The following is a 72089-nucleotide window of genomic DNA, read 5'->3' as shown; positions in this document are numbered from 1 at the left end:
ACAATGTCTTTGGAAAAGTAACGGTTTGTCTTGGCGGTTCAGATATCAACAAACACGCCTGTCGGCACCGCGGGAGAAAAGTGATGTGGTAACGTAATGTTGACTAGCTAGCTAGTCTACCCCGCAGTGCCCTGCAGCGCATGTCGGGCTAATGCTTGGTAGAATTGGACCAGCTAGCTAGCTAGCCTAGCCGTTGGCCACAAACACCTCTCCCAGAGTTTTAAGCTAGGCTAATGGCTCGCATCCGCTTCCATTAATTTGTGCTAAGCTAGGCTAGCTTGCTGCCGGATATCTTTCAACTGACATTTACATTTAGTCATTTAGCTGACGCTTTTATCCACAACAACAGAGTTATTGAACAGAGTATGTACCTTCTTGTCTGACTCTGGAGAAGACGGTAAGCACATGTCCCATAATGTTGGCGTGTTCCTTTAAATCTTTTACAGACTTTATGAAAGAACACATAATTGCAATCTATTATATTTCCGGTATAGAGTTGCTATAACATAACTGATTAGCCTCAACTATCTGAAACTGTGGTCATATTCATGAATTTAAATCTCACACGACGGGGATAACCAACCGAAACAATGTCTGCCTTTTACCCACTTTCATCTCCGTTTAGTGATGACGTCATCGTAGAGGAGGCGGTGCCTGGACATGTTAACGGTCTGGAGTTTAGTGATGACGTCATCGTAGAGGGGGCGGGGCCTGGACATGTTAACGGTCTGGAGTTTAGTGATGACGTCATCGTAGAGGAGGCGGGGCCTGGACATGTTAACGGTCTGGAGTTTAGTGATGATGTCATCGTAGAGGGGGCGGGGCCTGGACATGTTCACGGTCTGGAGTTTAGTGATGACGTCATCGTAGAGGAGGCGGGTCCTGGACATGTTCACGGTCTGGAGTTTAGTGATGACGTCATCGTAGAGGGGGCGGGGCCTGGACATGTTAACGGTCTGGAGTTTAGTGATGACGTCATCGTAGAGGGGGCGGGGCCTGGACATGTTAACGGTCTGGAGTTTAGTGATGACGTCATCGTAGAGGGGGCGGGGCCTGGACATGTCAACGGTCTGGAGTTTAGTGATGACGTCATCGTAGAGGGGGCGGGGCCTGGACATGTTAACGGTCTGGAGTTTAGTGATGACGTCATCGTAGAGGGGGCGGGGCCTGGACATGTCAACGGTCTGGAGTTTGGTGATGACGTCATCGTAGAGGGGGCGGGGCCTGGACATGTTAACGGTCTGGAGTTTAGTGATGACGTCATCGTAGAGGGGGCGGGGCCTGGACATGTTAACGGTCTGGAGTTTAGTGATGTCAGGCACGTGCACACATGCCGCCCAAAGGGTGCTCGAGCACCTGCCCTTTTGTGCCTTTTTTCTTTAGTGATAAAGGTGTCTTTCAAGGATAAGTGAGCTCCTAGGCTGCCGGGTAGCGCAGCGGACTGAGCGTATGTCTACCACCGCAGAGACACTGGTATCGAATCCGGCTGTCAGCGGTGCCTCCGGCTTGGCCGGCCATCCATACTGACACAATTGGCAGAGTCAGCGGGAGGGAAGCCGGTGGGGTGGTATTCTGGTCGTTGTAAACAGCGACTCCTACAGGTCGGTCAGGGCGCCTGCACAGCGAGGGAGGGAAATGGTGAAGGTAGTGTGACCTCCCACGTGTTACACGACCTCACCAATGAGAGTCCTCGCTGGCAGGTGAAAAGATGCTGCTGGCTGTCTCCTAATGTGACGGAGGAAGCATCTGATAGACTTCAGGGCTCCCTAGACCGACCAGTGGGGGGGCACATGCGAGCAACGACCAGGAAGGGGAGGAGGGAATTGGCACAACGACTAAATTGGGATGGGAGAAAAATCAGAGAAAAAACAGGAGGAGAAAAAGCGGATAAAAAATAAATAAAAATCATTTGTGTGTGTGTGTGTGTCGTTATGTATGACGGAGCATGATCAGGGTCATGTGATGCCACCAATGCGCCTCAGGTTAGTATCAAACACATCGTTTTAGTACTGGTGGTGGATCAAGTCAGGTTGTGTCTGGAGGAGACAGTGTTGTACTGTAGCTCCCTGCAGCTACAGACTGCAGCAAAAGTGACACTAGTGACACCTGGTGGTCCAGTGGTGTCATGGCTGCTTGGAGCCTCTTTGGTCTCATAATATTCCCCATAGAGTTTAGAATCTGAGCACAGGCTCCTATACAGACGTTATGTAGCGACTTGAAGATGCAACACTGTTTTAATTCAGTCATAAGTTGCTTATGGTGGAATGTTAATGTCCAGCTTCAGATGAATCATTTGATTTGTTATAAGTGTCTCTCTCTCTCTCGGAGCACAGACAACTCTCAGTAGGCTGAGGGGGCGTGGCCTTCTGTTCACTACACTATATATGATTAACTCTCAGTAGGCTGAGGGGGCGTGGCCTTCTGTTCACTACACTCCACCAGCAATAATATCTGGCCCGTCAGATTATTTTGAGAATATGATTTTTATATATATATATATATCAGACTAACTATAGGCTCCTAGGCTATATATTTAAGATATAATGTCCAAACAGAGAAACTACCACCACCTAAAGAATGCTTATTATACTTTGTTGTATCCATGCTGAGAGTGAATAACAGGTAGGCAGCGAGGTGCAATGTAGCGCTTGCTCAACAGGAAGAAAGTCGGTGGACAGCGCCTGGTGCTGAAATAGCAAACAAGCCACACCACATGTGGTGTGAAATTAAAACCCCAGTTAAGTAAGTCATTCAAACTGGATCTTGACTTATATATGACTGTGAGTCTGTGACGGCACCACACATGATGTGAACCGTGTGTCTTATATGCAATATTTCAGAGGAAGCAGACTGGATCTGAAATGGCTTGATTGTGTTGATATACCAGTGGGATGGACATCAAAGAACTTTAGTTCACAACAACAACAACAACAACAAGAACAACATACCTTCTGGCTAAAGTCACATCAACATACCTTCTGGCTAATGTTACAGCAACATACCTTCTGCAAAAACCACCTCCTCTTCCTCAATAATTACCACTTTTCTCCTGTGTCTGTCTGTCTGTCTGTCTGTCTGTCTGTCTGTCTGTCTAGGGTCAACCTGGTCTGTCTAGTCTGTCTGTCTGTCTGTCTTTAGGGTCAACCTGTTCTGTCTAGTCTCTGTCTGTCTGTCTGTCTGTCTGTCTTTAGGGTCAACCTGTTCTGTCTGTCTGTCTGTCTGTCTTTAGGGTCAACCTGTTCTGTCTGTCTGTCTGTCTGTCTTTAGGTTCAACCTGGTCTGTCTGTCTGTCTGTCTGTCTGTCTGTCTTTAGGGTCAACCTGTTCTGTCTGTCTGTCTGTCTGTCTTTAGGTTCAACCTGGTCTGTCTGTCTGTCTGTCTGTCTGTCTGTCTGTCTGTCTGTCTTTAGGGTCAACCTGTTCTGTCTGTCTGTCTTTAGGGTCAACCTGTTCTGTCTGTCTGTCTGTCTGTCTTTAGGGTCAACCTGTTCTGTCTGTCTGTCTTTAGGTTCAACCTGTTCTGTCTGTCTGTCTGTCTGTCTGTCTGTCTGTCTGTCTGTCTTTAGGGTCAACCTGTTCTGTCTGTCTGGCTTTAGGGTCAACCTGTTCTGTCTGTCTGTCTGTCTGTCTTTAGGGTCAACCTGTTCTGTCTGTCTGTCTGTCTGTCTGTCTTTAGGTTCAACCTGGTCTGTCTGTCTGTCTGTCTTGTCTGTCCGTCCGTCCGTCTAGGGTCAACCTGTCCCCTGCGCTATGTGCTCTGTGTGCACATTATACAGCTACTATGCGCGTGTGTTTCCATGTGCAATGTCCTGTGTACAGCCCCCATGTGTCCAAGCAGTCAAACGGGACACCTTTCTCTGTTGCATATGGCACATGGCCTCGCTATGTCTGCAGTCCGCAGTATAAAGAACAAAGTGTTAACTGACTGTGAATACTAGCTACCTGCTGTCTAATTGACCACCCGGGGGCTGTTTGCTAGTGGCATTGGAGTGCTTGAGTGTTGGGATGCTACTAGGCCTGGGGGCGATTCTTGCTAAAATGTGAATCACGATTTTTCTCTCTAAGAATTGAGATCACGATTCTCTCGACTCACACGATTCTTATTTTTTTCAATAAAATCATTTATTGCACTCACAGACAACATAACGTATATCAAAGTGCTTGACTTAAACTTCGAGACAGGGGAGGGGAGAATTGGACAATACGAAATTGGGATGGGAGAAAAATAGAAAATGGGGAGAAAAAAAGTAGATACAAAAAAAAACATATATGAAAGTGCTTGCCTTAAACTTAAAAGTATCTTGTAACATACAAAATAACTCGAGTCAGAATAGTCATCATTTAAAAAAGTTAAGTAAAAAAAAAAAAGTAAAAAATAATTTAAATTTATTTTAAATTTTTATAAAAACAAATCGTCATAACTTAGAAATGAGATTGCATAGGTCTATGAATCGAGATCGCGATTTTTTTTCCGATTAATTGCCCAGCCCTAGATGCTACATCCTAAATAAATAACATTCAAGCAGAAGTCGGAATTGTTTCCTTTGGTCCGTAATTAAAACAGTTGGTCGCCCGCACCCGTCCAAAGGGGAGGTCCTCAGTCGGCACATTGACGGTGACTGCTAGATATCTGGACACTGTCTGTGTGTAGATTAGAGGCACAGGACCACCACCCACGACCACAGCACCAGGACCGATGCCCCGCCTCCACTCAACGAGTATCTCTTTTTCTGCCCCCCCCCCCCCCCCCCCCCCCCTCTTAGCCGGCACTCCCCCCGGCACTCCCCCCCTCTCCCCCTCAGCAGTGGCGTCTCCCCCTCCTCCAAGACGCCTCTCTCTTAAGAGGTTTTCACTGTTCACTCGTTTCCCAGGTAAAGACTCGCATGGGGGGGGGGGGGGGGGAGGAGGAGGGGGGGGGGGGGGAAGGAGGAGGAGGGGGGGGGGCTTCTTTATTATTTTTTTTCTTCATTTTAAGCCAATCTCACCATTTATTTTCTCCTTTCATCATCTTAAGAGCCCTGCTCCAGCAAGTACAAACCTTACAGCCTCGATACTGACGACACCTAGGCTGGACAAGACATGCCTCCTAAAGTGTGTAAACGGAAGTACAGGAAGTACAGGCGTTCCGGTTTCGACGAAACAATTATAGAAATGTGTGAAGTGGGGCGGCTAAGTGGCGCAGTGGGCAAGGCGCTCGCCACTAATGCAGGAGATGCTGGGTTCGAGCCCAGCTCTCGGCATTGCTACCAGCTTGGCTGGTCGTTCATACTAACACAATTGGCAGTGTTAGGGGGTGGGGATCGGACGTTGTGGACAGCGACTCCTACAGGTCGGTTTGTAGCCACCGGTTAATTCGCGATTTTTTTATTGGTTTGTCATGACAAACCAATTACATAATCCAACATATGTGTAAAGAAACAACATATTCCAGTTAACGGTATATTTTTTTTAATGATTCGTTACGGCGTAATCAATACTTCCATGCGTATAAATTGCGTTAAGCGGAGCTTAGTATTCCTGCCTGGCTGAGGAGCACGTCGCGGCTCATGCGCACGCTCGGCCAATCAGAGCAACGCGGAAGGGCATGTTGGCTGCCGAAAGTATTCACGCGTCCGGGAGCAGGAGGCGAACCCGGGTCCACCGTGTAGGTCTGCAGCGCAGTATGCGGTGAGCCACTGGGGGGCGCCCCACCTGACACGGAATTCGACATTAGGGTCACGAATGACTGACTGGCGCCTGGATGCTGCTGACGGCCCCGTTACCACGTCACTGTAGATCAGAGGACTGGTCCTGAGTCAGCAGGCCAGCACACACACACACACACACACACACACACACACACACACACACACACACACAATAACAGCGTGAGGAGGAGGGGGAGGAGAGGAGGAGGAGGAGGAGGAGGAGAGGAGGAGGAGGGGGGGGCGGAACAGGACTTGCTGGATGGGGCTCTGGGTGTGTACTGTGTAGTGTCCCGACTCAACAACAGCACCATCTCTCTAACCATCTCGTTTCCCCGTCACTGATCCACGGTCAGGTGATATTCATCTCTCCCAGTGGAAACCGTTTCACCACCGGGGGGCTCGTCTGACCCGGGACCTGTGGCTAAAGGAACGCTCCCAACACTTTGGGAAATACACTTACCTTTCCCATCTTCCCCCAGAGTCAGATGAGACGTTGTATATATACATTTAATCTCTCCGTTTTTGAGCTTTGGGAAATTGTATTTCTTCACCTTTGACAGAGGTAGGCTAGCTGTTCCCTACTGCTTACAGTCCTTGTGCTAAGCTAGGCTAGCTGCTCCCTACTGCTTCCCGTCCTTGTGCTAAGCTAGGCTAGCTGCTCCCTACTGCTTCCCGTCCTTGTGCTAAGCTAGGCTAGCTGCTCCCTACTGCTTCCCGTCCTTGTGCTAAGCTAGGCTAGCTGTTCCCTACTGCTTCTAGTCCTTGTGCTAAGCTAGGCTAGCTGCTCCCTACTGCTTCCCGTCCTTGTGCTAAGCTAGGCTAGCTGTTCCCTACTGCTTCCAGTCCTTGTGCTAAGCTAGGCTAGCTGCTCCCTACTGCTTCCAGTCTTTGTGCTAAGCTAGGGTAGCTGCTCCCTACTGCTTCCAGTCCTTGTGCTAAGCTAGGCTAGCTGCTCCCTACTGCTTCCAGTCTTTGTGCTAGGCTAGCTACTGCGTCCAGTCTTTGTGCTAAGCTAGGCTAGCTGCTCCCTACTGCTTCCAGTCCTTGTGCTAAGCTAGGCTAGCTGCTCCCTACTGCTTCTAGTCCTTGTGCTAAGCTAGGCTAGCTACTGCGTCCAGTCTTTGTGCTAAGCTAGGCTAGCTGCTCCCTACTGCTTCCAGTCCTTGTGCTAAGCTAGGCTAGCTGCTCCCTACTGCTTCTAGTCCTTGTGCTAAGCTAGGCTAGCTACTGCGTCCAGTCTTTGTGCTAAGCTAGGCTAGCTGCTCCCTACTGCTTCCAGTCTTTGTGCTAAGCTAGGCTAGCTGTTCCCTACTGCTTCCAGTCCTTGTGCTAAGCTAGGCTAGCTGCTCCCTACTGCTTCTAGTCCTTGTGCTAAGCTAGGCTAGCTACTGCATCCAGTCTTTGTGCTAAGCTAGGCTAGCTGTTCCCTACTGCTTCCAGTCCTTGTGCTAAGCTAGGCTAGCTGCTTCCTACTGCTTCCAGTCCTTGTGCTAAGCTAGGCTAGCTGCTCCCTATTGCTCTGTCATTGTGCTAAGCTAGGCTAGCTGCTCTCTACTGCTTCCAGTCCTTGTGCTAAGCTAGGCTAGCTGCTCTCTACTGCTTCCAGTCATTGTGCTAAGCTAGGCTAGCTGCTCCCTACTGCTTCCAGTCCTTGTGCTAAGCTAGGCTAGCTGCTCTCTACTGCTTCCAGTCATTGTGCTAAGCTAGGCTAGCTGCTCCCTACTGCTCCCAGTCATTGTGCTAAGCTAGGCTAGCTGCTCCCTACTGCTCCCAGTCATTGTGCTAAGCTAGGCTAGCATCTGGGGCATTTCTCTGGGGCTACTGGGACACACGGAGATGAAACTGATATCAATCTTCTCGTCTGACTCGTCTGGAAGATGGCAAATGAGGACATATTTCCCAAAATGTTGGCGTTGTTGTTCCTTTAAGAGTAAACACGATCTAACACGTCCCTGCCTGACCTCCCAACGCTGAACCGAGGTTCTCCGACCATAACATCCCTTTAACACCATCTCCCTTTAAGTCAACACGGCTGATTCCCTCCCTTCCCCCCCTCATCATCACATCGCTCTGAAACTCAGCCAATCAGAGGATCATCCTGCCAGGCACCAGACATTGATTTAGCCAATCGTGTAGTAGTACACGACTTAAGCCTCCATTGCATGGCAAGTTTGTTATCCTCTGCATAATGTGATCGTGTGACATCATCATGTTCATCCTGTGTGTTAACACAGTCAGTCGTGCTCTAAACATGTCCTCCTGTTGACTCTGTGCAGTGTGATGCATGCGTGTGTGTGCGTGTGTGTGTGTGTGATGTGCTGCATGTGTGATGTGTTTTATTTATACTACACAGCTCATGAGCATTGACTCTTGCCTTGTAGTTTTGCATCATACAATCTTTCTCCAACCCGTGCTTTTCTCTTCCTCTCATTTTCACGTCAAGTTGTCTCTCGTTGCTTCGTGTCCATTTTGTGCTTTGTTATTGTTACGTAGGTGTGTGTGTGTGTGTGTGTGTGTCTGTGTGTGTCTGTGTGTCTGTCTGTGTGTGTGTGTGTGTCTGTCTGTGTGTGTGTGTGTGTCTGTCTGTGTGTGTGTGTGTGGTGTGTCTGTCTGTCTGTCTGTCTCTGTCTGTGTCTGTCTGTGTGTTAACTCCACCTCTCCGTCTGTCCCAGAGTTCCGCTCTCCGTCTCAGGGGGGCGGGCTGAACCGCTCCGCGTCCCTCAGCTGCTCTGAGCGCCCCCTGGAGGGCGGCGGGGGCTCTGTGTGCGGCAGCACCACCCAGCTGCCCGGGTCCCCCTTCCAGTACGTGCCGGACTTCTGCGTGCGCGCGCTCACGGACCTGCAGTTCGTCAAGGTAACATCCCGGGGGGTTCCCCTCTCACTTTTAATTTAAAGAAATTTGAAAATAATTTTTTAAAATTTAAAATTTTTAAAGATTTGAAATTTTTAAAATGTGAAGTTATTTTAATTTTTTTTGAAAATGTGAAGAATTATTTTTTTAATTAAATTAGAATTTTTTTTATTTTAATTAAAAAAAAATTATGATTAGATTTATTAACGCATTGGGTGCCAGTCACGCAGTATGCCCATCTTTACCACTCTCTGCCAGTGCTGTCACCCTATGGAGTGGCTCACCTTCTTTGCAGGGCTATAACCTTTAAAATATTATAGCTATATCGACATTACTATGGCCCATTCAACATCGGGTATCTATCGTTCCGGATGTGGGAACGTTATATTTTTCCATTCATACATTGTCGTGTTAGTACCTGACCACCTTCGGAGTCCCAGTATGCATTTTACAGGCAACATGACATTGAATAGGGTATTAAAATCGGAAAAAAAAGGAAAAACTATCCAGAAACGAGAATCTTCGTTTATCAAATCAAATCAAATTTATTTATAAGGCCCGACAACACACGTTAACGTCCCCATGGGCCGTACAGGTCTTCTTTAAACAAGTCAAGAAGAAAACATAACAATAAGTCAAGAACAGAACACCATAAGGTCCAACAAATTTAAAATAAATGCAAATAAATGAAAGAATGCAACACTCCCAGACGTACCCCACGCGAAGGTAAGGAAAAACTCACTAAAACCTAACAATAGGGAAAAATGCACCACAGGCAATGTGGAGGAGAGAAACCTTAGAAGGGCCGTTCAAGGGGGGATCTCCCTTCTTAGAAGTCGGTGATAGTAGTGTTGCAGACGGACAGTTGGTAAGCATTCATGTATGTAGTGGAACACAGATGAGTGCATGCAATAGCAACTGAACATTTTGAAAAATTAAAGATAGAGCTAATAGCGATAGCAACTGAACATTTTGAAAGATTGAAGATAGAGCTGATAGCGGATCTTATTTGAGGCACAGGGGCGGCGCTGGCACTGAATGGGTTAAAGAAGACATGTCCGGCCCATGGGGACATTAACGTGTGTCGTCGGGCCTTACAAAAATACATTTGATTTGATTTGAATAGCCACAGTTCCACCAATCAGGGATGCCTTTCCTTTCTCTCACTCCCTCATCTCCATCGTCTGTCCTCTCTTGTCTCTCTTGTCCTCAGATCACTTGTCCTCACCGTCTGTCCTCTCTTGTCCTCAGATCACTTGTCCTCACCGTCTGTCCTCTCTTGTCTCTCTTGTCCTCAGATCACTTGTCCTCACCGTCTGTCCTCTCTTGTCCTCAGATCACTTGTCCTCACCGTCTGTCCTCTCTTGTCCTCAGATCACTTGTCCTCACCGTCTGTCCTCTCTTGTCCTCAGATCACTTGTCCTCACCGTCTGTCCTCTCTTGTCCTCAGATCACTTGTCCTCACCGTCTGTCCTCTCTTGTCCTCAGATCACTTGTCCTCACCGTCTGTCCTCTCTTGTCTCTCTTGTCCTCAGATCACTTGTCCTCACCGTCTGTCCTCTCTTGTCCTCAGATCACTTGTCCTCACCGTCTGTCCTCTCTTGTCCTCAGATCACTTGTCCTCACCGTCTGTCCTCTCTTGTCTCTCTTGTCCTCAGATCACTTGTCCTCACCGTCTGTCCTCTCTTGTCCTCAGATCACTTGTCCTCACCGTCTGTCCTCTCGTCTCTCTCCTCAGATCACACGGTCCCAGTACCAGAACGGTGTCCTGGCGTCCCGGCTCGACAGCACGCCCCAGTCCCCCGACGGAAGCCACACCCGGCTGGACACGGTCGTCGCGCCCCCCCTCCCGCCGCCCCCTGCCACCACGCCCGCACCCCTCCCGCCGCCCCCTGCCGCGCCCACGCCCCTCCCGCCGCCCCCTGCCGCGCCCACGCCCCTGCCACCGCCACCGTCGTGCTCCCCGCCACCGCCTCCGCCCCCGGCGAGCTCCCCGCCGCCCCTGGCCACGCCGCCTGCCAAGCGCCAGGCCGCCACGCCCCCCGCCCCCTCGTCCTCCTCCAGACCCTCCGCCCAGGCGTCGTCGTCGCCGCCGCACCTGAAGACCCCCTCCTCCCCCGGCGGCCGCGCCCCCCAGTCCTCCTCCCCCTCCTCCCCCGCCGGCGCCGTCTGTCCGGAGAGCGGGGGGCCGCCGGGGGAGACGGCCGCCCTCCTCAGGGAGCCGCAGAACTGTGTGGGCGCCCCCCGCGGGCCCAGCCACCCCCCCCACGTGTACAACATCAGTCACGGGCACACCGAGAGCACCATCTGACCACGGCCTGGGGGGGGGGGGGGGTCCGTACGCACTATACACCTACACACACTGGGGGGGGGGGGGGGGGTCCGTACGCACTATACACCTACATACACTGGGGGGGGGGGGTCCGTACGCACTATACACCTACATACACTGACTTCACCCTCCTCCTCTCGTCGTTTGCTCCGCGGCTCCTGATCCAACCTCCCAGATGTCAGAGATACGCCCCCCCCCACCCCCCCCCCCTCCACACACACACCCCTGCATGTTCAACCCCGAGACAAAGTGTAAGAACGAGAAGAACGCCGGGAAGAAGGAAGGAGAGACCGATGCCGCTGGAGAACTTGTACCGAGACGACGTGCGCGATGAAGGTGATTATGTTTTGCGGTTATTTATGCGCGAGAGAGAGAGAGAGAGAGAGAGAGAGAGAGAGAGGGGCTGTCGATATATATTACGCTGCCCTTTCAGTCACTTCTGGGCTGCTTGACCTCTGACCTCTGCCAGCTCTGTCGTCTCGCATCGTGTCTCTAACCAGGCCGGCAGAGAGAGAGAGAGAGAGAGAGAGAGAGACTGGTGCCTCCACTTCTAAACCAAACACCTCTGTTCTGTTGCTTCCATTTATATTAGTTTGTCTGTGAATTTCCTTTTTTTCCCCCCAAAGATTGCAACTTCCAAAAAGAAAAAACGGCAAAGTTAACGGTCGATGGTTTTATCATCAAGGAAACGTGGTTAAAAGTTAGGCTTCTCTAGAGCTCAATGTTACGTTTGTGTATCGCTGGGGGGTGGGGTGGGGTGGGGGGGGGGGATGAGATGAGATGAGGTCACAATCATGACAAGGCACAACTTCGACGGGCCTGAAAAAAGAACCCAGACCTCAAGCTATTCCATAGCTTTCTGTTTCTGTTTTTACGGTGAGAATATTTTATGGGTGAATTGAAGTTGCAAAGGAATGTCTTGTTGTGCCGCTCTCTAGTCTACAGGGACTGGAGAGCAGGGTTGAACTTACTCGTTTAGTCAATTGAAAGCGACAGTTGTGATTGGGGGAGATCATGAAAAGAGGCCGGGGCTTGAGATCAATTCTGTCGCTGGCTAATCATGTCGTAGCCATGTCTCCCGTCTTGAGCTGCGGAACCTCAGTCAACCCCGCGACGCGTCGTCTTCCGCGGCCGTCGTCCGTCTCAAAATGGTTGACCATATTATTCACACGGTCGGCCATTTTGCCTCTTGTGTGTGTGAATATGGTCAACGGGAGTCGATTTGACCAAATGAACCGTAAGTGAATTGAGCTTTAATAATGTACATTTTCAGGCTTTTTTTTCTTTTCTTTTCTTTTTTTTTCTCTCCCTCCAAGATGTACAGGTTTTACGTAAAATATTTATCGTCGTCTTTGCTGAAGGGAACGAGCCTGAGGTTCACAGGGGGGTCGACGACGCCCCCCGAACACAGCAATATATTCAGAATTATTTAAGTGGAAAGACTATATAATATATTTATTTGATTTACTGTTTTATATTCTAGAGAGATTTTAATTTAAATGTGTTTTTTTTCCCCCGTTTCATTTTGGTCTTTTAAATGATTTTATATGTATGTTTTTGGAGAACACTGAAGTACGATGAGATAGGCTGCATTCTTTTAGACGATAGTCAGGAAGGAGTTCTTCACTGTTTTATCACCGTGACCCCCCCCCCCCCCCCCCGTGCACCAACACCACCCCCTCACTGTGAACGGGTTGGTATGAAGAAACCAGCTCCTTGACCGAACCTGTAGTATCTCCTCAAAGCCGCGAGACCTTGGGTTCAGTAACATTGTTGCAACCGGAGATGACAGGAGGACTCCACTCCGATGGCCATGAGAGTTTATCAGAACTCACACTGACTGGAACCTCGTTTTGTACATTTCAGCTGGGTGATGTCATAATCATGCTTATGAAAATGATTTGTGAATGTGTGGACTGTTTCGCAGGTAGACAAGAGTTTTGGACCTTGCAGCCGTGCGCTGCATTCTTCTTCACACAATGACTTTGTAGCTCCACAATTGACCACGTTCACGTGGGAACAGGGTGGGAGGAGGAGGGAATCCCAGCCTGAGCGAGCCACATACTAAGTGCAAGATGGCCGCCCGCCGTGTGGATATGGTCAATGACCCCCCCGGGCTGGTGTTTGGAATATCATCGAGAGAGTCTCTCTCACCGCGTCAACGATATGGACGGCAATTGTTACATAATTTTGCTGCCAACGTTTTTGTTTTAGTTCTGGAGAAAGAGGCTGCGAGATGATTTAACTCTTTTCTACCGAGGGGTCACAGTGGTTTAGTATGATGTCACAGTGGTTTAGTATGATGTCACAACAATGCAGTACGCAGTGGAACTTCTTTATGTGTCTCTAATAATGGCACCACGGCACAATGGGAGTTCAGAACAGCCATTATTGATTAGCCTTGGCTTTATTTTTTGTATTGCTTATGATGATGACGTCGCACGCAAAGAAATCCTAATGACGGTATAACCGGACCGGACCGGTCCTGCCCTCTACGACCCACCTGTGGCGGCGTGGGTTCTGATGATGAGATGACACTCCGACCCGGGGACGAGATCTCGTACGATATACTTGATGTGATGAAGTAGGTTTTACTGTGTGTATAATATATATAAACAACACTGCGCCCCCCGAGACGACCCGTGTTTTAGAGTAGACCGGCGGGGTCGCGGTTCCGGGGGTCGCGGTTCAGGGAGACCGGGGTCGTGGTTCAGGGAGACCGGGGTTGTATAGTTCAGGGGTCGCGGTTCAGGGAGACCGGGGTCGTAGTTCAGGGGTCGCGGTTCAGGGACACTGTGGCTTCCCACGCTCTGAGGAGGAGTTCCGATATTAACGCTGCTAGCATGTAATCTACCTATTTCTCCCTAAAAATTTATATGCAGTGACACTTGAGATGATTTTAACTCTTTTTAATGACCAATAATGATTTTTGCCGACGGTAGAAGACGCCGGTGATTAATTTACTTTGAAGAATAATCTATACTTGTTATTAAAAAGGTGTATTTGTTGTATAAGCTAGCACTGATTTGAGAACACTTTAAAAAAGCAGTGCGTTGTTGCATCGTGCGGGGGGGGGGGCTGGATATTTAACACAGTGTCGGTTCCAAAGGGAGTTCTTCGGTCCTGAACGAGGAGATCAGCACTCTTTAATAATAAGACCGTAGAATTAGATTTTTGTAGAAGCAGGCGGGACCTTTTCAGCTCGACTCACCTGAGTCACCGGGTCTGCTCTATGAATAATACAGATTCTATTAGTCTGCCTTATCGTCTATTTAAAAACAAGAACCTTAGACCTGCCCTGCTGGCTCACATAAGGTCACATGCTTCCCAGTTATAAGCCACTGGTTGGCTGTGTGACCCCCCTCCTAGTCCATTGTACTGGGGGGGGGGACATGTGAAAACATTGTTCAGTTCAGTAATGTTGTATTTATTTGAAGAAGTATGTTGTATTTATTGTTATTCTATAGGCACACGCACCTCCGGGTGTAGTTCTGTCCGACGGGCTTCCACCTCGGACCAGGCCAAGATGGCGTCCGGGGTTCCTACTCGCTGTTTGTATTATTATTATGTTGTTGCTGTAAATACTTTGTACACGGAGATACAAAATGGGCACTTGCTCTCGACGGACTGAGACGACGGGGGGCGAAAAACGGCTCCCCTCTCCCAGACGAGAGGCGAGAGATGTTAATATGTTCTCTCGTCACTGTTGTTTCCCTGGTGAGGCATTACATGTTGGTAGCAATAAAGATTGCACAGACGTGGGACCTCAAAAACAATAATTGACTCTTCCACTGATCTGTAGCTCTCTGACCATATTGTATCACTTAGAGACACTATGACCAAAAGCTGTGGTGTTTCTCAGTCAAAGACCTGCTGTGCATACTTCACCTGTCTGTTCTGACCCCCCCCCCCCCATCTTCTCTGACCCCCCCCCCCCCCCCCCATCTTCAATAATAATAATAATAAATTGAATTTGTATTGCACTTTGTGTTCGCTGGGATCCCAAAGTGCCACAGGGTTAAAACAGTTAAAAAAATAAAACAATTATTAGTAAAAAAATAAAAATAAAAATAGAACATAGTTAAAAGCATAGTAAAACAGCAAAAGAAACTGACTGACACCCTATCTTCCCTGACCCCCCTATCTTCTCTGACCCCCCTATCTTCCCTGACCCCCTATCTTCCCTGACCCCCCTATCTTCCCTGGTCCCCTATCTTCCCTGACCCCCCCCTATCTTCTCTGGTCCCCTATCTTCCCTGACCCCCCCCTATCTTCTCTGGTCCCCTATCTTCCCTGACCCCCTATCTTCCCTGACCCCCCTATCTTCCCTGGTCCCCTATCTTCCCTGACCCCCCCCTATCTTCTCTGGTCCCCTATCTTCCCTGACCCCCCCTATCTTCTCTGGTCCCCTATCTTCCCTGACCCCCTATCTTCTCTGGTCCCCTACCTTCTCTGGTCCCCTATCTTCCCTGACCTCCCTATCTTCTCTGACCCCCTATCTTCTCTGACCCCCTATCTTCTCTGACCCCCTATCTTCCCTGACCCCCTATCTTCCCTGACCCCCTATCTTCTCTGGCACGTCTGACCTTCAGATGCTCCTACTGGTTAAAAGTATACAGTTGTTCCCCCAGCAGGTATACAGTTGTTCCCCCAGCAGGTATACAGTTGTTCCCCTAGCAGGTATACAGTTGTTCCCCCAGCAGGTATACAGTTGTTCCCCAGCAGGTATACAGTTGTTCCCCCAGCAGGTATACAGTTGTTCCCCAGCAGGTATACAGTTGTTCCCCTAGCAGGTATACAGTTGTTCCCCCAGCAGGTATACAGTTGTTCCCCCAGCAGGTATACAGTTGTTCCCCCAGCAGGTATACAGTTGTTCCCCCAGCAGGTATACAGTTGTTCCCCAGCAGGTATACAGTTGTTCCCCAGCAGGTATACAGTTGTTCCCCAGCAGGTATACAGTTGTTCCCCAGCAGGTATACAGTTGTTCCCCCAGCAGGTATACAGTTGTTCCCCCAGCAGGTATACAGTTGTTCCCCCAGCAGGTATACAGTTGTTCCCCCAGCAGGTATACAGTTGTTCCCCCAGCAGGTATACAGTTGTTCCCCCAGCAGGTATACAGTTGTTCCCCCAGCAGGTATACAGTTGTTCCCCCAGCAGGTATACAGTTGTTCCCCCAGCAGGTATACAGTTGTTCCCCCAGCAGGTATACAGTTGTTCCCCCAGCAGGTATACAGTTGTTCCCCCAGCAGGTATACAGTTGTTCCCCAGGTATATAAAAGAAACCACACATTAACACAACATTATGCATACTTTTGACAATAAATAAAATAAGAATTTGTTCTTTTACTTGCTTGCCTGGGTAAATAAAGGTTAAATAAATGTAAAAAGAAAAATATAAAAATTTGAAAACCGATCATTTCCAGATATTACATTTGAATGCCAATATCGGTAGGCCTATAATATCGAACATCCCCAGTTAACGCTTTCACTGCCACACGACAGAAGGTTAGCCCTTTACTTAAATGCGGAGCTAATGATGCTAATGATGGAGCATCGCCGTCGGTTGTGTGATAGTAAAGGGCTAACCTGTATTGTCACAGTGAAAGGGTTAAAAGGCTTCATTTCTTCCCACCCCTCCCTCCCTCCACCACTGCCAGGAACTCTCCTGTACTTTTTCCTCCCTGTGCTCGTTATCTGTTGCCTCTCCATCTCTCCCACTCTCTTCCTGGTCGTCTCATCCTCCACTCCCCTTCCTGTTCTCCTGTTCTCCTGCCCTCCCTCCCTCCCCGTCTTCTCCCCAGTCCTTATCTCCCCCTCCTCCCCTGGCGCTCGGAAGTAATGAAATTCCTCCGGCGTTGACCGCTGCTAACTAACTAAGCTGCTTTTAATGTTCAGATCCCCTTTTTGTTTGCTTTTTCTCTGCACTGTGTAACCCTGTCGGGGGGGGGGGGGATTATCAGCAGGTCCTGTGTGTATGTTGGTTCCACAGCAAGTGTGATCATTAGTGTTCTTCTCGTGGGGGAAGGTTCTAGTGTTCTGGTATAGCGTGACGACCACTGTGTTTACTGAGGTGTCTAGTTCACGACATGCACTGTGTGTCACGCATGTTACTATGACAACAAGCCGGGTGAGGGGAGAGCAAGACCCCTTCCCTTCCCCCCCCCCCCCCACACACACACACACACACACCTTTCCATACTGTATGTTCCCTCTCTTGGTCAACTGGGGTCCAGATCTCCAGGGTCCGGTGGATTCCTCAGGTCTCTTGTCAGAGCAGGAGTTCTGCTCTCGGATCAGTGGCGTGGGTCCCCTGATTCATAATAATGACCCCGGAATGCCAAACTGATTCTAGGTCAGCAGCACTCCTGCTCACCCCCATAGGAGAGGCTGGTACCTATAAAGGCTATAGCTATAATGCAAAGTCTATTCAAAGTCATTTGTCATTAGAATGCAGATTCCAAATAAGCAGTTTGAGTCTAATAAACAAACTGTCCGTCGTCGTAGTGAATCCTCCCGGTCTCTCTCTCCGGTTGTGGAGCGTCTGACCGACTGCACTGTACCTCTGTCTTCAAACTTGGGTTGTTTAAACTGCAATGTATACATACTGTTTTATAAAGACCGTTGATGAGCGTTTTGAAAAGAAGTCCATAGACTTAAATAAACCTGAGATATATTTCTCTACTCAAACTGCCGTCTCCCCGTGTGTCCTTCTCACTGGCATTTTTCTGTCTTCTCGTTTTCCAGAAGGACAGACGCTGAATCACCACACAAGCACACACACACAAAAGTACCTTAAGGGACTTACACACACCACACAAGCACACGCACAAAAGCACCTTAAGTGACTTACACACACACCACACAAGCACACGCACACAAAAGCACCTTAAGTGACTTACACACACCACACAAGCACACGCACACAAAAGCACCTTAAGTGACTTACACACACACCACACAAGCACACGCACAAAAGCACCTTAAGTGACTTACACACACCACACAAGCACACGCACAAAAGCACCTTAAGTGACTTACACACACACAACACAAGCACACGCACAAAAGCACCTTAAGTGGCTTACACACACAAAAGCACCTTAAGTGACTTACACACACCACACAAGCACACGTATTACACACGCACTGCTGCTAACATTATACCTTGTATTGTATAGTTTGTATAGGTAGAATATATGTTGTGTATTATGTCTAGTTTATGGTTTAGTTTATCATTTTAGTTTATAGTTATAATTTATATCTATAGTTTATAGTTAGTATAGATAGAATATATGTTGTGTACTATGTTTACAAATCTACTACGGTCGAGGAGCCGGGGAAAAACAAGCATCTCACGTTTTTTTCTGAATGTGTGTGTACGTTTAAAAAAGCTGCGACAATAAAAATAATCTGAATGTGAATCATTTTGCTCACTCTGTACGGTGGTGTGGCTCTGCAACAGAGGTTTCAGCAGCTTCCATACAATAGTGATATACAATGTACAGGTGATTAAACTGGGTATATAAAATATATAAATTGGTACTACTGAGTAATAGTGCTAATCCGATGTCTGTACAGAGTTGTAGTATTAATATGTACAGTGACACAGGTATAAAGACACTATGGTAGTAAGTCATACTGGCCAGCAGTGTAACTAGTAAGAGTTAATCCTTCAGTGGAATATTAATGAATATACATTACAAATGCAATATGTACAGATATAGATATAGTATTATTATGTACAGGTATAAAGACACTATGGTAGTAAGTCATACTGGCCAGCAGTGTAACTAGTAAGAGTAGGTAAGAGATATGTACAGATATAGTATCTACAGATATGTAAAAAGGATTATATGCAGGTACGTACAGACCGATGTGGATATGGTAAGAATAAATAAATGTACAGTATGCATTATTGTACATGCTATCATACAGTTATATGCAGGTGTATATAGAAGAATGATATGGATATATATATATGTGGTAAATATAAATGTATATATACGGTACACGGCACTATTGTGCATGCAGAGTAAGTTATGTATCTCTTCACTGAATCATATTAAACCACTAAATTATTTTCAGATGGGGAAAAGGAAATCTTCCCAAATGAAGGTGCCAGCAGGGTTTCATTCATTCATTCATGAAACCCCTTGGCAGGAGTAACATTCACAGAGAGGCAGATGGACATATAAGGCTTCCATCTGGAATGTTTGTGTGACTGTGGCGCCTGGATGAAGTTAGAAGTCGTGTTTTCTTTGGGGTTACATGGTAACTAGCTGCATAGTAGACATTTGTACATTAATTAACAAGGAGTGAGCAATAGTTTCCAGGACGCGTCGATGGATTCCCCCAAAACGTAAACATACAAGTGTGAAAGAGAAGCCGGAGTCTGTGAAATAATATGAATTATGACTTCTTAAAGTAAAATAATGAAGATGAAACGTGTATTTCCAAAAAAAAAAAAAAAAAACTATTCACATGAATGGCTTGTTTTCAAGAACCCAAACTAAGATGGGCGTGGCTTCCCTCCTGTCTCCCGCGTGTCTATTGGATGTGAACACACGTCGCTTCCCGTTTTGTCGGTGGGGGGCGGTGCCGTTGAAGAGAAAACATCCACCATTGTGGCTCAACGCGCACCGTCTGCCGTCTCGACGCAAACCCCCACACGTCGCGGCGCCAAAATGGCGACGTCAGCGACAAAGGAGCGGGTTTCTTTCTTCCGGCGTTCCGCTCATTGGCTGCGCTCGCGCTCAGTGGGCGGGACGATGGCAGGCGGAGTCACATGATCCCCACAGAGCCAGCCAGCCAGCTGCCGCTGCCCCAATTCCAACATGGTGGCCAGCTTGGCGGACCTACGGCTCTTGTTGATGTTATTGTCGCTCTGCGGGCTCGGGCTCTGTGGCGCTCAGAGGGTCCTGGGGCTGCGGCTGGAGGAGGGGGGGGACACCGCGGCGGGGGGGCCGGTGTACATGCGCCAGCGCGTCATCTGGGCGCCACCGGGAGCCACGTTCAAGCTGCGCCTGTTCGTCTCGGACCTGCAGCAGCAGCAGCCGCCGCGGCAGCAGCGGAATGGAAGCGGCGAAGCCGCGGACGCCGCGCCGCCGCCGCTCTCCGTCGCGTTCGCCGGCGCCGCCAGGGGGGAGGTGGGCGCGGTGGGGGACGCGGCGGACCCCTGCGCGCGGCAGGCGCGCCGCGACGCGTCCCTGTTCGAGGTGAGCGCGGCGTTCGTCGCGGACGAGGAGACCAGCGGCGTGATCGCGGTGACGACCTCAGGGGGGGGAGACCTCCTGACCTCTGACCTCACCGGCTACCACCACCTGTGCGTGCTGCTGAGCGACGGCAGGTGTGTACAGTTTCTACGTAAATCTACGTCTAGTGTATATACTCTCTTTTCTGGACTCTTTTTGTATCATAAACAACAGTACTGTATATTTGTAAATCTGGTATGTCATAAATGTCTGGATGTAGCAGTACTGTCTATCTGTATGTCATGTATGTTATGATGAATTGAAAATAGGGGACCCTGATGTAAACAAGACGAAAGTCTTTCTCTGGTCTGCATCCTCTTAACAATTGTGTGTATTGAGCCGTACTGTATTGTAACCCATTCTGCAATCTGTTAATACAATGTTCAATCAATCAATCAACTGATCAGGTGGGCGTCCGCGGTGCCGGACAGGCTGCGTGTGAACCCCGACCGGCCGCTGCCCCTGTGGGCCCTGGCGGTGCTGGTGGTGGTGCTGGTCCTGGTCTGCGGCGGGCTGAGGACAGTGGACCTGAGCCTGCTGGGCCTCGACCCCCTGGAGCTGTACGTGCTGCACAGCTGCGGCTCCGAGGAGGAGAAGAGGGCGGCCAAGCGCCTGGAGCCCATCAGGAGGAGGGGCAACTTCCTGGTGGGTGGCTGCTAGTGTTGTTGTTGTTTGTTCTTTCCCTATAGCGTGAGGGGTGGGCATCACACAGACCCAGGTCTAGTTTAGCAGACCTCCCGTCCTCCCAAGGGGCAGAACAAAGACGATGCTCGTTTGCTTTGCACACACAGGAGTGAGTTGCCTTTGAGCTAGCCCCTTTCGTGACTTTCGGTTTGCAAGCCTGGGGCTTTTGTGACCGCAGTCACTGGCTTTCGTATCGGGATCATCCAGGAAAACAACAACCAAGCGTGATCGCATGGCTCGGGGTGTGTCAAAAATATATCGGATCTGAATTTCAAAGATACCCAGCGTACAATATGGGTCTAACACAGCTTCACGATGGGGTCTGGAAGCTCGGAGTTTCTAATAAACAGTTTAAAACATTGTTACTCGACGAGTGGTATTTACAGACCGAACGTCCATCTCCGCCGTTGGTGTCACAGCGCATGGCAGCTAATGCCGCGTTCACGTTACTGGGAAGAAGCGGAAGAACCAGCTTCCGACTGGGAAAAACCATTCCCGTCAGCCTCCTAGTGGTAATTCCTACTAGGACATATGGGATTTTTTTATAGACCCCGATATCTCCCACTTCGCGTCACGAATTGCGGAAGTATGGATGTGGGCGTTTCATCCATAGATATATATAGAGTCAAAGCGTGAAGGCTTCCTAGTTGTAGCAACGAGATGTCGTCTGGTTCTTCCGCTTCTTCCCAGTAACGTGAACGCGGCATTAGCTGCCTGGTGCGCATGCGCTGTGACACCAACGGCGGAGATGGACGTTCGGTCTGTAAATACCACTCGTCGAGTAACAATGTTTTAAACTGTTTATTAGCAACTCCGAGCTTCCAGACCCCATCGTGAAGCTGTGTTAGACCCATATTGTACGCTGGGTATCTTTGAAATTCAGATCCGATATATTTTTGACACACCCCGAGCCCTGCGATCACGCTTGGTTGTTGTTTTCCTGGATGATCCCGATACGAAAGCCAGTGACTGCGGTCACAAAAGCCCCAGGCTTGCAAACCGAAAGTCACGAAAGGGGCTACCTTTGAGCATCAAAAACAGGACTTGAACCTATGTAGTTTCAAGGTGAACGTTAAGGAAATGGCTCCTAGAAAATGGCCAAAATGGCAGCAAAACAAACATACAAGACACAAACGCAGACAAAAACATAAAAGGCAAAGTGGGGCAAGGGGATAGTACATTTGAGCTGCAGCGAGCAAGATTGACTGGGATGCGTCTATACTTTAAGCAAGTGGCTTGTCCTTCCGCGTTCCCGTTTTGCGCTCTGATTGGCCAGGAAATTGGTGCAGAACTTGCCGTCCCACGATTGGCGCACATGTCACATGACCAGAAACGTGCGTGGCCAATCAGCGCAAAACGGGAACGCGGAAGGACAAGCCACTTGCTTAAAGTATAGACGTGACTGGGATTGGGGGGAGATTGGAGGGTTAGGGTAGAAAGAGGAGGGAAGGTGAGGCTTTGCAGGAGGTTGCTGGGCAGAGACGGTCAAGTTAATGAATATAAAATATACCTATACTACATTATACAGTGAAGCATCGACATTCTCCCATCTCGTTCTTTACAATGTCCGTAATTTGAACTTTAAAAAATCAGATATGGTAGTGACTCGTGAGGGCCTGCAGTTTCAAAGTTTTTTTTTAAGTCCATTCCAGGCAGAGGCCCGGGAGCCGAGAACATGAAGGCCCTTTTCCCCAAACTCTGTGCGGGTTCTGGGTACTGAGGCATATAAATAGTCCTGTGATCGTAAGCTCTAAGATGGGTTTGATGTGACGGTGAGGTATGAACCGAGGTCAAAAGGGAGCTGACGACCAATAATTGCTTTATATAAATGAAGGTGTACCAATGAAGCAGTCAAGGACGGCCAGTTAACTTTAGCGTACAGAGTGCAATGGTGGGTAAGTGATCTATATCCGGTAATACATCTTAATACACTATGGTACGCACTAGTGTCCAACATGTGTAGTGAGGTGGAGCAGGCATTCATGTATAAAACATCACCATAATCTAGTACTGGTAAAAAAAAAGTGGCAACAACTAGTTTCTTTTTTGCATTAAAAGAAAAGCACGATTTGTTTCTGAAAAAGAAACCCAACCTCACTTTTAGTTTCTTAATAACCAGGCTTTCAACGTGAGGTTTAAAAGACAAGCCGTCATCATCAAGTAAGAAGCCAAGGTATTTAAAAGTCGACACAATCCGAATTGGAATACCTTGCGATGTGTATATATAGAGGCAAGAGGAGGCACTTTTGTTTTGGATTTAGTAAAAAAAAATCATAATTTTAGTTTTCTCCGGATTTAAAACTAGCTTTAGTTGCTGAAGTTGGGATTCTATTTCTTTAAGAGTATTTTGCAAACTTTCCACTGAGCTTTTGTCAAAGTAGTAGCACTTGTGTTCCATCTTTCCCCCATCGGGAGGAGAGGAAATGTCTCTGTGAGTTGCCAGTGTTATTGTGTGCGTCGTTATGATAGTAACTCTTGGTCTTGGGAGAGAAGGCCATTGAACGACAGGCAAAGAAGGAACGCGGGTCACTTAGTGCCGTGGACACCTTACTGTACTTACTGTACTACGATGCAGGTTCATACAGGTTTACATGGTGCGTTTTATATAACCGCTTTTACCCAAAGCGCTTTACAATTTATGTTCCTCACATTCACTCACACGCAGATGGCAGAGGCGACCATGCATGTTATTATTAAGAGTCAGATAGTCCTAACACTGCTAACAGTGTTTATTATCGGCAACAAATGGCAGTTGATTATCTATATATGTGTTTAGGCCTATAACTCACTTGCTAGGAATTACTGCAGAAAACGATAAAAACATACTTATATTCTAGACGGTATTTTTGTATGAATGAAAAAGTATAACGTTCCCACATCCTGAACGATAGATAATCGATGTTGAATGGGCCATAGTAATGTCAATATACCAATACAATTTAAAAAGTTATAGCCCTGCAAAGAAGGTGAGCCACTCCATAGACTTATAGCGCTGGCAGAGAGGGGCATTCGATGGGTACAATGCTCGGCAGGCAATGTGTTTTAATGTGCCTATTCTATTTCTGTGTTGTTGTTGTTTGGTTGCAGTGCCGTGTTTGGTCACTGGGTGGCGCTCCATTGTTTGTGCCTAATGTAGCTACAGGTTTGGGTGTTTTCACTTCTGCTTCTCCTGACGTGTGACAGCAGCGTCAAGCGTCAACTTGTAGTAGTTGTAGTAGTAGTAGTAAGTAGTAGTAGTTTATTCAGTCATCATCTCACACAATACAATATACACAATCATTTAACAACATTTGATTTGACAGTGACTGAAAAAGTACAGACTGAAGCATAATGCTTATACCATGCCTGTCCTATATTCTTAACAAAAATTAAGACTCAAACAGTATTCTAAAAGAAAATATCAAAAAACAGTATTATTCACCCTTGTAGTTTTCAAAAATACCTTTACAAAACCATTTTCTTAAAAACCAAAAGCGAATGACTCATTCTTACCTGTATATCAGCATTGTTCCACACAAGTCATATTATCATAATAAGTCATATTATTAGTTCTCTAGTAACGACGTGGCTAGTGTTTGTGATCACCCTTTTATTTATATAGTTTTGTACATTGTATAGTAATAGTCATAATTTTTTATATTGTTGTTAATAAACGGGTATGTACAGAATCCCAGAAGATACAACGTCTGGCGGGCTACTTCTGTATCCTGGTGCTGCTAATCTTTTCAACTGACACGTTTTGACGTTCACACAGCCAGACACCGTTACAACAACCTTCCGATTACCAGACGACTGCTCTACCTTCCTGAGCCACTGTCGCCCCACGTCGCACGGCGTACCTCCAGCGAACCCATAACTCCTCCTCATGTAGTGTTACTCGCTGTACCCGTTGAGTCGTGTGCGCTTGTAGGTGCCATGTTGTACACCAGGGGTTCCCAAACTTTTCAGGCCGGGACCCAGAAAATAAGGCGTCAGAGAGCCGCGGCCCAATGCACATCGTCAGGCTTTTCTTTTTTTTGCCAGGCGACCTATTTTTTAAGCCAAATATCACTTCAATCCTATTAAGTTAGTTCAAGTTAGTTATTCATTTATATGTGCTATTTATGAGAGGGCTAACTTGTTGCAAAATAATAATGATAATAATAATAGCCTCATTAAAATACTATTGTTGCTTCGGTTGTTTTCAGCGTTTTATGTGCATAATCTGTTATTTAGTTTGAAATGTTCGTTGAAATAAGTAGATTTTTTTGTTTTTGTTTATTTATTAAGTTAATATAAAACCATATAGTCACATTTTAGAATACAATAGAATAGAATTTTAGAATACAACTAGAAACACTGTCCTGGCCTGCTTCTAAGTTCAGTGGCCTGACAAAAAAAAAATTGGATTTTTCTTTTTTATTTATTTATTTTTAATCATCTCGCGGCCCTCCCGTGGCTGCTCGCGGCCCACCTTTGGGTCGCGACCCCGACTTTGGGAACCCCTGCGCTAACAGCGTGTCCCCCTGGTGGCAGGTCTGCTCGCTGCTGTTCCTCAGCTCCGTGGGCCACTCGGTGCTGGGCGTGCTGCTGTACCGCGTGCTGGGCTCCTCCATGGCGCCGGCCGTGTTCACCAGCGGCTTCCTCATCTTCCTGCTGGCCGAGCTGCTGCCCCACGTGGTCTGCTCGGGCTACGGCTTCCAGATGGCGCCGAGCCTCACCTGGCTGGCCCAGGTGTGCATGGTGCTCACCTGCCCGCTGTCGTGCCCCCTGGGGCTGATCCTGGACCTGGTGCTGAGGAGGGACGTCAGCACCTGCGGCGTGCGGGAGAGGACCATGGAGATGATCCGGACCAGCGTCACCGACCCCTACAGGTAACACACGGTAACACACACAGATACATACAGGTAACACACACACACACACACACACACACACAGATACATACAGGTAACACACACACACACACAGATACATACAGGTAACACACACACACACACACACACAGATACATACAGGTAACACACACACACACAGATACATACAGGTAACACACACACACACAGATACTTACAGGTAACACACACACACACACAGATACATACAGGTAACACACACACACACACAGATACTTACAGGTAACACACACACACACACACACAGATACATACAGGTAACACACACACACACACAGATACATACAGATACATACAGGTAACACACACACACACACAGATACATACAGATACATACAGGTAACACACACAGATACATACAGATACATACAGGTAACACACACACACACGGATACATACAGGTAACACACACACACACACACAGATACAGGTAACACACACACACAGATACATACAGGTAACACACACACACACGGATACATACAGGTAACACACACACACAGATACATACAGGTAACACACACACACACGGATACATACAGGTAACACACACACACACACACACAGATACATACAGGTAACACACACACACACACACGGATACATACAGGTAACACACACACACAGATACATACAGGTAACACACACACACAGATACATACAGGTAACACACACACACACACACACACACACACACACATACAGGTAACACACACACACACAGATACATACAGGTAACACACAAACACACACACAGATACATACAGGTAACACACACACACACAGATACATACAGGTAACACACACACACAGATACATACAGGTAACACACACACACACAGATACATACAGGTAACACACACACACAGATACATACAGGTAACACACACACACACACAGATACATACAGGTAACACACACACACACACACAGATACATACAGGTAACACGCACACACACACAGATACATACAGGTAACACACACACACACAGATACATACAGGTAACACACACACAGATACATACAGGTAACACACACACACACACACACAGATACATACAGGTAACACACACACACACAGATACATACAGGTAACACACACACAGATACATACAGGTAACACACACACACACACACACAGATACATACAGGTAACACACACACACACACAGATACATACAGGTAACACACACACACACACACACAGATACATACAGGTAACACACACACACACAGATACATACAGGTAACACACACACACACACAGATACATACAGGTAACACACACACACAGATACATACAGGTAACACACACACACACAGATACATACAGGTAACACACACACACACAGATACATACAGGTAACACACACACACACAGATACATACAGGTAACACACACACACACACAGATACATACAGGTAACACACACACACACAGATACATACAGGTAACACACACACACACAGATACATACAGGTAACACACACACACACACACACACAGATACATACAGGTAACACACACACACACAGATACATACAGGTAACACACACACACACAGATACATACAGGTAACACACACACACAGATACATACAGGTAACACACACACACACACAGATACATACAGGTAACACACACACACACACACACACAGATACATACAGGTAACACGCACACAGATACACAGATACATACAGGTAACACACACACACACACACACACGGATACATACAGGTAACACACACACACACAGATACATACAGGTAACACACACACACGGATACATACAGGTAACACACACACACACAGATACATACAGGTAACACACAGATACATACAGGTAACACACACACACACACACACACACGGATACATACAGGTAACACACACACACACAGATACATACAGGTAACACACACACACGGATACATACAGGTAACACACACACACAGATACATACAGGTAACACACACACACAGATACATACAGGTAACACACACACACAGATACATACAGGTAACACACACACACAGATACATACAGGTAACAAACACACACACACACACGGATACATACAGGTAACACACACACACAGATACATACAGGTAACACACACACACAGATACATACAGGTAACACACACACACAGATACATACAGGTAACACACACACACAGATACATACAGGTAACACACACACACACACAGATACATACAGGTAACACACACACACAGATACATACAGGTAACACACACACACACACACAGATACATACAGGTAACACACACACACACACAGATACATACAGGTAACACACACACACAGATACATACAGGTAACACACACACACACAGATACATACAGGTAACAAACACAGGCTCACAAATACCTACTGGTGGTGTTGTTGTCCAGCAGGGAGACACTCTGTCCTCTGGACCTGGTGGTGTTGTTGTCCAGCAGGGGGCACTCTGTCCTCTGGACCTGGTGGTGTTGTTGTCCAGCAGGGAGCACTCTGTCCTCTGGACCTGGTGGTGTTGTTGTCCAGCAGGGAGCTCTCTGTCCTCTGGACCTGGTGGTGTTGTTGTCCAGCAGGGAGCTCTCTGTCCTCTGGACCTGGTGGTGTTGTTGTCCAGCAGGGAGCTCTCTGTCCTCTGGACCTGGTGGTGTTGTTGTCCAGCAGGGAGACACTCTGTCCTCTGGACCTGGTGGTGTTGTTGTCCAGCAGGGAGCACTCTGTCCTCTGGACCTGGTGGTGTTGTTGTCCAGCAGGGAGCACTCTGTCCCTTGAGAAGTGTCCTTGAGCAAGACACTTAACTTGAACGTGTGAGTGAATGGGTAAAATGTGATGTATAAAAGCTGTTATATAAACGCACCATTTACTAGGGGTGGGAATCACCAGAGGCCTCACGATATGATATTATCACGATACTTACGTCACAATACGATAGTATTGCAATTAAAAATATATTGCAATAATATGCTGAGTATTGCAATATTAATATTGCGATATATTCCCTTTTTTCAACTGGGTGTTTACAATTTTATTTTTATTTTATTTTACATATATAGTTTTTGTTTTTTTTGTTTTGGATATATATATATATATATTTTTTTAAATAGTACACTCATTTGAGTAGTGGAAAAGGGGTAGGATTAAATAAGTGTATACTTCTTCCTACTCCTTTTCGAACATGTAGATTGAGTTGTGTTTTGTTATTGTTTGTTTGTATTCATTGCATGTTCGAAATAAAGATTTCAAAATCAAAATCAAAAAAATAACTGCAAAGTAAAACTTTGTCAACATGTTTTATCTAATAAAATAAAGTTTTCAGTTTGTTCATCTCACTTCAATAATTTTTATTGCAGTAAATGGGATTTTCTCAAGCAGACACACAGTCAACAGTGTAATCTGTGTTGCATGTACCTGACAAACTGAACTGTTTGTATTACAGTCATATTCCAAATGAACTGAATGCACATGTGTGTGTGTGCATGTGTGTGTGTGCATGTGTGTGTGTGTGGACTACTGTACTATTACAGGTATTGAAATGAACAATGCAACTTCCTTATACAAAAAAACTAAAATAATTTTCTTTTTAAATAATAGAATATCGATACATGCCGGGCGGCTACGTGGCGTAGTGGGCAAGGCGCTCGCCACGAATGCGGAGACGCTGGGCTCACCTGTTCGAGCCCAGCGCTCCACATTGCTTTCAGTTTAGCTGGTCGTCCGTACTAATACACATTGGCCGTATTAGGGGGTGGGAAACTGATGGGTGGGGATCGGGCGTTGTGGACAGCGACTCCTACAGGTCGGTTGGTGCGCCTGCGCAGCAGAATCAGGAAGTGTCGGGGGCAGCGTGAGCCTCCCACGCGTTACTCCTCGCCACTGAGAGATCGAGCTGCGCAGGTGAAAAGATGCGACTGCTGTTACCTCAAGTACCGGAGGGGACTTGTGCTATGTATGACTTAGTCCACATTGCAGCCGGCTTGTGGGAGGCAAGAAACAGCGTTCGTGACAGGGGAGGGTTGAATTGGACGATACGAAATTGGGATGGGAGAAAAAATAGAAAATGGGAGAAAAAGTGGATCAAAAAAGAATATCGATACATGCCGTCCTTGTATCGATACAGTATCGCCACGCAAAGTATCGCGATACTACTACGTATAGATATTCCCCCCCCCCCCCACCACTACCATGTACCGCTCTGTGTCCGCAGTGAGTTTGTGAAGGAGGAGTTCAGAAGCGGGGCGCTGCGTACCAAGACGGTGGAGGACATCCTGACGCCCCTGAAGGACTGCTTCATGCTGCCCAGCACCGCCACGCTGGACTTCTCCACCATGTCTGAGATCATGCAGAGCGGCTACACGCGTGTGCCCATCTACGAGGAGGAGAGGTGAGCCGCCGCGCTGGTGTGCCATCACAACACCGGCCACGACACGTTCCTACAGCGAGAGCAGCTCGACGTCTTACCTTCTTACCGTCTTCTACTGTCCTGCACTCTTCCACTAAATAACCTTCTTTCTGTCTTCTACTATCCTGCTCTCTTCCACTAAATAACCTTCTTTCTGTCTTCTACTATCCTGCACTCTTCCACTAAATAACCTTCTTTCTGTCTTCTACTATCCTGCTCTCTTCCACTAAATAACCTTCTTACTGTCTTCTACTATCCTGCTCTCTTCCACTAAATAACCTTCTTACTGTCTTCTACTGTCCTGCTCTCTTCCACTAAATAACCTTCTTACTGTCTTCTACTATCCTGCACTCTTCCACTAAATAACCTTCTTTCTGTCTTCTACTATCCTGCTCTCTTCCACTAAATAACCTTCTTACTGTCTTCTACTGTCCTGCTCTCTTCCACTAAATAACCTTCTTACTGTCTTCTACTATCCTGCTCTCTTCCACTAAATAACCTTCTTTCTGTCTTCTACTATCCTGCTCTCTTCCACTAAATAACCTTCTTACTGTCTTCTACTATCCTGCTCTCTTCCACTAAATAACCTTCTTACTGTCTTCTACTATCCTGCACTCTTCCACTAAATAATCTTCTTACTGTCTTCTACTATCCTGCTCTCTTCCACTAAATAACCTTCTTACTGTCTTCTACTATCCTGCACTCTTCCACTAAATAACCTTCTTACTGTCTTCTACTATCCTGCTCTCTTCCACTAAATAACCTTCTTACTGTCTTCTACTATCCTGCTCTCTTCCACTAAATAACCTTCTTACTGTCTTCTACTATCCTGCTCTCTTCCACTAAATAACCTTCTTACTGTCTTCTACTATCCTGCTCTCTTCCACTAAATAACCTTCTTACTGTCTTCTACTATCCTGCACTCTTCCACTAAATAACCTTCTTACTGTCTTCTACTATCCTGCTCTCTTCCACTAAATAACCTTCTTACTGTCTTCTACTGTCCTGCTCTCTTCCACTAAATAACCTTCTTACTGTCTTCTACTATCCTGCTCTCTTCCACTAAATAACCTTCTTACTGTCTTCTACTATCATGCTCTCTTCCACTAAATAACCTTCTTACTGTCTTCTACTGTCCTGCACTCTTCCACTAAATAACCTTCTTACTGTCTTCTACTATCCTGCTCTCTTCCACTAAATAACCTTCTTACTGTCTTCTACTATCCTGCTCTCTTCCACTAAATAACATTCTTACTGTCTTCTACTATCCTGCTCTCTTCCACTAAATAACCTTCTTTCTGTCTTCTACTATCCTGCTCTCTTCCACTAAATAACCTTCTTACTGTCTTCTACTATCCTGCACTCTTCCACTAAATAACCTTCTTTCTGTCTTCTACTATCCTGCTCTCTTCCACTAAATAACCTTCTTACTGTCTTCTACTATCCTGCACTCTTCCACTAAATAACCTTCTTACTGTCTTCTACTATCCTGCTCTCTTCCACTAAATAACCTTCTTACTGTCTTCTACTGTCCTGCTCTCTTCCACTAAATAACCTTCTTACTGTCTTCTACTATCCTGCTCTCTTCCACTAAATAACCTTCTTACTGTCTTCTACTATCCTGCACTCTTCCACTAAATAACCTTCTTACTGTCTTCTACTATCCTGCTCTCTTCCACTAAATAACCTTCTTACTGTCTTCTACTATCCTGCACTCTTCCACTAAATAACCTTCTTACCGTCTTCTACTGTCCTGCTCTCTTCCACTAAATAACCTTCTTACTGTCTTCTACTATCCTGCACTCTTCCACTAAATAACCTTCTTACTGTCTTCTACTATCCTGCTCTCTTCCACTAAATAACCTTCTTACTGTCTTCTACTATCCTGCACTCTTCCACTAAATAACCTTCTTACTGTCTTCTACTATCCTGCTCTCTTCCACTAAATAACCTTCTTACTGTCTTCTACTATCCTGCACTCTTCCACTAAATAACCTTCTTACTGTCTTCTACTATCCTGCTCTCTTCCACTAAATAACCTTCTTACTGTCTTCTACTATCCTGCTCTCTTCCACTAAATAACCTTCTTACTGTCTTCTACTATCCTGCTCTCTTCCACTAAATAACCTTCTTACTGTCTTCTACTATCCTGCACTCTTCCACTAAATAACCTTCTTACCGTCTTCTACTGTCCTGCTCTCTTCCACTAAATAACCTTCTTACTGTCTTCTACTATCCTGCACTCTTCCACTAAATAACCTTCTTACTGTCTTCTACTATCCTGCTCTCTTCCACTAAATAACCTTCTTACTGTCTTCTACTATCCTGCTCTCTTCCACTAAATAACCTTCTTACTGTCTTCTACTATCCTGCTCTCTTCCACTAAATAACCTTCTTACTGTCTTCTACTGTCCTGCTCTCTTCCACTAAATAACCTTCTTACTGTCTTCTACTATCCTGCACTCTTCCATTAAATAACCTTCTTACTGTCTTCTACTGTCCTGCACTCTTCCACTAAATAACCTTCTTACTGTCTTCTACTGTCCTGCACTCTTCCACTAAATAACCTTCTTACTGTCTTCTACTATCCTGCTCTCTTCCACTAAATAACCTTCTTACTGTCTTCTACTATCCTGCTCTCTTCCACTAAATAACCTTCTTACTGTCTTCTACTATCCTGCTCTCTTCCACTAAATAACCTTCTTACTGTCTTCTACTATCCTGCACTCTTCCACTAAATAACCTTCTTACTGTCTTCTACTATCCTGCTCTCTTCCACTAAATAACCTTCTTACTGTCTTCTACTATCCTGCTCTCTTCCATTAAATAACCTTCTTACTGTCTTCTACTATCCTGCACTCTTCCACTAAATAACCTTCTTACTGTCTTCTACTATCCTGCTCTCTTCCACTAAATAACCTTCTTACTGTCTTCTACTATCCTGCACTCTTCCACTAAATAACCTTCTTACTGTCTTCTACTGTCCTGCTCTCTTCCACTAAATAACCTTCTTACTGTCTTCTACTGTCCTGCACTCTTCCACTAAATAACCTTCCTACTGTCTTCTACTATCCTGCTCTCTTCCACTAAATAACCTTCTTACTGTCTTCTACTATCCTGCTCTCTTCCACTAAATAACCTTCTTACTGTCTTCTACTATCCTGCTCTCTTCCACTAAATAACCTTCCTACTGTCTTCTACTATCCTGCTCTCTTCCACTAAATAACCTTCTTACTGTCTTCTACTATCCTGCTCTCTTCCACTAAATAACCTTCTTACTGTCTTCTACTATCCTGCTCTCTTCCACTAAATAACCTTCTTACTGTCTTCTACTATCCTGCTCTCTTCCACTAAATAACCTTCTTACTGTCTTCTACTATCCTGCACTCTTCCACTAAATAACCTTCTTAGAAGTTCTTACTGTCTTCTACTATCCTGCTCTCTTCCACTAAATAACCTTCTGTCTTCTACTATCCTGCACTCTTCCACTAAATAACCTTCTTACTGTCTTCTACTATCCTGCACTCTTCCACTAAATAACCTTCTTACTGTCTTCTACTATCCTGCTCTCTTCCACTAAATAACCTTCTGTCTTCTACTATCCTGCTCTCTTCCACTAAATAACCTTCTTACTGTCTTCTACTATCCTGCTCTCTTCCACTAAATAACATTCTTACTGTCTTCTACTATCCTGCTCTCTTCCACTAAATAACCTTCTTACTGTCTTCTACTATCCTGCTCTCTTCCACTAAATAACCTTCTTACTGTCTTCTACTATCCTGCACTCTTCCACTAAATAACCTTCTTACTGTCTTCTACTATCATGCTCTCTTCCACTAAATAACCTTCTTACTGTCTTCTACTGTCCTGCTCTCTTCCACTAAATAACCTTCTTACTGTCTTCTACTATCCTGCTCTCTTCCACTAAATAACCTTCTTACTGTCTTCTACTATCCTGCACTCTTCCACTAAATAACCTTCTTACTGTCTTCTACTATCCTGCTCTCTTCCACTAAATAACCTTCTTACTGTCTTCTACTATCCTGCTCTCTTCCACTAAATAACCTTCTTACTGTCTTCTACTATCCTGCTCTCTTCCACTAAATAACCTTCTTACTGTCTTCTACTATCCTGCTCTCTTCCACTAAATAACCTTCTTACTGTCTTCTACTATCCTGCACTCTTCCACTAAATAACCTTCTTACTGTCTTCTACTATCCTGCCCTCTTCCACTAAATAACCTTCTTACTGTCTTCTACTATCATGCCCTCTTCCACTAAATAACCTTCTTACTGTCTTCTACTATCCTGCACTCTTCCACTAAATAACCTTCTTACTGTCTTCTACTATCATGCTCTCTTCCACTAAATAACCTTCTTACTGTCTTCTACTATCCTGCTCTCTTCCACTAAATAACCTTCTTACTGTCTTCTACTATCCTGCTCTCTTCCACTAAATAACCTTCTTACTCTCTTCTACTATCCTGCACTCTTCCACTAAATAACCTTCTTACTCTCTTCTACTATCATGCCCTCTTCCACTAAATAACCTTCTTACTGTCTTCTACTATCCTGCACTCTTCCACTAAATAGAATAGAAGTACTTTATTGATCCTGAGGGAGATTCAGCACCAAAGATTAAAATGAAATTAAACTGGACTTTGAAGATGTCTTTATTCATTGCACACATTGGACAATGTCGTCATGCAGCGACACACACACATGAACACACACAGGAACACACACATGAACACACACAGGAACACACACATGAACACACACAGGAACACACACAGGAACACACACAGGAACACACACATGTGATGGGCGGCACACACAGGAACACACATGCAATGCCGATTAAATTTAGTCTCTGTGTTTGACTGGTCCCTGGTGTATAAGTAGGTATATAGAAGGATTATATGCAGGTATATTCAGACAGATATATATATATATTTGTGGTAAATATAAATATATGTATATATAGCATTATAGTACATGCTATCATACAGCGTTATACGGGTTATATGCAGTAGGGCTGACCCCTATTAGTCGACTAATCGGTCGAAAGGAGCCATAGTCGACTAGCCAACCTCTTAGTCGAGAAAAAAAATAAAAATTATATATATATTTTATCATTCTTTCCAAAAGAAAAGAGGCCTAGAAGCGTGGCTAACGCTAATGGCACGCATACCAGAGGCTAACTGCCTACGAAAACAGGCACAGAGGCACTGAAAGAGGATTTCACCCGTCTAATGAACACACTAGACTAGACAAATATCAAGATGTATCCATCAGTGGACCAATTGCATGCTTTTGCAGAGGACAAGAAGCCTTCAGTCGACTCCTTCAGACATTAAGCACCCCCCCCCCCACAGCCCAAATGGAATGATAACATTTTTTTTTTAAAACGGCACATTTTGGCCAATCATAGTCGACCATCCAAATCCTTAGTCGGGGACAGCCCTAATATGCAGGCATATAAGTAGGTATATAGAAGGATTATATGCATGTATATTCAGACGGAACGCGTCTGTCGGCCTAAACGGAGGATACGTTGTGTTTTCCTCCTCAGGTCGAACATTTTCGAGATCCTGTACGTGAAGGACCTGGCTCTGGTGGACCCAGACGACCGCACGCCCATGACCACCATCACCAAGTTCTACAATCACCCACTGCACTTTGTCTTCAATGACACCAAGCTGGACGCCATGTTGGAGGAGTTCAAGAAAGGTGAGTCTTTTTTCTTTTTTTTTTAATTCTTTTTTTGGCATTTTTATTGCTTTATTGGACAGACCCGGCAGAGAGGAGAAGATATGGGAGAAGATATAGAGGGGAGGACATGAGGCAAAGGTCGCCGGGTCCATCTTCTCGCCTTCTCCAACCTCTGCATCAGCGTCTATCTCTCTCCTTCTCCTCCCGACACCCTCCATCCTCTCCGGTTCATGTCCCTCGTCGCTTCCCGCACGTCGTTGTACACCTTGATGCCTTCTTTCCAATGGACCTTCAGCGTGGTCATTGGTGATTGAAAATCTGAGTATTTTTTAACTGAACATAGCTCCGACGTTTTACAGCCACCTCTGTTGAATAGTCCTGGTCGAAGGTTATCCTCTGCCCCTCCACCTCCATCTTCGTCTGCCAGGCTGCTCTGAGAATGTTTTCTTTGACTTCGAATTTCACGAAATTAACTATAACTGCTCTCGGTGGTCTGTTTATCTGTGGCTTCGGCGCTGGGGCCCTGTGTGCCCTTTGAATCTCTATCTTGTCGAGGTCTGACATTTCTAATTCTTCTCGAATTAGGTTGTCTACATATTTGGTCATCGTCGAGTCTCCTTCTATCCCTTCTCTCAGTCCCCATATTAGTATATTATTTCTCCTTGACCTCCCCTCCACGTCCGTTAGCTTTTCTCTCAACATGTTTTGTTGTTCGAGCGTCGCCATTAGAATTCCTTGTATTTCTGTATTCCATTCCTCCGTTTCAGCTGTCCTGTCTTCTAACATCCTTATCCTTATGTCTTTCTCTTGTTCCTGTAGTTTTCCATCAATTGTCTCGAGTCTCTTATTTATTTCTTCTCTGAGCTCGTCCTGACCCTTCTTTAATTCTTCTTAGTCTGTCGATATTGTTCTGGATGTTCTGCGTGTTAGCTCGGATGCTAGTCTGTATGCTAGCTAGTCTGTATGCTAGCTTGTAGCTCCTCTACCCAAGTGGGCACCTCTGCTCTGTCGCCCTGCGTCATGCTAGCTTGATTTTCCTGCGTCACCTCCTCGTGTCGATAACTTTCCTCCGGTGCTTGTATCTCTTCTGGGGTCGCTTTTCTTTCGCTTTTTCTCGTGTTCATCCTTCCTTTTCTCTTATATCATTGAATTGTCACTTTTTATTTTGTTTTAGATATTTTTACTTCCTTTTTCACGTTGTTCTTTGACCGGGAGCTCTTTACAACGGCCGTCTACCCGAACATCTCAAACCGGAAGTCGTTTTACCTTCATATTCGGTATACCTCATCGCCCTCGCAATGAGCTCACACTGTGACCTGACCTCTGACCTCCCTCTGTCTCCCCCCCTCTCAGGCAACTCCCACCTGGCCATCGTCCAGAAGGTGAACAACGAGGGGGAGGGAGACCCGTTCTACGAGGTGCTGGGATTGGTCACTTTAGAGGACGTCATCGAGGAGATCATCAAATCAGAGATCCTGGATGAGTCAGACGGCTACAGTAACAGTAAGAGTCAGTGATTGGTTGTGGGAGGAGTTCAATTTGTTGTTGTTGTTGCTGCATTCACTTTAGGCCCAACACTGAGGGGGGGGGTTACAACTACCTGCATCATAGTAATCATAACTACCTGCCTCATATTATAGTCTACCCATATAACTCTGTATGATAGCATGTACAATAATGCTGTATACCGTATACTAGGGGTGTAAAGGTACACGTCTCTGTATATACCGTATATATATACACGTTTATTTACCGCATATATATATATTCTTATCTGTCTGTACATGCATATAATCCTTCTATATACCTACCTACTGTACTTATACACTTGCATATAACCCATATAACGCTGTATGATGGTATGTACAACAATGCTGTATATACAGTATATATATACATTTATTTACCGCATATATCTTATATTTCTGAATATACCCGCATATAATCCTTCTATATACCTGCATATAACCCAAATAACTGTATGATGGCATGTACAATAATGCTGTATATACCATAAATGTATATATATTCTTGCCGTATATCTCTCTCTCTCTGTCTCTCTCTCTCTCTCTCTGTCTCTCTCTCTCCCTCTCTCTCTCTCTCTCTCTCTCTCTCTCTCTCTCTCTCTCCCCCTCTCTCTCTCTCTCTCTCTCTCTCTCTCTCTCTCTCTCTCTCTCTCCCCCCCCCCCTCTCTCTCTCTCTCTCTCTCTCTCTCTCTCTCTCTCTCCCCCCCCCCCCCCCCCCCTCTTTCTCTCTCTCTCTCCCTCTCTCTCTCTCTCTCTCTCCCCCCCCCCCCCCCTCTCTCTCTCCCCCCCCCTCTCTCTCTCAGTGGACATGAAGGTGAAACGCCCCCCGGCCCCCCTGGAGATGCTCCCGGAGATCCGGGGCCACGAGGAGTTCTCCCTCTTCAAGATCCCAGAAGGAGAACCCAAGATCAGGACGTCCCCTCAGCTGCTGCTGGCCACACACCGCTTCCTCTCCAGAGGTGGGTGTGTCTGTGTGCACGTTTCTGTGTGTGTGTGTCTGTGCACGTGTCTATGTGTGTGTGTCTGTGTGCACGTGTCTTATGTGTGTGTGTCTGTGCACATGTCTATGTGTGTGTGTCTGTGTGTGTGTCTGTGCACATGTCTGTGTGTGTGTCTGTGCACATGTCTGTGTGTGCGTCTGTGTGTGTGTCTGTGCACATGTCTATGTGTGTGTGTGTGTGTCTGTGCATGTGTTTATGCATTTAGGTTCAGATGTGTTAGGGATGTGGTGGGTTAGTTGGTGGGTTGGTTGGTGGGTTAGTTGATGGGTTGGTTGGTGGGTTAGTTGATGGGTTGGTTGGTGGGTTAGTTGGTTGGTTGATGGGTTAGTTGGTTGGTTGATGGGTTGGTTGGTGGGTTAGTTGGTGGGTTGGTTGGTGGGTTAGTTGGTGGGTTGGTTGGTGGGTTAGTTGGTTGGTGGGTTAGTTGGTGGGTTGGTGGGTTGGTTAGTTGGTGGGTTGGTTGGTGGGTTAGTTGGTGGGTTGGTGGGTTGGTTGGTGGGTTAGTTGGTGGGTTGGTTGGTGGGTGGGTTGGTGGGTTGGTTGGTGGGTTAGTTGGTGGGTTGGTTGGTGGGTTGGTGGGTTGGTTGGTGGGTTAGTTGATGGGTTGGTTGGTTGGTGGGTTAGTTGGTGGGTTGGTTGGTGGGTTAGTTGGTGGGTTGGTTGGTGGGTTAGTTGGTTGGTGGGTTAGTTGGTGCGTTAGTTGATGGGTTGGTTGGTGGGTTAGTTGGTTGGTGGGTTAGTTGGTGGGTTGGTTGGTGGGTTAGTTGGTTGGTGGGTTAGTTGGTGCGTTAGTTGATGGGTTGGTTGGTGGGTTGGTTGGTCGGTTAGTTGGTGGCTTAGTTGGTTGGTGGGTTAGTTAGTTGGTGGGTTAGTTAGTTGGTTGGTTGGTTGGTGGGCTAGTTAGTTGGTGGCTTAGTTGGTTGGTGGGTTAGTTAGTTGGTGGGTTAGTTAGTTGGTTGGTTGGTTGGTGGGCTAGTTAGTTGGTTGGTTGGTTGGTGGGCTAGTTAGTTGGTGAGTTAGTTGGTTGGTGGGTTAGTTAGTTGGTGAGTTAGTTGGTGGGTTAGTTAGTTGGTTGGTTGGTTGGTGGGCTAGTTAGTTGGTGAGTTAGTTGGTGGGTTAGTTAGTTGGTTGGTTAGTTGGTGAGTTAGTTGGTTGGTGGGTCCCTCACACATGTCCAGCATGTCCCTCACAGAGTTTCATTTCAGTTTCTTGAGGTTTGCCGTGGGGCTGACGCTACGTTGCAGCTACTGAGTCGAGGACGAATAATAACAGTGCATGCAGGGGTCAGAGGTCAGGCAGGAACAGTGCATGCAGGCCAGAGGTCAGGCAGGAACAGTGCATGCAGGGGTCAGAGGTCAGGCAGGAACAGTGCATGCAGGCCAGAGGTCAGGCAGGAACAGTGCATGCAGGCCAGAGGTCAGAGGTCAGGCAGGAACAGTGCATGCAGGGTCAGAGGTCAGGCAGGAACAGTGCATGCAGGGTCAGAGGTCAGGCAGGAACAGTGCATGCAGGCCAGAGGTCAGGCAGGAACAGTGCATGCAGGCCAGAGGTCAGAGGTCAGGCAGGAACAGTGCATGCAGGCCAGAGGTCAGGCAGGAACAGTGCATGCAGGCCAGAGGTCAGAGGTCAGGCAGGAACAGAGCATGCAGGCCAGAGGTCAGAGGTCAGACAGGAACAGTCTCCAAGCTTAAGATGAGGTGTTGTCGGGCGGTCAGGTGGCGTAACGGAGATTGCGTTCGTCACCAAACCCCGGAGCGGCTGGATTTGCCTGTTCGAATCCAGCTCACAGCTCCGGGGTTGTCACCAGCTTGGCTGGCCGTTCACACTGATACAATTGGCTGTATTAGAGGGTGGGAGAAGCTGGCGGGGTGGGTCCGGGTCGTTGTAAACAGCGACTCCTACAGTTCGGTCGGGGCGCCTGCTCAGCGCGGATAGGACTTGAGGGGGATAGTGTGATCCTCCCACACGCTACGCCCTCTCGATGAGAATCCGCGCTGCCAGGTGAAAAGAAGCGGTTGATTGGCTGGACGTGTGTCGGAGGAAGCACGTGGTAGCCTCCACTCTCCCAGATGATCTGACTGTGGGGGGTAAGTGCGCAGCGACCAGGAAGGGGATTGGGAATTGGCATACGACTAACATTGGGATGGGAGAAAATCGGAGGAAAATGGAGGGGGGAAAAGATCAATAATAAAAAAAATAAAAATTAGGTGTTGTCGGACACAACACTCCCTCCTAGTGGCTAAACCTGAAAATCGCTTTTCAGTCAGGACTTTATTGGATGCAATAACCTGTATATAAAAAAAAATCCCTGCAAAAGATTATTGTTATTGGGTTTTTATGACCCGTCCCTACCATGTGTGTGTGTGTTACTGTGTTCTTACATGTGTACTGGAGACGGAGAGGGGGCGAGATTGTCCATCTACCAGTCGTTGGTGGAGAGTAGTGACAGTTTAACACGGCATGTAATGATTACATCATCACTGTAGCATATTATTCCATCTGCTGTGGAGACGATAGGGTTGACCAGGTTATAGTTGATCTGTGACTGTGTGGCAGGATGCCCGTCTGTGACCCACGTCTGTTCCCGTCACCTGCTTCCAGGACCTGGCAGCGTTCTTAGATCCTAGTGGTTAACATGGTATAGTTCTTATATCCTAGTGGTTAACATGGTATAGTTCTTATATCCTAGTGGTTAACATGGTATAGTTCTTATATCCTAGTGGTTAACATGGTATAGTTCTTAGATCCTAGTGGTTAACATGGTATAGTTCTTATATCCTAGTGGTTAACATGGTATAGTTCTTATATCCTAGTGGTTAACATGGTATAGTTCTTATATCCTAGTGGTTAACATGGTATAGTTCTTATATCCTAGTGGTTAACATGGTATAGTTCTTATATCCTAGTGGTTAACATGGTATAGTTCTTAGATCCTAGTGGTTAACATGGTATAGTTCTTAGATCCTAGTGGTTAACATGGTATAGTTCTTAGATCCTAGTGGTTAACATGGTATAGTTCTTAGATCCTAGTGTTTAATGATCAGATGTTAATTGAACATAATGTTAGTTGAACACATGTGATCACTTGCTCCAGTCTGCTGCCCCCTGGTGGAGAGGTCCTGCAGTCAACTTGGACCTGCAGTATTTATAGATTGGACACTTTGTGATGGAGGGGGGAGGGGCTGCGGTGATGGTGGGGCTGCAGTGATGGAGGGGGGAGGGGCTGCGGTGATGGAGGGGGGAGGGGCTGCGGTGATGGAGGGGGAGGGGCTGCGGTAATGGCTGAGGGGCAAAGATGGTATGAATGAATGAATGGGGTCCATTTCTGTTCCTGACCCTTGACCTCTGACCCCTGCAGAGGTGGAGCACTTCAGCCCTGGGCGCGTGTCTGAGAAGGTCCTCTTCCACCTGCTCCGTCACCCCAGTGTGAACCAGGAAGTGCACTTTGACCCCGGCAGCCGGCTCAGCGCGGGACACTACCTGTACACACGCAACCACCCCGTGGACTACTTCATCCTGCTGCTGCAGGTGTGGTTAACCCTCCCACTGCCACACGACAGGTTAACCCTCTCACTGCCACACCACAGCAGGTTAACCCTCTCACTGCCACACCACAGCAGGTTAACCCTCTCACTGCCACACCACAGCAGGTTAACCCTCTCACTGCCACACCACAGCAGGTTAACCCTTTCACTGCCACACTGCAGAAGGTTAACCCTTTCACTGCCACACTGCAGAAGGTTAACCATTTACTTTAACATTGGTGTGTTCCTTTAACCCTTTCACTGCCACACTACGGAAGGTCAACCCTTTCACTGCCACACTACGGAAGTAACCCTTTACTAACCGTCGGTAGTGTGATAGTAAAGGGTTAACCTTCTGTAGTGTGGCAGTGACAGGGTTAAACATTGGTCTCGTTTACACCGTTTACTCTTCTCATGTTCTTATATTCAGAGTTAAATGGTTACTTAAATGGTAAATGGTGCAGTTATATAACTCTTATATCCAAAGCTCTTTACAATTTGTTCCTCACACATTTTACCCGTTCACACACCGACGGCGGAGGCGACCATGCAAGGGTTAAGTTGTCTTGCTCAAGGACACGCTGGCCCGGGAGGAGCGGGAATTGAACCTGGAACCTCCGGATTACTAGACGACTGCTCTACCTCCCGAGCCACTGTCGCCCCTCTCATGATGTCTTTATATTCAGATAAAATTGTATTGCCTATATTTATGTCTTTCTACTGTTACCCTGTCCATATACGCGTGAATATTTTCCCTAACGGAGTTGCACTTCCGCGTTCGGTTTGCGCGATCTGATTGGCCACTGACGTTTCTGGTCATGTGACATCTGCGCCAATCGTGTGACGCCTGTTTCCAAACACCGGTTAAGCTTAGGCGACTCTTTCGAAGTTGGTTAAGGTTAGAGTTTGTCTTAGAGCAGGGCGATAGAACACCAGCCCTGATTCCAAACTCTAACCTTAACCAACTTCGAAAGAGTCGCCTAAGCTTAACCAGTGATAAACTGGGCGTTAGGTAGTTTGCAGGCTGTTCGAGGCGGAAATAGGCGCAGAAACAGGCGTCACACGATTGGCGCAGATGTCACATGACCAGAAACGTCAGTGGCCAATCAGATCGCGCAAACCGAACGATGAAGTGCAACTCCGTTAGGGAAAATATTCACGCTGTCCATACCTGTACCCCCCCTCCCCCATGCTGCTATGATGCCTGTATTCCCCAAGCGGATCAATAAAGGAACATGTGATCTGATCTATATATATATCTGCTTGGTGTCTCTAGGGTCGTGTCGAGGTGGAAATCGGTAAAGAGGGGCTGAAGTTTGAAAACGGGGCTTTTACCTACTATGGTGTGGCTGCTCTCACAGCGCCATCCTCAGGTAAGATGTGGAATTACAGGAAGACCAGCGCTTACCCCCCACTGCATGTTAATACCCACCTCTGATCTCTGGTCAGTTCACAACAGGACAAGGTCAGTCGTCTCTCTCTCAGGCGTCGTGTGTGACGGATCACTGTAGCAACACAGTCTGGGTCCATTTGAAAACCATAAGCTACTGTAGCGATATTACTGAGTTATTGAATGATGATGACGCAACACTGAGTTCCTATATCAGGCCCCGCCCTCTCTGCACCCCACCCCACCCATGGTCACAGCAGAATGAGCTGATTCCAAACGTGTGTGTGTGTGTGTGTCTGTGTGTGTGTGTGTGCACGTGCGTGTGTGCGTGTGACAACAACAGTGCACCAGTCTCCGGTGTCGACCCAGCACCCCAGGGATCCGTTTGAGTTGGGAGACGCCAGCAGCCCGTCCAGCTACTGTCCCGACTATACCGTCCGAGCGCTGACCGACCTGCAGCTCATACGGGTGAGTGTGTGTGTGCGTCTGTGTGTGTCTGTGTCTGTGTGTGCGTCTGTGTGTGTCTGTGTCTGTGTCTGCGTCTGTGTGTCTGTGTCATGGTTTCCATTAAATAATACTTGCCAGGAGATAGGAGATAAGCTCTGAGATGTTTTGTGTCTATCCTTGGCAGTATCTCCTGACTGTGATTCTGCCACGTGTTGTTTTATATATTGTCAAATAAAGAATCAAGAGGTTTATTTGTCACATACATACCAGGGCATAACAGTGAAATGCGGGTGGTCTTGCCCGCATTGATTGTGCAAAATACAATAATAAAATAGGCGTCGAAAAAATTAAATAGATAAGACACAAGATATCCATGGTAAAAAAAAAATACATGCTAGGTTCCTGAGAAACTGGTTCTTACAGTATATACACTACTATGCAATATACAATTTACAATGTTAACTCTTACTGTATCTAAACTATACAGTACCTCCTTCTTTTAAAGTGTTTCTAAAGATTCTGTTTTTTAAAGTGACATTTTGTTTAAGTCATTCATTCATTCATTCTGTTGACTCTGGTGTGTGTGTCTGTGTGTGTGTCTGTTGTCTGTTGTGTCTGTGGTGTGTGTGTCTGTTGTGTCTGTGGTGTGTGTGTCTGTTGTCTGTTGTGTCTGTGGTGTGTGTGTCTGTTGTCTGTTGTCTCTGCTGTTGTGTGTGTCGTGTGTGTCTGTTGTGTGTGTGGTGTGTGTCTGTTGTGTGTGGTGTCACTGTGTCTGTTGTGTGTGTGGTGTGTGTCTGTTGTGTGTGTGGTGTCTCTGCTGTTGTGCGTGTGGTGTGTGTGTGTGGTGTGTGTCTGTTGTGTGTGTGTGGTGTCTCTGCTGTTGTGTGTGTGGTGTGTGTGTGGTGTGTGTGTGGTGTGTGTGTGGTGTCTCTGCTGTTGTGTGTGTGGTGTGTGTCTGTTGTGTGTGTGGTGTGTGTGTGGTGTGTGTGTGGTGTCTCTGCTGTTGTGTGTGTGGTGTGTGTCTGTTGTGTGTGTTGTGTGTGTGGTTTGTGTGTGTGGTGTGTGTCTGTTGTGCGTCCGGCAGGTGACCCGGCTGCAGTACCTGAACGCCCTCATGGCGTCACGCGTGTCTCAGAGTCCCGAGCCTCCGGAGATTAAGATCCTGCCCACCAGCCAGACCAAGCTGCTCAACGAGCGCAACGCCACGCCAGGTACCTCCCTCTCCCTCACCTTCCTCGCCTCGCCCACAAACACACCTTCCTCTTCCTCTTCCTCGCCCACAAACACACCTTCCTCTCCCTCGCCCGCCACAAACACACCTTCCTCTTCTTCGCCCGCAAACACACCTTCCTCTTCTTCGCCCACAAACACACCTTCCTCTTCTTCGCCCACAAACACACCTTCCTCTTCCTCGCCCACAAACATAGGGTTCCATTGATTTATTCCACAAATCTGTGAAATCGTTTTTCCCACATTCTTGGGGAACGATAACTCTTCCCACATGTCTTCTGTTTTCCAGTAATGACTAATAACTCATTAAAGGTGCTGTAAGTGGTGTTTATTTAGTTAGAATACGTGTCTACACCTTAAAATAATAGCTCTACATTCTGACAGCCATCACTGATATAGAGTGTCTGGTCAGTAACACGGGTCTCCCAGTCCCTCCACTCTGCAGTAAACAGCCATCACTGATATAGAGTGTCTGGTCAGTAACATGGGTCTCCCAGTCCCTCCACTCTGCAGTAAACAGTCATCACTGATATAGAGTGTCTGGTCAGTAACATGGGTCTCCCAGTCCCTCCACTCTGCAGTAAACAGCCATCACTGATATAGAGTGTCTGGTCAGTAACATGGGTCTCCCAGTCCCTCCACTCTGCAGTAAACAGCCATCACTGATATAGAGTGTCTGGTCAGTAACATGGGTCTCCCAGTCCCTCCTGCTCTGCAGTAAACAGACATCACTGATATAGAGTGTCTGGTCAGTAACATGGGTCTCCCAGTCCCTCCACTCTGCAGTAAACAGTCATCACTGATATAGAGTGTCTGGTCAGTAACATGGGTCTCCCAGTCCCTCCACTCTGCAGTAAACAGCCATCACTGATATAGAGTGTCTGGTCAGTAACATGGGTCTCCCAGTCCCTCCACTCTGCAGTAAACAGTCATCACTGATATATAGTGTCTGGTCAGTAACATGGGTCTCTCAGTCCCTCTGCTCTGCAGTAAACAGACATCACTGATATAGAGTGTCTGGTCAGTAACATGGGTCTCCCAGTCCCTCCACTCTGCAGTAAACAGACATCACTGATATAGAGTGTCTGGTCAGTAACATGGGTCTCCCAGTCCCTCCACTCTGCAGTAAACAGTCATCACTGATACAGAGTGTCTGGTCAGTAACATGGGTCTCCCAGTCCCTCCACTCTGCAGTAAACAGCCATCACTGATATAGAGTGTCTGGTCAGTAACATGGGTCTCCCAGTCCCTCCTGCTCTGCAGTAAACAGTCATCACTGATACAGAGTGTCTGGTCAGTAACATGGGTCTCCCAGTCCCTCCTGCTCTGCAGTAAACAGCCATCACTGATATAGAGTGTCTGGTCAGTAACATGGGTCTCCCAGTCCCTCCACTCTGCAGTAAACAGTCATCACTGATACAGAGTGTCTGGTCAGTAACATGGGTCTCCCAGTCCCTCCACTCTGCAGTAAACAGCCATCACTGATATAGAGTGTCTGGTCAGTAACATGGGTCTCCCAGTCCCTCCTGCTCTGCAGTAAACAGACATCACTGATATAGAGTGTCTGGTCAGTAACATGGGTCTCCCAGTCCCTCCACTCTGCAGTAAACAGACATCACTGATACAGAGTGTCTGGTCAGTAACATGGGTCTCTCAGTCCCTCCACTCTGCAGTAAACAGACATCACTGATACAGAGTGTCTGGTCAGTAACATGGGTCTCCCAGTCCCTCCACTCTGCAGTAAACAGTCATCACTGATATAGAGTGTCTGGTCAGTAACATGGGTCTCCCAGTCCCTCCACTCTGCAGTAAACAGCCATCACTGATATAGAGTGTCTGGTCAGTAACATGGGTCTCCCAGTCCCTCCACTCTGCAGTAAACAGTCATCACTGATATAGAGTGTCTGGTCAGTAACATGGGTCTCCCAGTCCCTCCACTCTGCAGTAAACAGACATCACTGATATAGAGTGTCTGGTCAGTAACATGGGTCTCCCAGTCCCTCCACTCTGCAGTAAACAGTCATCACTGATACAGAGTGTCTGGTCAGTAACATGGGTCTCCCAGTCCCTCCTGCTCTGCAGTAAACAGTCATCACTGATACAGAGTGTCTGGTCAGTAACATGGGTCTCCCAGTCCCTCCTGCTCTGCAGTAAACAGCCATCACTGATATAGAGTGTCTGGTCAGTAACATGGGTCTCCCAGTCCCTCCACTCTGCAGTAAACAGTCATCACTGATACAGAGTGTCTGGTCAGTAACATGGGTCTCCCAGTCCCTCCACTCTGCAGTAAACAGCCATCACTGATATAGAGTGTCTGGTCAGTAACATGGGTCTCCCAGTCCCTCCTGCTCTGCAGTAAACAGACATCACTGATATAGAGTGTCTGGTCAGTAACATGGGTCTCCCAGTCCCTCCACTCTGCAGTAAACAGCCATCACTGATACAGAGTGTCTGGTCAGTAACATGGGTCTCCCAGTCCCTCCACTCTGCAGTAAACAGCCATCACTGATATAGAGTGTCTGGTCAGTAACATGGGTCTCCCAGTCCCTCCTGCTCTGCAGTAAACAGTCATCACTGATATAGAGTGTCTGGTCAGTAACATGGGTCTCCCAGTCCCTCCTGCTCTGCAGTAAACAGTCATCACTGATATAGAGTGTCTGGTCAGTAACATGGGTCTCCCAGTCCCTCCACTATGCAGTAAACAGCCATCACTGATATAGAGTGTCTGGTCAGTAACATGGGTCTCCCAGTCCCTCCACTCTGCAGTAAACAGCCATCACTGATATAGAGTGTCTGGTCAGTAACATGGGTCTCCCAGTCCCTCCACTCTGCAGTAAACACTGTCATCACTGATACAGAGTGTCTGGTCAGTAACATGGGTCTCCCAGTCCCTCCACTCTGCAGTAAACACAAAATACATTTCCTGGTATCATGTTCCCACTTTATCCCTCCGATCGAGCCTTCTGCTCTGCCGCACCCAGACTTTGGAATGCTCTCCCCATCCACCTGAGAGCACCACAATATATCAGTGATGGCTGTCAGAATGTAGAGCTATTTAACACTTGTTTTAACAAAGAAATACCACCTTTAAGTATTTATAATATATATATATTTATATTAAAGCATAAGTATTTATAATATATATATATTTATATTAAAGCATATAAAGAAGGACTAAGAGGAGAGCAGCATGACTCGAGACAAAGGCCTCTACATCAGTGTCTCTTGGCTCTCAGAAACACACTCGCATACAGTAAAGAAGTCTAGATGCTCTTTCATGCGTCTCTAATGGGGATCCTTTAATAAACATAAACAAAATAATGAGCGGTCATACCCAGGAACATACATCAGGAACTCCCATCTATGGTTTATTATTTCACGGCCCGACAGATTATGTGGTTATTACTCTTTGTGTATCTTTGACCTGTTCATCCTTCAGTTGGACTAAGACTGTTCTAAAAGTCTCTATTTCTTTCCCCCTTTCTTCTCATGCTTTCCTCGTCTCCTTCTCTTCTCTCCTCTCCTCGGCACGTCCCAGAGTTCCCTGTGAACTTCTCATTCTTTGATACCATTGAGAACTACTGTTAGTTTCTCTTTCTTTTTGCATGAGGTAAAGGAAATACCGCCGCCTGTGGCTGCAAGCATCTAGATATAGATATAGAACACACACACACACACAGACACACAGACACACACACACACACACACAGAGACACACACACAGAGACACACAGACACACAGACACATACACACACAGACACACACACAGAGACAGACACAGACACAGACACACACACACAGAAACACACACACACACACACACACACACACACACACACACAGACACACACACACACACACACACACACAGACACACACACACACACACACACAGACACACACACACACACACACACACAGACACACACACACACACAGACACATACACACACAGACACACACACAGAGACACACAGACACACACACACAGAGACACACACACACAGACACACAGAGACACACACAGACACACACACACACACACACAGAGACACACACACACACACACAGACACACACACACACAGACACACACACAGACGCACACAGACACACACACACACACACACAGACACACACAGACTGTATCCTCGTACTCCCCTCATGTTTAACATTACTCCCTCCCCCCCCCCCCCCAGATCCAGACTAGCTCGTCCTGAACCCCCCCCCCCCCTCCCTCCATCCCCCACTGAGACTGCATGTTATAAACCTGCCCAGCAGTCACCCGATATCACTGTTGTACCCCCCCCCCCTCCCCCTCCCTCCCCCACACCCCCCAGTAGGTGGTGTGACATCATCACGACATCACGTGCAGCAGCGTGGTTGTTATTATGTCATCCCTCACTCATATCCCGCCTCCTTCTCCTCCTCCTCTCATTGGGCCACGTTCCACAGGTGCCAGTCATTCCCAGGCGGAGAGTTCCATGGATGAGGAGGACGAGTAGGTGAAGCTCCGCCCCCCCCCCTTGTGATGTCACTCACTCCGTACCCAGAGGAGACTTGTTTTTACTTTCTCAGTGACTCGGCTTGTTTGGAAGGTGGTGCATGAGACGGTGTGTGGACTCTAGGGCTGTCCCCGACTAAGGATTTGGATGGTCGACTATGATTGGCCAAAATGTGCCGTTAGTCGACTATTGGTTAAAAAAAAATTATTTTATTTTATTTTTTATCATTCCATTTGGGCTGTGGGGGTGCTTAATGTCTGAAGGAGTCGACTGAAGGCTTCTTGTTCTCTGCAAAAGCATGCAATTGGTCCACTGATGGATACATCTTGATATTTGTCTAGTCTAGTGTGTTCATTAGATGGTGAAATCCTCTTTCAGTGCCTCTGGGCCTGTTTTCGTAGGCAGTTAGCCTCTGGTATGCGTGCCATTAGCGTTAGCCACGCCTTCTAGGCCTCTTTTCTTTTGGAAAGAATGATAAAAAAAATATTAAAAATATTATACATTTTTTTTATATATATATATTTGACTAAGAGGTTGGCCAGTCGACTACGGCTCCTTTCGACCGATTAGTCGACTAATAGACTAATAGGGGTCAGCCCTAGTGGACTCCATGCCGTTCTCATTAGGGATGAGCGGGAGTCGTCCATTATCACTCCAGTTCTCGCCGTTTCAACTGAACTCGAGTCATTTCTTCTGAGGGTGTGTGCCTCGATTTTTCTTAGAATTATTTATTTTTTAATTTGCTTACCAACCAAATACGTTTTTTTGCGACAATGAAACGGAAAATCGCGCTCTGAAATATTTAGCTGGAAACTGTGGAGCACAGATGGTAACACTTTAACGTTAGTTTAGCGTCATCATCTAAAAGATTTAAAACCGGCGGTTCATATTTGTGCATTTTTTCCAGCGCTTCACTTTCGCTCCCATCATGTTAACGGACGTAGCTGTGCCCTCAGAGGCGTGCGCCACGCGCATCTTCATAAAAATACACTCAATATCTGCATTATTACCACACGTATAGATGTTGTTCAACCAGCTAATGTGTCTGTATCTTTCCCAATACAAATAAACCATATTACTATACTTTTTCAGGAGTACAGTCACACTGATCATAATTTTAAAATGAATTCTAACATTCTAATTAATTATATAATAACTGGTTATACATGCAAAATGGACAATAGAACACTGGAACTGGAAATCTTTAAAAAAAAAATCTTCAAACGGGGACTGACTTCGCAATAGACTAGGCATTATTTACAGCTGTTCCAATGTAAATGTGCCTTCCTCCTCATTTAGTTTATCCTTCCTTACTAAACATGTCATTCCTCATTGTCGCCTCTCAGTGTGCCAAACGTGTGCGTGTCTATTCCAACATCCGTCCATCTAAAGGCACGTAACAGACATGGGGGGGAAGTAGTAAGAGAGTTAGGGAAGGGGGTTGTGAGTGATCAAGAAGGCCAGAGTCAGCCCACAGGAGGCAATGAGTGACTCATAGATTAGGTTTGGATAGGCGGGTGGTGATGTTAGGGATGGGTTTTTTGTTTTCTGTGTTATGGGGTTTATTGGTTTTTCTTTATTGTTTTCTTTTATTTGCCGGGTCTTGCTTATCTGCCCAGTTGCTGGGATGTACAGTAGGTGGCGGTATGCGCCTTTTGTGGTCGCGACCCGCCATTAAACCCATTGAAGAAGAAGAAGACACGTAACACAGGAGTCGGCCAGAAGCTGATTTGCACAGAGTTGTGTGAACTGTTGATAGCTTTACGCTACGTTACGCTGTTAGCTGTAAGGTACTGTTGATAGCTTTACGTTACGCTGTTAGCTGTAAGGTACTGTTGATAGCTTTACGCTACGCTGTTAGCTGTAAGGTACTGTTGATAGCTTTAAACTACGCTGTTAGCTGTAAGGTACTGTTGATAGCTTTACGCTACGCTGTTAGCTGTAAGGTACTGTTGATAGCTTTACGCTACGCTGTTAGCTGTAAGGTACTGTTGATAGCTTTAGTTTACACTATGCTGTTAGCTGTAAGGTACCGTTGATAGCTTTACACTACGCTGTTAGCTGTAAGGTACTGTTGATAGCTTTACGCTGTTAGCTGTAAGGGTACTGTTGATAGCTTTACGCTGCTAGCTGTAAGGTTACTGTTGATAGCTTTACGCTGTTAGCTGTAAGGATACTGTTGATAGCTTTACGCTGTTAGCTGTAAGGTACTGTTGATAGCTTTACGCTACGCTGTTAGCTGTAGGGTTACTGTTGATAGCTTTACGCTGTTAGCTGTAAGGTACTGTTGATAGCTTTACGCTGTTAGCTGTAAGGGTACTGTTGATAGCTTTACGCTGTTAGCTGTAAGGGTACTGTTGATAGCTTTACGCTGTTAGCTGTAAGGGTACTGTTGATAGCTTTACGCTGTTAGCTGTAAGGGTACTGTTGATAGCTTTACGCTGTTAGCTGTTAGCTCTAAGGTACGTCCAGTCGTTAATTTAGTAAACCTCACACACCAGTACTATTACAGTATTATACATAGATGTGTGTGCAGCCAAATATTGAGCATTTAGATATTTTCCGCCCCATCAGTGCCTTTCGATGCCTGGTGGGGAGTTTGTATCGACGTATTGATTATTAATATCCCCGTATCGGTTCTCTACCCCTGAATGGCAGGGGAAGGCTGCTCTCCCACAGAACCAGGAGCCTGCAGGTGGAGTCGGATGATCCCTGCACCTTCACCTAGCTTCTAGCTGCACCTTCACCTAGCTTCACCTAGCTTCTAGCTGCACCTTCACCTAGCTTCACCTAGCTCCACCTAGCTTCTAGCTCCACCTAGCTTCACCTAGCTCCACCTAGCTTCTAGCTTCACCTAGCTTCTAGCTGCACCTTGACCTAGCTTCATCTAGCTTCACCTAGCTCCACCTAGCTTCTAGCTGCACCTTCACCTAGCTTCATCTAGCTCCACCTAGCTCCACCTAGCTTCTAGCTGCACCTTCACCTAGCTTCACCTAGCTCCACCTAGCTCCACCTAGCTCCACCTAGCTTCTAGCTGCACCTTCATCTAGCTTCACCTAGCTTCTAGCTGCACCTTCACCTAGCTTCACCTAGCTTCACCTAGCTTCTAGCTTCACCTAGCTTCACCTAGCTTCTAGCTGCACCTAGCTTCACCTAGCTTCTAGCTGCACCTTGACCTAGCTTCATTTAGCTTCACCTAGCTTCACCTAGCTTCTAGCTGCACCTTCACCTAGCTTCACCTAGCTTCTAGCTGCACCTAGCTTCACCTAGCTTCTAGCTGCACCTTGACCTAGCTTCATTTAGCTTCACCTAGCTTCTAGCTGCACCATCACCTCCGGATGCACATTCTAGCACCTTCACCCCCTGAGGGACACATTCTACCTTCACCTGGACATCCATTCCATTAGTCTGGTCCAGGAGATTAAAGCACCTTCATCTCATCTTTGTTACCAAGCTGGTTGAGTTGCGTTAACATTCCAGCGTGTGTGTGTGTGTGTGTGTGTGTGTTTGTACATGACGTGTGCGTGATGTACATTATTTGTGAGCAAGCATCCCGTCTCTTGCCGGCTGTTTCAGGAAACTCTTGCCGTGGTTACTGGTTGTAAGTTACTAGTTATTGTAAATGCAGGTCAAACAATCTGTCAGCCACTGTTCCAAGTCAGGAAACCTCTGGAATATCCTGATCCAGAAACGACACCCTAAACGGATCCTAAACGACACCCTAAACAGATCCTAAACGACACCCTAAACAGATCCTAAACGACACCCTAAACAGATCCTAAACGACACCCTAAACAGATCCTAAACGACACCCTAAACAGATCCTAAACGACACCCTAAACGGATCCTAAACGACACCCTAAACGGATCCTAAACAGATCCACGTCGCCAGTGGTTCTATCGTACAAAATGAATGAATTGAAGCCCTCTGCACCTGGCAGTGTCCCTCCCTAACACGGTCTCATCAGAAAACGTAAACAAAGTACTAATCGACCACAAGAAAAAAAGGTACATAATGTACGTTGTTATAGCCATAAGTAATATATTTACAAGTCGTATCAGCGAAACTCTAAAACAAACGCTCTCACCACTAGACTAAGACTACGGTTATGGTTTGTTTAAGGTTATGGTTAGTTTAAGGTAACAGTGTGGTTAACACATCCACCGCCGGAAACGCTGTTCAGCGTTATTGCCCGCCATGCGTTGACCGCCAGACCTCGCTGTACAGCGTTATTGAGATCAATATTTAATTTTTTCGCCATTGCATTCATATTCAGCCACCCAGCCTCTGGTGATCCAGTGGGACCCTGGGCACAATATTGCAACACCTCAATACCGCGAGTTACATTCAAGTCAAACCGGAAGTGGCAATCGGTGCATCTGGGAAATCCGTCCGGCAGTCACATATCGTTGCGGCACTCCAGACATACACTGCCGTACATATGGATCGCTGCCATAACTCAATAATCGATATGATTTGGGCGTTTATTTTGCGCCATACAAACCGGAAATGGATCTAGGAGTTCGACGTCAAATAAGTGGGATCTTTTTCCTCCAGTCTCGTCGGCGAACGGTAAGAGGACACTAATGTTATTTTCAGCCCGATTGTACATTTCTTTATTTACAAACCATCTGATCAATAAATCAACCCATACTACATAAAGCAGTTAGTGACGATCAAGGAATTATAAACGACCCCCCCCCTTTCCTTCACGCATGATGAAGCATAACTATACCGATCATGTACATTTGAATTTTTTAATATAGCGTGTCTAGGGAAGACACGCCAATCGATAATCTATATTATGCGTTTAGGCCTATAAATCACGTTCTAGGAATTACTGCAGAAAACGTTAAAAACATACTTATATTCTAGAAGGTATTTTTGTATGAATGAGAAAATATAACATTCCCACATCCTGAACGATAGATAATCGATGTTGAATGGGCCATAGTAATGTCAATATAGCAATACAATTTAAAAAGTTATAGCCCTGCAAAGAAGGTAAACATCTCCATAGGCTTACAGCACTGGCAGAGAGGGGCATGAGATGGGCAAACTGCCCGGCGGGCAAAGTGTTAAGGTTAGGGTTATGGTTAGTTTAAGGTAACCGTGTGGTTAAGGTTAGGGTTATGGTTAGTTTAAGGTAACCGTGTGGTTAAGGTTAGGGTTATGGTTAGTTTAAGGTAACCGTGTGGTTAAGGTTAGGGTTATGGTTAGTTTAAGGTAACCGTGTGGTTAAGGTTAGGGTTATGGTTAGTTTAAGGTAACCGTGTGGTTAAGGTTAGGGTTATGGTTAGTTTAAGGTAACCGTGTGGTTAAGGTTAGGGTTATGGTTAGTTTAAGGTAACCGTGTGGTTAAGGTTAGGGTTTCCTCCCATGTGGGCGTCCTGGGTTCGTTCCCCAGCAAGGGAACTCGGATGTTTTCTGAAAACGTTGAAAGTTAAAAAAAATAAAACGAATTAATGTGTAATATATGTACTTATTTGTAAAATACGTCAATATATTCCTTATTTGTAATACGTACACATTGTAAATTTTTGTAAATACGTCAATATATTACTTCTGGCTACAACATGACGTACAATAATGTACCGGTTTCCTGTGGTGGTGAGACAGGGCTGAACTCTGACCTTTAACCTCATCTGAACTCCACAGGGACGACAGTGTTCTGACATCAATCATGGGACTCTCTACAAACCCTGAACTTTAACCTCATCTGAACTCCACAGGGACGACAGGATATACAGTGTTCTGACATCAATCATGGGACTCTCTACAAACCCTGACCTTTAACCCCATCTGACCTCATCCAGACGCAGGTGCATGATGACACCCGCACGAGATCCCCGCGTTCTTTTTGAGTCTCTTCCCGCTCGTTCGTTCGTTCGTTCCCGCCTCACCGTTTTCCCGCCGGCGCGCGCTCGCGGACTTAGATGCTCGTCGGAGGCAGATTCTCGGAGAAATAATAATTGAACCGTGTGATTCGGAAGTAAATATTTTTCAGCTGTTTTTAGCGATATATTATTGTAATGTTTGTCCCGTTGTATTAAGTTCATTTATATGGTGTTAATTAAAAGACTGAATGTACAAAAGAAAAGTGATCATGATACCTGTGATACTGATCGGGAGAAATGTTTTTTTTTCTTTCTTTTTTTAAGAAGTAGAGAACTGTATATTAATATATGAATACTTATATAGAGAAAGATATGGATCAAGGATGTAGTTTCTAGGTAGTTAGTTATAGCGTTCAGGTACAACGCTACTGTTACCACCGGGAGGCGCTGACGGGACCCCTCTCTTCCACGTTACATTTGTATAGAATTTCTCAACTGTTCTTTCATTGTTTCTCGGAACGCTGCCAGTTTTGGGTGCATCGAGACCCCACTGCATTGAACAGTTTCAATGATTACGTTTCGTAGGAAATAAACTCAATCCTGTTATAAATGTGTTCTTGTCTTCCTTATCTACTCCCTTGCATGAGGGAAATGTGTGCGTGTGTGTCTGTGTTTGAGGGAGGCATGAATTCTAAATGAATTTGTCTTCTCTGCTCAAAATTGGGCAACGTTTGTTTAGGCTACATATCTTTTATGTGTGACGCTGGTCGATTTGACCAACTCACTCACATCACTCACTCACATTGTGAGTGAGTTGGTAAAACGACCACGTCTAGCCAGACAGACATTCTTACAGATTACATCTTGAAAACGGGTTCCTCAGGGGGATTCCATTTCCCCCAGATTCACTTCTCTTCCTGATGCCAATTAAGAACGAGAACGAAGCAGAACCTAATAAAATACATATTGGGTTGACGAACCCACAAGTTTGTAAGGTTAGTAATTCTAGATCAGAGATACAAGACTGACACAAAACCAAATGGGGAACAAAATCAGCTAGGTAGGATTGGATTACAATTGAGCTCAACATTATTAGAACACAGACTGTTGTATAGGTCCACACAGGAATGTATGACATTTTACATAGGCACACAGTGTCATATATTCAATTCACATAGAATCAGTTTTAACACAGTAGATAAGTACATTGTAGGCACTGTTTAAGTCATTTACAATAGATGGAATTTATAAATAGATATGGTAGATTATAGTTACTGTAGATACTTTTATGGATAGTCTTATATTAGCATAAAACCTGCAATATTCTAACAAAACCCCCTGCCTTCTCAGAGATGTACATTTAGAAGGCTTTGTTCACGAGACCACAGCTGCATGAACCACCGATGAAGCCAGGAGGGATCTATTAATATAGTCGTTAATAATAGCAGCTGGAAATATGTCACCCATGGGAGGTATATTATATTCTTATTGTCTAAGACGTACTTCCTCAAATGAATCTGTTGAGACATACCTGAAAAATACTTTTACGTTAATTAATTAATTTATCTTTTTTTTTTTGGATTAGATTCAAATGTATTGTCATTATACAGCACAAGTACAATACAACGAAAATAAGTTTGGCATCCAAAAGGAGTTGCACTTCCGCGTTCGGTTTGCGCAATCTGATTGGCCACTGACGTTTTTTTCAGCGCCAATCGAGTTACTCCTAAAAATCGCGCCAGCAGGCTGTTACCCTAACCTTAACACATTGTGCGCCAAAATCTCTTTCCAGCGTTATTGGCCGCCATGCGTTGAGCGCCAGACCACGCTGTCCAGCGTTATTGAGATCAATATTTCATTTTTTCGCCATGGCATTCATAATTCATATATACACCCGCGACGCTGCAGCTGGACCCTATAGGTGACTGCAACGACGGCTCAATACCGCCGCCTGGTGGATGGTCGGGCGAGTTACACTCAGGACAGGATGTGCCCATCAGTGCATCGATGAAACTCATCCGGCCGTCAGATATCGTTGCGGGACTCCCGACAGATACTATGTACATAATGGATCGCTTTCTAAACTTAATAATCTATATGATTTCTGCGTTTATTGCGACATACAAACCGGAAATGGACCTAGGTGATCGGCGTCGTATACTTGGGTCTTTCACCGCCAGTCTCATTGACCCACGGTAAGAGGAATATAACGTTATTTTCAACCCGATTGTGAGTTTCCTTGTTTGCAAACCATCTGATCAATATATCACCCAACCTACATAAAGCATTTACTGATGATCGGGGAATTATAAATGACCCCCCCCCCTTTCCTCCGTGCATGATGAGGCATAACGTATACCGATCATATACATTTGAGTTTTTTGGTGTATGGGGGGCAAACGGCAATCGATAATCTATATATAATGCGTTTGGGCCTATATCTAGCGTTTTTGGAATTACAGCAGAAAAGATTAAAAACATACTTATATTCTAGAAGGTATTAACACAACAATGTTTGAATGAAAAAGTATAACGTTCCCACATCCTGAACGATAGATAATCGATGTTGAATGGGCCATACTAATGTCAATATAGCAATACAATTTAAAAAGTTATAGCCCTGCAAAGAAGGTAAACAACTCCATAGACTTACAGCGCTGGCAGAGAGGGTACTTTGATGGGTACAATGGCTGGCACAGAAAGTGTTAACCAACTAACCCTAACCTTAACCAACTTCGAAAGAGAGCGACTTCGAAAGAGTCGCCAAGCTTAACCAGTTTGTTAGGAGTAACGCGATTGGCGCTGAGAAAGACGTCAGTGGCCAATCAGATTGCGCAAACCGAACGCGGAAGTGCAACTCCGTTAGGGAAAATATACACGCTTCCCAGCCAGGCACCTGTCATGAGACCTGAGACACAGCGCTCTGAGCTGCCTGCTTCTGAGGTGTTATCATTCACACCACTAGATGGAGCTGTGGTTTTACTTTTACTTGGTCTCTACCTTTATGAACTGTAAAGACTGTTTTTGTCTATAACAATTGTACTTATCCATGATTATGATTTGTATTATTATTATTGTGAGTAAGTACATAAATACATGTGAAAGAACAAAGCTGTAACAGGATATTCCTCAACATCAGTCATTGATTGTAATCTGGCTATATATTATTTATATTGTATAACTGAAAATGTAGGCTAAATGTTATCTAGTCTTGTATTTAAGATGTTTGACAGTGTGACAGTAACAAGTCATTGTTATTTATAAGTTGTGACACTAGCTTCAAACAAAAATTAATGCATGTGTGTGTATCTGTGTGCCACCCTGACCCAGTGTTAATTTTGTCAACGAAAATGATGACTAAATATGGTCGTCAACAAAGCTTTTTCCCCTGACTAAATCTAGACTAAAACAAAAAATACAAAATCGAGACTAAAACTGACTAAGACTAAAATGCTCAGACCTGTAGTTGACTAAAACGACTAAGACTAAAATGAAAAATAGATGAAGGTGACTAAATATGATGAAAACGAAATGGAGCATTTGACACATGACTAAAGGCCTCTGCATGCTACAGCAAATTCAAAGCAACTTCAACACAACATCGGCGCGATTTCAGCGCGCTTGTTGCAGACAGTCTTGTAGACTGTGTTGCTTGGGCGTTGCGTACCTGTGTCCAAAATCTAATCTAAAGACCCGTTGCGTTGGTATTGCGTAGCAGTGATTGGTTGGTAGTGAATGGGGGCGGGGCTGTCATAGAATAATATTGGTCAGCGAGGAATACCATCCGCCATTGTTGTAGGCAGCAAGCTATGCTATCAATATTAGCTAAATAATTAGCGTCATAACTGGCCTTTTTCTGAAAACCCAAGCACATATTGTTCCATAGCATACGCCTTCAGTTGATCATGACAAATCCTCTCTTACCTTGACGATTAAAAAGCCTCCATAATTTAGTAAATAAAGCTGTAGCCAGCCAGCTAGCATTGGTGATATTCAAAATGCTATCCACATTAGCTACATAGCTGATTGATTGATTGATTGATTGAAAACTTTATTAACAGATTGCAGAATGGGTACAATACAGTACAGCTCAATACACACAATTGTTAAGGGGATGCAGACCAGAGAAAGACTTTCGTCTTGTTTACATCAGGGTCCCCCATTTTCAATTCATCAGGACATATATGACATACATGACATACAGATAGTCAGTACTGCTACATCTATACATTTATGACATACCAGATTTGCAAATACAGTACTGTTTGTGATACAGAAGGAGTCAAGAAAAGGGAGTATATACATTTGACGTAGAAACTGTACATTGGAGGAGGTTGGGTGGGGGGGGTTGGGTACGTTGGGATATTGACAACCATACTGGGTAATTTACATTGGAGGTGGTTGGGGGGGGGGGGGGGCACACTGTATAAACAAGCAAAACTGTACATTGAGGGGGGGGGGGGGGAGACACTGTACAAACAAACAAAATTGTACATTGGACTATTGACAACCATACTAGGTAAATGACTGTACATTGGAGGGGGTTGGGTTAGGATATTTACAGGGGCCAGTGTTGAATTGCAGTCTCCCGTAGGTGTCCCTTGAGAGAGGTTTTGAAAGTGGGTAGTGATCCACATTCCTTTACAGCTTTGGGTAGGGCGTTCCACATTGATGTGGCATAATTGCGAAACGTGTTTAGTCCCTTATTTGAGCCGAATCTGGGTTTAACATGATTTGTGGAGCTCCCTCTGGTGTTGTGATCGTGGTATTCACTGACCTTTGGGAAGTATTTTGACATGTACATGGGTACCTTGGTCGTGTAGTGTATCTTGTAGACCAGGCCCATTGCAAGTTGCTGTACTCTGTCGTCTACTCTAAGCCATCCTAGGTTGTCAAAGTGGGCAGGGGTGAGGTGGGTTCTAGGAGTAAGGTCAAGCAGTAGTCTGACCAGTTTGTTTTGAGATGTTTGTAATTTTGTTTTTAGCGCCTTTGAGGTGCTTTGGTACCATGAGGTGCAAGCATAGTCGTAGTACCCCTGAATGAGTGCTCCTGCCAGAGTCTTCAGGGTATTCTTGTTTACCAGAGAGGAGATCCGGTACAAGAATCGAGTTCGTTGGTTGACTTTTTTTATTACATTGGATGCCATTTTGTCACAGGAGAGATTAGCCTCTAGGATGGAACCCAGGTAGGTAATTTCATCTTTCCTTGTTACAATATTGTCACCCACTGACACTGTAACTGAGAAGCCGTCGGTCTTGCTGAGTTTGTTATTTGAACCGAAGAGAATGGACTCTGTTTTGCCCATGTGTAATGATAGTTTGTTATCAGCGAGCCATATGCAGATTCTGCCTAGTTCCGAGCTGAGGGTTTTTTCAACCTGTAACTTGTTCTTGTCAGAGACCAGCAGGGCTGAGTCGTCCGCAAACAGGAACAAGTTGCAGTCACAAGCTGACGACATGTCATTTGCATAAATTAGGAACAGTAGCGGTCCTAGTATGCTTCCTTGTGGAACACCACAGCTCACTGTGAGGGGGGGGGATAGGGTACCGTTTACCTCCACCATCTGTTCCCTCCCCTCAAGGTAGGATTGCATCCAGCTCACTGATAGACTATCAAAACCAATTGCTTTTAGCTTGTCAATCAGAATGGAGTGATTGACCGTGTCAAAGGCCTTTTGTAGGTCCAGCATGACCATGCCGCAGTATTTGCCTGCGTCCACCTCTTGTTTGATGTGGTCGTTCAAGTAGAGAAGGCATGTGTCAGTGGAGTGGGATGTTCTGAAGCCAGATTGGAATTCGTAGATTAGATTTTTTTCCGCGAGGTACTTTTCGATCTGTTCGTATACTATTTTTTCCATGACTTTCGAGATGGATGTAAGGATAGAAACGGGGCGGTAGTTACCCGGGTCTAATTTGCTGCCCTTTTTGTGCAGGGGTGTTACTCTCGCAATTTTGAAGTCCTTGGGGACGTGTCCCTGTTTTATGGAGAGGTTTATTATGTGTGTGATGACTGGGGTGATGGCTGCTGCTGAGTCTCTGAGGAATTTGGAGGGGATGTTGTCATGGCCAGTGGCCTTGTTTGGTTGGAGGGCGCTCAGTTTTTTGAGTACCTCATCTGTAGTTACTATTTCCAGTTTGAAGTCGTCTTTGTGGACGCCTAGGTTCATGTAGTATGCTACTATGTGTTCTACCCCATACTGCCCTGAGTGGGAGGGTAGTTTGTTTACCAGTGTTGTGGCTATGTTTGTGAAGAAAGTGTTTAAGTAATTGGCTACATCCAGCTTGTCTGTGATGAGCGTGTTGTCCGTCTTTATGTTTATGTTTGAGAACCTGGTTTTGAGTTTTTTACTGCAGCCTAGTTGATTGTTGAGTAATTTCCAAAGTTCACGTGGTTTATTTTTGTTTTCCTCGGTTTTGTCATTGATGAAATTTTTTTTAGCAGTTTTGATCATGGAGTTTACGTCATTTCTTAGTCTGTTTCTTTCTAGTTTGAGTTCAGTCACGTGGTCTTGGAGTTCACTGCTCGTGCTTTTGGTAAGCTTTGACTGACTTTTACGAAACTCAGAGCATTTTTTGTCTCTGGCTTTCATAGCGGTCAGTATTTCAGTGTGCATCCATGGCTCAGCGCGATTTTTTACCCTGGTGGTTCTTAGGGGGGCCATTTTGTTTAGTATTGATGAAAATTTGGTTTTGAAGCCAAGCCAAGTTTCTTCAACCAGTGTACCATTGAGTTCATCTGACCAGTCCAGACTCTCCAGTTCAAGGTTAAAGGCCTCGCTAGAGTAGGTTTTGAGGTCTCTAGATGTGACTGTTTTGTGACAGCCAGCCTTTAGTTTTAGCTTTTTGCGGTTACAGAATATCATGTAATGATCACTTAACCCGCATGCTATAACCCCTTTACTGGAGATCTTGGACTTGTCAGAGGTCAGTATGAGGTCAATGGTAGTCTGAGTTGATTCACATATCCTTGTGGGTTGGGTGATTAGTTGGCTGAGGCCGTGCAGATCACAAAACCTATTGAAGGATTTGAAGACGGGTGCATTTTTTTGTTGCATATCCGTGTTCCAATCCCCAATAAGAATTTTTTCCGCATCCTCAGCTCCAGCTAAGCACACATCCAGAGTATCATAAAAGCAATGTTACATAGGCTGCGCGTTGATTTTGCAGAAGCATAAAGGTAGTGTCTGCAACACCGTTGCTTTGTCGATGTTGTGGTGCAGTTGCTTTGACGTTTCTGTAGCATGCAGAGGCCTTAAGACTAAAACTATTGGTTTGATTATGTCTTATGGGTTATGTCTCTGATGTCTTGGTATAGTGGGCAGGTTGTTAAGAAGTGGAGCTCGGTTTCCACCTCTTCTTGTGTGCAGTGGGTGCACAGTCTGTCTTCTCTTGGGAGCCAGGTCTGCCTATGGCGGCCTTAAGGCCTCTACATGCTACAGCAAATTCAAAGCAACTTCAACACAACATCGGCGCGATTTCAGCGCGCTTGTTGCAGACAGTCTTGCAGACTGTGTTGCTTGGGCGTTGCGTACCTGTGTCCAAAATCTAATCTAAAGACCCGTTGCGTTGGTATTGCGTAGCAGTGATTGGTTGGTAGTGAATGGGGGCGGGGCTGTCATAGAATCAGCGAGGAATACCATCCGCCATTGTTGTAGGCAGCAAGCTATGCTATCAATATTAGCTAAATAATTAGCGTCATAACTGGCCTTTTTCTGAAAACCCAAGCACATATTGTTCCATAGCATACGCCTTCAGTTGATCATGCCAAATCCTCTCTTACCTTGACGATTAAAAAGCCTCCATAATTTAGTAAATAAAGCTGTAGCCAGCCAGCTAGCATTGGTGATATTCAAAATGCTATCCACATTAGCTACATAGCTAACCAACTAAATACAATGGTATCCTGAGGTAATGTTAAATACAACGTTTGCTAGTCGAAATGACTGGACACACACAGGGACAAGTTAAACATCAATCAATTAATTTATTCCAACAGGTAGTTTGAGCTGCATGTGAGCCGGTCTTTCTCTCCTCTCCATCGGAAACTAATGAAGTTACGTTGAAGCACAGAACCGGCTGACAAAAGTTAAGCTGCTAGCAACAGACACTATAATACTTCCGGTCGGGGGATTTCAAAATAAAAGAGCGACGACTAAAAGCACCGGAAATACGTTTATTTTGTACATATCTAACGTTAACACGAACCTAAACTAACTTTAGATTAGTTTAGGTTCGTGTAACGTTAGATATTGTAAAAAATAAACGTATTTACGGTGCTTTTAGACTCGCTCTTTTATTTTGAAACCCCCCGCCCGGAAGTAAAAATGATGCTTATTCTTCTGCCCGTTATCAATGGGTTGGTTGAGAAGGGAAGCGTCATCTATCTAGGGAACCTAGCTACGTACGGGGTACAATGTTACATAGGCTGCGCGTTGATTTTGCAGAAGCATAAAGGTAGAGTGTCTGCAACACCGTTGCTTTGTCGATGTTGTGGTGCAGTTGCTTTGAAGTTTCTGTAGCATGCAGAGGCCTTTACTCAATGGCTAGGCTGTGCTCGCTGAGTCTGTACCTAGTCAAGGATCTTCTTAGTTTTGGGTCAGTCACAGTGCTCAGGTATTCTGCCACTGTGTACTCTCTGTTTAGGGCCAAATAGCATTTCAATTTGCTCTGGTTTTGGGTTGATTCTTTCCAGTGTGTCATAGTTGTTTTCTTTTTTATAATTTGGTTTAGTCCAGTGTGGTTTCTGTCTGGTGGCTCTGCTTGTGTTTGTGAGCAGAGTCCCAGAACCATCTGGCTGAGTGGGCATCTCTCGAGGGTCTCTCTGTGGGTGAGGGCTATGTTGTGGAGTGTGTCTGGGTCGCTTTCTTTTAGGTGATTGTGGAATGTGGAATTTAAATGCTCTTTTTTGAATTTTGATGATTAGGGGGTATCTTCCTAGTTCTGCTCTGCATGCATTATTTGGTGTTTTCCGTTGGGTACGGAGAATGGATTTGCAAAATTCTGCATGCAGAGTCTCAATTGGGTGTTTGTCCCATTTGGTGAAGTCTTGGTTTGCAAGTGGGCCCCAGACTTCACAACCATATAGGGAAATCGGTTCTATGACGGAGTCTAATATTTTGAGCCAGATTTTGATTGGAATGTCTAACTTGTTGTTCCTTTTTATGGCATAAAAAGCCCTTCTTGCTTTGTCTCTCAGTGGGCATCTCTCAAGGGTCTCTCTCTCTCTATCTCTATCTATCTATCTTTCTCTCTCTCTATCTTTCTCTCTCTCTCTTTCTCCCTCTCTCTCTCTCTCTCCCTCCCTCCCTCCCTCCAGTTTGAGACAGCAGAAAGTCCTTCAGAACAGATGCAGGTGACTTGATGTGTCCATCAGATTAGCACAACATTTAAATACGTCGTTGACACTGGCATGAGACAATACACAATAACTATACATTATGGTACAACAAATGTACATTAAAATAAGTGTGTGTGTGTAGTGGGGGGGGGGGGGGGGGCAGAGAGCAGGCTTAGATCAAATAAAATCAATCATAATAAAAAGTTACTATTATGAAGGTATAAAATAACGCCTCCATTCTCTCATTTCGACAACTCCGTCAAATGAAGTGCAGTCTATTTTAGGAGCTGATCCGCTCCCCCTGCTCCTCCTCCCCCTGCTCCTCCTCTTCCTCCTCCTCCTGCTCCCCCTCATCCTCCTGCTCCTCCTGCTCCTGCTTCTCCTCCTAATCCTTTCCTGCTCCTCCTCCTGCTCCTCCTCGTCCTGCTCCTCCACCAGGGGTCACTGCAGGGCACCACGGGGAGCAGCGTACTGGCTCATGTTAGGCAGGCCATGCATTATGCAGCAGCTTAGGCCAATGCACCGGATCTTCATGTCCTCGGCTACAGTCCACTTGTTGCTGCTCTGGTCGTAGCGCTCCACTTTGGAGATGGAGGTGAAGCCATTGTAGCCTCCGACCACGAAGAGCAGGTCGTCCAGCACCCCGATGCCAAAGTAGCTGCGGGGGGTGAGCATGTCTGGCAGGGCGCTCCAGGAGTCAGTCAAGGGGCTGTAGGCCTCCGCGCTACGCAGGTAGTTTTCACCGTCAAACCCTCCCACCTGAGGACAGGACATATGAGAGGAAGGTTTTAGTGTGTGGTTAAGGCAGGCAGACACGTTATTAATCCATTTAGGCAAATGAGGGCATCACAGCAGCATTGCAAGTCTAATGATACATATCTATATAAAAAATATCTAGTATAAAGCATTTGTCTCTGTGTGCACCTACCACATAGACTTGTCCTCGGTATGCAGCGACTCCCAGTGCGAGACGCCTGCTGCTCATGGGGGCGATCAGAGTCCACTGGTCGGTGTCTGGGCTGTAGCACTCAGCTGTGAACAGACACTCCGCCCCGTTGAAGCCACCACAGATGTAAACCTGTAATAAGAAATAATATTCTAATTTAGTTTATATATTCCATTTTATTTCATTCTACTTTAATTGTCTGTTAATGTTGATACACCAAAGGACCCAGACACATTTTTTGTTTGTGCAGCTGACTTGGCAATAAAGACATTTATGATTTCTTATCTAACGTTCCTTGGGTTCATCTACCACCCTGTGTCCCTCAGTTCCACCCACCTTGCCCTGGAGGGCTGCTGCCCCGTCGTCCCCCCTGTGCTCCAGCATGGGTGAGATCACTGTCCACTGGTTGGTTTCAGGCTCGTAGCACTCGGCGGTGTTCAGATGCACGTTTCCGTCGTACCCTCCCATGGCGTAGATACAGCCGCCCAACGCGACCACGCTGAGGTGACTGCGGCGTGAGTGCATGGGAGCCGCCTGCAGCCAGCTGCGAGTGACAGGGTTGAACCTGCGCACACTGCTGAGACGCTCTATGCCGTCCAGGCCGCCGACGCAGTAGACCAGACCGTGGAGATAAGCGGTGCCATGGGCGGCCCGGGGACTCTCCGCCTCAACGCTCACATCCATCCATCCACCGGCTCGGATATCGTAAGCCTCCATGTGATTGGTCCTTCTGCCGCCACTCCAGCCTCCGATGGCCAATAGGACCTCCTGGGGCAGGCGTGGGCGAGTCAAGGGTTTTGGGACCTGTCGGAGCCGTCGGAGCCGTCGGAGCCAGCGGAGCCAGCGGAGCCAGGCGGAGCCAGGGGGGTTCAGGACGCTGAGGATGACGGGCCTGCAGTCCTGGCTGTCCCTCACCACAGGGTTGTTCTGGACGTTGTTCAGGAAGTAGTCAGGCCTCATCAAGCCCATGCGAACCTGGGAAGAGACAAGCAGACTGATTGATTGAATTGATTGATTGAAAACTTTATTAACAGATTGCAGAATGGGTACAGTACAGCTAAATACATACTATTGTTAAGGGGATGCAGACCAGAGAAAGACTTTCGTCTTGTTTACATCAGGGTCCCCCATTTTCAATTCATCATATATGACACACACGACATACAGATAGACAGTACTGCTACATCTATACATTTATGACATACCAGATTTGCCAATACAGTACTGTTTGTGATACAAAAAGTGTCCAGAAAGGAGTGTATATACATTCGACGTAGAAACTGTACATTGGAGGAGGTTGGGTAGGTGGGGTGGGGTTGGGTGGGTGGGGGGTGGGGGGGGGAACTGTACATTGGATGTGGGGGGGGGGGGGGGGGGTTGTGTAGGGGGTGAGTGGGGACAGCGGGTACAACTTGGACAGCGGTTGTAGACGGTTTCACTGGAATTCTGTTGCTAGGGAATAGTTTGGACCCAAATGTTTGAGAACCACTGTATTGATTGATTGATTGATTGAAACAGATTGCAGAATGGCTACAATACAGTACGGCTCAATACACACAATTGTTAAGGGGATGCAGACCAGAGAAAGACTTCCGTCTTGTTTACATCAGGGTCCCCCATTTTCAATTCATCAAGACATTTATGATACACATGACATACAGATATACAGTGATAAAATTAGTTACCTTGGGCAGCAGCAAAGGGATGTGTGTTTTACGCTCCTCACGGGAGTGGTCGATCCAACGGAGGACGGCCTCGAACACCGTCTCCTCGCTCTTCACGTTCAGGTCATCCCGCTCGATGATGTCCACCAGTTGCTGCAGGGACAGCTCCACAAACTCCTGTGAGACGTGCAACATCTCCTCAAAGTGGCACACGATGAAGAGATGGGCCTTGCGCCTCAGGTCAGGGCAGCAGTAGATGTCCGCAAACCTCCAGATGCTGACACAGTTTTCCAGAGACAGCTGGCCCTCTTGGAAGTCAGAGCACGCTCGTACTATGCCAGTGACGAGAAGCTGGTCTGCAGCCACCAGAAGCTCTTCCACGTTTTCTGCTGTCACCGGCACAAAGCGTGTGTAGGCGTACTCTATGATGAGCTGCATCATACCCGGGGACACCCCAGGGATACTGTAGACTGGTTTCTCTGAGTCGCTCCAGCGAGTGAAGAGGGGTCTGTGGGATGCAGAGTATAGAGATATCTGATGAGTACACAGTAAGCAACATTCTGTCCTGTGTACTAATTTTCACAGTAGAAGTATAGGGTCTTAGCACAGTAGAAGTATAGTATCTTTTTACAGTAGACATACAGTATAGTATCTGTTTACAGTAGTAGTATAGTATCTGTTTACAGTAGACATACAGTATAGTATCTGTTTACAGTAGAAGCATATTATCTGTTTACAGTAGACATACAGTATAGTATCTGTTTACAGTAGAAGTATAGTATATGTTTACAGTAGAAGTACAGTATAGTATCTGTTTACAGTAGAAGTATAGTATCTGTTTACAGTAGACATACAGTATAGTATCTGTAGACTCCTTTACCTATAAGCCTACTGCGAGGGGCAAGTGGACTGGCTTGAGTTAGACGCGTGCTTGAAGAATTCAATGTCCAGAGAGCTCTTATCATTTTCGATATGCCAATCCTTTTATTGACTTATCAACCAAATAATATAATACACAAAAACTCTTTTTACTAATAACACTGACCGCCGACCTATACGGTACATCTACACGAACACGACAAGACACGGGTCAAAAACTGTATGGCTATTCCCCTTGCGCACCTGGGGCTCATCACCCTCTCATCAGTATATATGGGTAACCACCCCCTGTGGTGGTTGCCATGGTGACTAATAATGCCACACCTCTGCACCGTGAGTTGAAATAAAACTAAATAAACAGAAGGGCATTTTGGCTCCAACACACCGGCCCCTAATTGAGAATGGCAGGAGGCCAGGAACAATTCAAAATAATATTTACATAATGGAGCCAATAAATGTATACAAAAGAACTCAAAAAACAATTCTCTGAATTAGAAGCTTTAAATTGCAGCTACTTGAAGCAAGCAAAGTTTAGTTACTGGTCTATTAAATTGCAGCTTCTTGAAGCAAGCAAAGTTGAGTTACTGGTCTACACTCGTGCAGAACGCACCAGTCCTTTCCTGTCGGGATAGGTCTCCAGGACTCTTCCAAGTAACCAGGAACCACATGGGGCTGTAGCGTCTGCGATCAATACAATGTCTCCAGGGACAAGACTTTGTCTCTCCTTACTCCACCTCTGCCGCTCCTATAGCAAAGGTAAGTATTCTCTCAGCCAGTGTTTCCTGTTCCATTTTGTCTGCATCCTCATGACTCAGTTTCTTTTATGACTCATCTCCAATAGAGTCTTTCGTAGTTTCAGGATCCAAGCAACTGACCTCTTCAACCTTTTCTAGTTAGAAAGTAGGTGATCAGTTGGTGTGTGGCACTTGGTGCATCGACAATTACTGCATTGATGTTGAGATCCTTTTTGACCTCAGGGTCATCAGCAGAAATTGTTGTACTCCAAGATACCATCTGGCCACTCTTCCTCTGGTTTCCAAAGAAACTCAGGGCCCTCAATCCAACTTCTGTTGGTCAGCAAATCATCCACCGTAACTCCCCTTGAAGTTTTGTCAGCAGGGTTCTGAGTGGTATGAATGTACCTCCACTGCGTGACATCAGATGTTCTTTGGATGGCAGAAATCCTGTCTCGGTGGAACTTCTCATCTCTCCCAAACCTCCTTTTCAGTCCAAGGATGCGTTGCCTAGCAACAAACTGATTGTTTGGCAGAGACACTTCTTTCCTTTTAAAGGGAAGTTCCAAGGTGTAATGTCCGTCTTGCAGTTTGCATGAATCAGTCATGATTTCCATGAACTTCATATCATCCCTCGACATTTCCTCTTTGTCTTCTGATGACCTTTCATTAAAATCATGGTTGTACTGATTGTTCAGCAACTCCTCCAGATTTGTTATAGAGATCCTATTAACAGTAGCAGCGGGGTTGACATTCTCACTCCGCTGCTCACTGTAGCCTGATAGGGGACCATTAACGACCCACCCCAATAGGGTCTTAATGGCATATGGCCCATTGCCATGACTATTCACAACTTCCCAAGGTTCAAGCAATTTGGAGGCATTGGTACCTATCAATAACTCCACATCAGCTTGAATCCGAGGAAGGGCAACCCCATCTAAGTATGGCCACTTAGCCAACTCCTCTTGGCTAATGATGTTACTCGTGGTTACGGGCATCCTCTTCTGGGTGTAGACCTTGGGCAGGTCATAGAACTGTTTCCCAGTGAGGCTGGAGATCTCCAAGTCTGTCAGTATGTAGCTGGACACCGATGCCTTTGGGCCCATGGTATGTAAGCTGATTTGTGTTTTCCTTCCTGTAAGGTTCAGCCTTCTCATTAGGGTTTCTGAACAAAATGTGTCAGTGCTGCCTGGATCTAAAAATGCATATGTTGTAATGATGTCTCCCTCGCCGGACTTCACCTGTACAGGCAAGATTGACAGAGCCCCATTGCTGCTTCCGGCCCCTGTTTGTCCACATGTCTGCAAAGAGATCTGTGCGTTACTCACCGAAGGTTTCTTTGGCTGGTTTGTGTTGCTTGCTCTCTCCTTCTGATTTATATGAAGAACACTGGGATGGTTTTGGCTGCACACCTTGCAAGTCAAGCGCTTCTCGCAATTCCTGCTAAGATGTCCAATGCGAAGGCAGCCAAAACAAATTCCTTTTTGTCTTATAAAAGTAATCTTGTTCCTGTGTGTCTTCTCCTCCATCTGAGGACATTGATCCAGAGTGTGGTTTTTAGAGCAACATACACAAGTGTTGGTGTTGTGAGCACATGCATTTCTTTGCTTTGCAGGGGTTTCGATAGTAACTGTGGTTGCAAAACTGTCTCCTATGAATTTGGGTTTAATTTGTGATTTCATTCTGTTCATGTTCATAGGTCTACTTCCTGTATTTGGTGGTGTATTTTGAATGTCTCCGAAGACTGGGTCTGAGACAATCTTTACCTGGCGCTCAATGAATGTGACAATATCCATGAATTGTGGTCTGCGATGGTGTTTTTCCATTATCGAACATACAGAGACTCTCCAATTCTCTCGGAGCTTGTATGGAAGCTTTGAAATCAATACTTTCATGTTCGCTGGCATATCGAGTTCCCTCATGTACTGGACATTCTCCATAGCATTACAGCACTCCCGAAGGAAAAGAGCATAGGCTTGAAGAGATTTTATGTCTTCAGCCTTCACTAGCGGCCAGTTGAGCATCTTCTCCATGTAAGCTGCTGTGATTTTATATTCATCTCCAAAGTGTTGTTCAAGTAGGTACTTAGCCATATCATAGCCTCTGTCTGGAGCCATGTGTTGACAGCTACGCACAAGCTCTTTAGGCTGACCCCTGGTGTACTTCTCCAAGAAGTACAAACAATCACCTCTGTTTCTCGTGTTCTTCTCCACACAATGAACAAAGGCTCTGACAAAGGTTCTGTACTGCAGAGGATCCCCATCAAAATATGGAATCTCTCTTGGTGGCAGTAAGTGAGTTGTTTGCTGCTCCACTAGCATTGCTGTTATCTCATTTTGCCTTTTTAATAGGTTACATACAACTGAGGTTTCATTGCTTTGGGGTGAAATTACAGTTGGGGTCGTTAGCTGCACAGGAGCTTCCATGTGAGTTGTATTGTCCTGTGCTCCATCCCAAGACACATGTTGTCTTTGTAAAGATGGCGGTTGTGTTTGAATGGGAGTTGGCTGTAACAACATAGATTGTTGTCTTTGCCAAAATGGGGGCTGTTGAATGGGTGGTGGCTGCACCAAGTGCATAGGTTGTTGTATTTGCCAGGGTGGTGGTTGTTGAATGAGTGCTTGTTGCTTTTGCATAGCTTGTGGTATTTGCCAGGGTGGTGGTTGTTGAATGGGTGCTTGTTGCTGTTGCATAGCTTGTGGTATTTGCCAGGGTGGTGGTTGTTGAATGGGTGCTTGTTGCTGTTGCATAGCTTGTGGTTTCCATAGTGATGGTTGTTGCACATATGATTGCTGTGCAGATGGTTGCTGCAGTTCTGGTGGTTGCATAGACGGTTGCTGTGGTAGTGATGTATATTCTTTTGCATGAGGATTGAGAGTGACTGAGGGTTCCTTTAACCTTGTTCCTTTCCTGTAGTAGGAGTCCATTCCATCGGACTGTGTGAGTGAAAGAGCTTGGTGACTGGGGGATTGAAATACTGCTATTCTTGCGTTGGTAGCTGCCAGTTGTGCATCAAGCTCCATCGTTTCCTTTTTCTTTTTCAGGATCTGTTCCTGCTCTTCCAGAGCGTGTTTATCCTTTTTTAGAATTTGTTCCTGCTCCTCCAGAGCGTGTTTATCCTTTAACGCTGCAGCGCGAATCACAAGTGAAGCTCTATCTGCCTCGGCCTGTAAGCGAGCTGCTGAGGTAGAAGATCCGCTGGACCTGCTGGACCTGCTGGTACCAGACCTTGTG

At 46.0% G+C, this 72089-nt stretch overlaps 2 protein-coding genes across 2 annotated transcripts in view; both read left to right on the top strand.

Annotated features, from left to right (window-relative positions):
* LOC311236478 (metal transporter CNNM4) overlaps positions 1–10848 on the top strand; it is a gene marked incomplete at its 3' end in the record, with an annotated part of 49173 nt that extends 38325 nt beyond the window's left edge. Inside the window, exons 9-11 of the mRNA XM_084324156.1 lie at positions 4763–4870; positions 8359–8540; positions 10276–10848. Coding sequence (XP_084180282.1) covers positions 4763–4870; positions 8359–8540; positions 10276–10848 — 863 coding nt within the window. The remainder of the gene's footprint in view (positions 1–4762; positions 4871–8358; positions 8541–10275) is intronic.
* Positions 10849–19703: 8855 nt separating this feature from the next.
* On the top strand, positions 19704–49543 carry cnnm3 (cyclin and CBS domain divalent metal cation transport mediator 3; the record flags this gene model as incomplete). The annotated part of the gene is made up of 12 exons (XM_084325429.1): positions 19704–20215; positions 20528–20765; positions 25320–25657; positions 29927–30103; positions 35696–35853; positions 37189–37338; positions 38165–38320; positions 41721–41890; positions 43163–43259; positions 43620–43744; positions 44808–44934; positions 49409–49543. The coding sequence occupies 12 exons, from the start codon at positions 19704–19706 to the stop codon at positions 49456–49458; spliced, it is 2298 nt and encodes a 765-aa protein (XP_084181555.1). The 3' UTR covers positions 49459–49543.
* Positions 49544–72089: the final 22546 nt, after the last annotated feature.

This window comes from Notolepis coatsorum (assembly GCF_963971535.1).
Source record: "Notolepis coatsorum genome assembly, chromosome: 11".
NCBI lineage: Eukaryota > Metazoa > Chordata > Actinopteri > Aulopiformes > Paralepididae > Notolepis > Notolepis coatsorum.
The sequence above is the reverse complement of the archived record's forward strand: the minus strand, read 5'-3'. Positions and strand labels throughout refer to the sequence as shown.